Source organism: Eleutherodactylus coqui, chromosome 10 (genome assembly GCF_035609145.1).
Source record: "Eleutherodactylus coqui strain aEleCoq1 chromosome 10, aEleCoq1.hap1, whole genome shotgun sequence".
In the NCBI taxonomy this organism is placed as follows: Eukaryota; Metazoa; Chordata; class Amphibia; order Anura; family Eleutherodactylidae; genus Eleutherodactylus; species Eleutherodactylus coqui.
The window spans coordinates 125,515,568-125,587,656 of NC_089846.1; positions in this window are offsets into that span (position 1 = coordinate 125,515,568).

Sequence of the window (72,089 nt, forward strand, 5' to 3'; positions counted from 1 at the left end):
TGGGGAATAGAAAATCCCTCTAGCATTTTTTTCACTTAATAGAGTTACTTGTTGCTTTAAGAAATTTGTTTAAGTGAATTGTTGGAATAGTATGCCAAGACGAATATATAAATAAAATCATTTGCTGTTATTGTTGTGCGCAGATTCTTTTTTGTTCTCAATGTTCCCTATTATACGTCTCTTTTCTTGTACAACCATTATTTCTTGATTGTTTGGAAGAAAAGCATCAGCATTACAAATTTCTACCTGGAAGAAGACCGAAAGCAAAATACTTATGAGTAAGTAGTAATTACCAAGCCCAAAATAGAAACATTATAGATCCTTCTCCACTCAGCAATGAATAAGGCTGACAAATTAATTAAACTGTATAGAGAAATCCAGAGCTGAAAGGTTCTTTTACTACAAAGGTATCATTTTACGATTATATTAGTACCTATTATGTCCTCTTAGTGAATAGTTATAATCGCCCAAAATGTCAGCAGTGTCCCCCCTTCCATACATATATTGAAGACAGACATGGGCCATTAGTTATTGCAATATGCAACAAAATTCTAATTTGACTTATCCTGCAACGTACAATATAATTTAAATTATAGGAACACAGCAGATCTAACAAAGGAACAATCAACAAAAGACAGCGCTCCGGGGATTAAAGTGAGAAGAAGCTAGGAGGCAGTTTCAGTGCCGAATAAAACGGTGAGAAGATAGAATATGACTCACCTGGCGTGATCGGATCATCTCTATAAAAAGGATAGTCCGATACACTTCCAATACTAGTAGGTACATCACAGAAAGGGAAATATAGAAATGTAAAAACAATCACAGAAAACGGCCATATACTTACTGACTAAGGAGTGCATATAGCTGCATCCTCTCACTATGTAGGTAGCAGATCACCAAATGAGGGAGCTAATTGCACCTGTGTGGGACACCGATGGGACAGCCACTCACACTGCCTTTTGATGTAGAGGGGGGTAGCTGCTTGGTGTAAACTCCCACACATAGTGGATACAGGGTGCCAGACCATTCTGATACATGTAGTACACCATGCAGACCAACAACCTATTAATGATGCCATAATAATTCGGCAGGTTGCCCTGCACTTCAAACAGTGAACCACATTGGTACTGCCACCCTGGGCTCCTCCTGGAGTCTTAAAGCCACACTGCATTTGAATGATAGATTCCTCATTTGGTGGTCTGCTACCTGCATGGTGAGAGGATGCATCTATATGCATTCCTTATTTATTAAGTAATGGCCGCTTTCTGTGATTGTTTTTATGTTTTTATATTTCCCCTTCTGTGATGTATTTATATTAGTGTAGGGACCCACTACAACGCAAGGAACAGTGACGTGGTTAGTGGGCTCACGTATCTTGGCCAAAATCCAACTAATGCCTTGCATTTATTATCTATCATTCACATGCAGTGTGGCTTTAAGACTCCAGGGGGAGTCTCCAGTCAGTAAGTATATTACAGTTTTCTGTGATTGTTGCAATACTATCAGGCAATGATAATTATCAGGATTTCAATAGGTTCATCACCCATGATCCACCAGGCATCCAGCCATAATACGGAGAGCATCAATGGGGATTCCGAATAGATAAATCGGACAACATGCAGGAAAATGGACAATACTCAGAGTTAAAAACCCCAGCACTCCAGGGGATAAACCAAAGTCTAATCCCATATATGATTTCAGCTTATTGAAGGCTGCCTTGCTGGATTCCCTCCAAGAAGCTGAAATCATATATGGGATTTGACTCTTTTCGTGGATTATGGGGTGCTCTCGTCTGGGTGCTGCTGAATTGCTCTTTTCTGTCCACAGGATAGGTGATACATGTATTGTCTCCTTTGACTGCAGTCTGGGCTGTCATCCCCCTTATTGCATCTGGGGCGCATGCCCAGACTGCCCTCAGCTACACCCCTGATCATGTTTACTAGAATGAGAATCCAGACTCCCCTGTTTCTTCTCATCCACTTGATTGCAGGAGGAGAAGTTTGAATGGAGTGTCATTTGAACATGCAATTTGCAGCTCCATTTACAGTCTATGAAACTGTCAGGAACATCCAAGAACAATCCAGGTGTGTAGCAGTAGATGTTGCAGTGGTAGCATTCACATTTAGGCCCTGGTACTTAATATGGCCCAAAAGCTCCTTCGCCACATATGAAAATACTAGTTTAATAGGTAGGGGAACATGTTACAGATTTTGCATTGGGGCCCAGAAACGACAAGTTAAGTCTTTGTTAAAATGTAATGACCTATGTGGGCCTGGACTTCCATGACTGCACACTAATTTATATACGACATCCATGCCTGGTTAGGATGATAGTTATAGCAAGTTTGGCTTCCACCTGTCAATTAATCTGATTATTTCTATGTGTTTATTTCACTGTATGATAACACCATTACAGCACTTGTGAAATTGAAATTGATATATCAAGTCCAGAAAATCTCTATGATGAGCTGTCTGCTAATTTTATACTGTTGAATTTACTACGGTTGCCTCACATTGCCCCTAACCATTATTTAAATCCCCTCTAGACCTCTGAGACCTGCCTATCAGATTCTGGCATGCCCATAGTCTAGTTGGAAATTTATGCCTCCCATATTTCAGTGTGTTCAAAGATAATGGCTAAATGTTAATGCAGCTGAGTACCTTTGAACTCATACAAGTTTATAAAAAAAGAAAATGCTTTACGTGAATTACATAAACCACTATGTTATACTATGCCTGTCTGAAAAACATGATACAATGTGGTGACCAGGTTCAGAAATTATAGAATTATGGGGGGGTGCATGGCCTGCAGCACATGGAGTAAGCTGTACATTCAGTAATTCTATCGCCCTTGGCTAAAGAAATCATCTAACCATGGCATCTTTTGTGGGTCCCTGGTGACAGAATCAGATCAGTTATCTCTTCTATTGCTCCTGCATCATGGGGAAAGCAAAAGAGAAGCTGAACTCTGAAAGATTCACAGAGCTCTTTCCTTTCACAGGGACATAAAATGCAGTCAGCAGCAAGCTCACTGAATCAGAGGGCAGCAGTGTTGTAGCTTCACAAGTGTCCTCACGTGCTTTATCACCTGATCCTTCTCGGTGAAGCTCTGGTAATTCATCCTATCAGAATCCTTTACACTTGCTGAAGCTCACAGAGCAGAATTAACCGAGACCTGCTGGACATGTAAGTCCTGCAGCTAAAGCCTCGTTCACACAAGAGTGGTTTTAGCACAGTACAGGTGCGCAAAAAAATCACGCCTATACTGCTCTAAAAATCACGTGAATGGGCAGCTGCTCACTGGAGCACCTGCGCTTAAAAAAGCACAGCTGCTCCCCAAAGAGAGAAGAAGCCCTACATGGCTTTGGAATTTCCCCATAGCAGGGAGAGAAAGAGTAAGGCTACGGGGGATTAACCCATAGCCCTGCTCTGTCTCTCCCTGCTCTGGGGATCCCTGAGGAATATCACAAAAGTGCAGAGAGAGGACGTGGGGCCAGAGAGGGATGGTGCTATATATAGGGGCCTAGCTGTATAGAGTGGCAAGGCTATACGGTTTCTGACAGGGGTTCCACATAGTAAAAATAGGGCGAGGCTAGATGGGCACTGCCTCTAATTGACTGAGCACTGTGACCCTATCATTCAATGGCCGAGTGCTGCCTCTGATTGGTCACAGTGTTTAGCCAATCAAAGGCAGCGCTTTCCGAAGGCAGGGATTTTTCAATCCCTTGCCACCACAAGATAGATGAAGACTGCCGAGGACGGGGAGAAGAGACGCACAGTAAGTGCGTGAGTTCTAGGTGAGTTAAGGGGGTTTTTTAGGATTTTTTTTTCTACGGCTAGGAATGATTTTCAGGGAAGGGCTCATATTTCAAGTCCTTCCTTTAAAAGCATCGCTGCAGGGGCTGCCTTCATCCCATTGCTTTTAATGTGGTGAAAGAAGCGCTGGCTCCATTGAAAGCAATGGGATGGCATCACGTTCCTCTGCCACAGCTGTCATAGCTGTGACAGCTGTGGCAGGGGGTTCCTTCATCCCAGCGTGGATGAAGGAATCCCCTGTCACAGCTGTGATAGGTGTGGCAGAGGAGCGCATCTTCTCCGTATGTTTTTAATGGGGCCGACGCTGCTGTTGCCAGCCCCATTGACAACACGGTGAAGCCTCAGAATGTGACAGCATCCAGGGGTCCCACATCCAAGTGAAACCCCTGCTGCATCTGTCACAGCCACAGTAGGGAAGAGCTATCCGCTCCCATTGCTTTTAATGGGGCAGCAGTAGCAACAGCCCCATTGAAAGCAATGGGATGAAATCACAGCTGTGGCAGGGGATTCTTTCATCCCTGTGGGAAGTTCGCTCATCACTAAACACTGTGACAGTGCTGTCACAGTGTTCAGTGATGAGGGTTCTCCCTGTAACATTACACGATGTTACTCACAGCATGGACCCTTCCAGCACACATATGTCCTATCTTTTGCAGATGCGAGTATTTTGCGCTGGTAAAAAATAGATACGTGAACACTTCATAGGGAACCAATGGTTCTAATAGAGAAGATTTTTTTATTGTGCACATAGGTGCGCACAAAAATTTGCTTGTCTGACTTTGGCCTTAGGGATTAAACTATTTTTCCCATCTCGTATAGTATTTGTGAATAACTATATTTCATTACTCCAAGATATTGAGCATGATTTAATCAATTTTCCTAAATATCATGGGTTGGCGGAGTAGCTATTACATAAGTGCTATATATGTTTAGGAATCTCTCTATCCCTGTTCCAGTGTCTTTTTTCCATAAACTCTAAATATTCTTAATAAACATGTTTGCAAAGGGCAACACCCCCGTGTGGCTTCCCACACTTTAAATGTTCCCACTCATAAAAGTGGATTAGGCTTACCACAATTTACTTATTACTACTACGTGACCATAATTGATCATGCCAAGCATTGGAAAGCCAATACCATCACAAAGCTTTGGGTGAATCTGAAAAAAATATTTCCTGCGAATGTTTTATTATGGCTAATAACTCTGGGAGTTTCTGTACCCAAATCTCCTTATACATATTACTATTTAAGCTGGGATCACAGCATGGAAATGCATAATAATTTCCAAATCTACTATCCCCTTCAGACTGCCTTTACAAGTGATACCCCTTGTTATTCCAGATATCCCAATTAGTAACTGGATCACTGCAGGGATAGTTTCAATCTCAGATATATGGGAAGGTAATCACTAAATGTCCTTGAATGAGATTTCTACTAAATTTCACATTCCTAACAAAGATTTTTATAAGTTCCTCAGAATGCACCATTTTATTACTCAGACTCCTAATTTGTGTTCTCTTCCCAAAACTACAGTTTAATTAGCCTTCTCTAATTTAAATAAAGTTGCCAAAGGCATCTCAGGACTTTACACAGTTGTTTTGGATAGATCTCTGGGGAAGAGGCCCCCTTGCTTACTTCATTGGGAAAGAGATCTAGATATCTCTATAGACATAGAAGGCTGGAATCAAATGTTTACATTAGCAAGATAACTTTCAAAGTGTAAATCTCATTTAGAGTTGACAAGGAAGCTTCTCTATTGGTGGTATCTCACTCCTATACGCCTTGCTACTATTTATCCTATGAGTTCAGATAAATGCTGGGCATTTACACGTTTTGTAGGATTTACTGCTTTTGTAACCAAACTAAATTCTTTCTTGAAAATACTGTAAGTATTCCAGTAATTAAAGGGGTTGTCCCGCGCCGAAACGTTTTTTTTTTTTTTTCAATAGCCCCCCCGTTCGGCGCGAGACAAACCCGATGCAGGGGTTAAAAAAAAAAAAACCGGATAGTACTTACCCGAATCCCCGCGCTCCGGTGACTTTTTACTTACCTTGCGAAGATGGCCGCCGGGATCTTCACCCTCGGTGGACCGCAGGTCTTCTGTGCGGTCCATTGCCGATTCCAGCCTCCTGATTGGCTGGAATCGGCACACGTGATGGGGCGGAGCTACGAGGAGCAGCTCTCTGGCACGAGCGGCCCCATTCAGAAGGGAGAAGACCGGACTGCGCAAGCGCGTCTAATCAGGCGATTAGACGCTGAAAATTAGGCGGCACCATGGAGACGAGGACGCTAGCAACGGAACAGGTAAGTGAATAACTTCTGTATGGCTCATAATTAATGCACAATGTACATTACAAAGTGCATTAATATGGCCATACAGAAGTGTATACCCAAACTTTGTTTCGCGGGACAACCCCTTTAATGCAGCTGCTTCTTAGCACTGCTGCGAGTAGGCTTGCAAATGTAGGCCCTACTGATAAGACCATAGTCTTCCATGTTCTTGTTACAGCTAAGCCTTGCATCGTGCATGACATTTTGGAAAATCTCTAGGGCTCCCATGATGGCTGAACTTACCACCTATGTTAGCAACGCTTGCAGGTTGGTGAGCACATTAGTTAGTATACATGGGAACTATGCATAATATACTGTAAATTGAGGAAAGTGGACAAATTCATAACTTTATTCCTCTACATTGTGTTAACATTACATAAGCTCATTACGTTTTTAGATAGAGCTCTATTGGGGGTATTCCATATTTGCAAGCCACCTGTTATCTTGTTATGTTTATGGATTATTTAAATGTAATTAAAAAAAGAAAAAAGAGATTGAGCTCTTTATGGCCTCATGTCCAAGGGGTTAAAATCCGCAGCGTTTCTCCTGCACGCGGATCCGCACCCCATAGGGATGCATTGGACACGCGCAGCTAGTTAAATACCTGTAGATGTCATTTTTCCCATCAGACGTGGATCCATGTGCGGGAAAAAATCCAGACATGCTCCATTTTCGTGCTGGTCTCCCGCGGGGACGGCTTCCGCAGGCTTCTATTGAAGCCCATGGAAGCTGTCCGGATCCGCGGGAGACCCGTACCAGAATTAAAACTCACCTGCTCCGGACGCTGCGGTTCTTCCCTTCTTCGCGGCCGGATCTTCTTTCTTCGGGCCGGCGGATGTGCCGGCGCATGCGTGCGGCACGCTGCCGGCGTGCCGAGCATATCCGCCGGGCTGAAGGAAGAAGATCCGGCCGCGAAGAAGGGAAGAACCGCATCGTCCGGAGCAAGTGAGTTTATTCTTATTTTTAGGCCTCCTGTCCGCCGGGCAGGAGGGACCCGCTACGGATTCTCCATGGAATCCGCGGCTGGCCTGATTTTCCCTGTGGACATGAGGCCTATATGTAAAATTTTTATCAACTCATCTTTTGATTAGACTTTGTATTTAAAATTGTGACATTATAACAATTTATTTTATGGGCAATAAAATGTGTTTAAACATAAAATTATACAGTTATTAATAATACATATTTGACATGCTTCTGAGCACATGTCTATATGAAAGGAGGAGGAGACAGATGGACATCGGTAGAGGCCAAAATAATTGTGAGCGTTTCCTATTTTAAACATTTCTGCTTCTACTGGGGACGGCAGTGAACTGTTCCAAGTTTTTCTATGGGACCTCAAGGATTTTCATTATGGCTCTGTCCTGTTACCATATGTAATAAAAAATATTTATCATAATAAAGAAAGGTAATTTCAACAAAAATCTATAAAGTTCAAGTCAGGAACCTAAGTGCCAAGTGTAAATCAATTAAATACAGGATATAATTGATAAAACCTGCACATCTGGATGTAATTATCCAAGACCTTCCAGATACATAGATACGCCAGATGTATACCACAAAGAAGCATCCAGCCTTAATTATCTAGTAAACAACTCCCTTGTTTCTTTTACTTCTGAGAATATAATTGGCTTAAAATAATATCATGCAAATAGGATACAAATTTCATATTTATATGATAAACTTGTGCATCGGTTAGAAAACATGGGCCTGGATATTGTACTAAAATATTGTATCTTAAAACCAACCTTCTAACCACCCGAGAGAAGAATTTTCAAATTTGTTGTTAATATGGACAAATATTCTACAGAGGGTATATTGCTACTGGGTGTGAAATCTTGTGTATAGCAGCAAAACAGACAGATAAAATACGCTTTGATGTAGGGAATATTCCAGTCCTCTGTTTGTGGCCTCAGATGTTGCTCAAAGTTGGCCAACGATGTCTGAGACCGCTGGCATGCACTGTATGTATTTGCTGTTTCTCTGCACCGCCATCTCAATAAGCATACTCTGTGGCCTTCTGTTCTCACATATCCTGCCCCCAGGGATTGCGCTTAGTTAGTTGGCGGTGCATTTTTTTGTTATTATCAAAAAAAAAAAAGAAAACCAAGCAGAGAAACAGCAAATACATACAGTGCATGCCAGCGATCTCAGGCGTCGTTCAGAGTTGCCAGCCTGGCCCCTACAAATTATTTGCAAGCCTTTCAAAGCTAGTAGTGGTTTTCTACAAACGACAAAGTTAGATGATAAGTTACATAAAACCACACTTAATTTAGTATTTAAGGCTGAAAAAAAACTTTGTGTCCATCCAATTCAGCCTACAATAATCCGCTCCCCAATGTTGATCCAGAAAAAGGCAGAAAAACAAACAAACAATGGACTGTAATTAAGAAAGAAGTTTCTTCTGAAATGTATCTGAGCATAGTTATGGTATTGAATGGTACCTACCATTTGTGATTGTATGGATTTAAAAGAACTGACTTTTCTTCTTTGTCGTTAATATTGTTACACCCAAGAAATGTCCATGGCCCTCTTGAACTCTTTTAGTGAGTTTGCCATCATCACATCCCCAGGCAGAGAGTTCCATAATCTCACTGCGCTTACAATAAAGAAGCCCCTTCTAGGTTGGTGTAGAAGCCTTCTTTTTCTATAGAATATCTCTTGTTACAGTCACAGTTTTTGGCATAAACACATCATGGGAGGAAACCCTGTATTGACCCCTTAAATATTTATACATAGTTGTTAGGTCGCCCCTCAGCCATCTTTTTTTTTAAACTAAATGACCCCAATTTTGATATTTTTAGTCCACTCAGTCAATTTATTAATTCAGTTGACCACCTTTGAACCCACTCAAACTAAGATATGTCCTTATTGAGTACTGGTGGCCAAAACAGTACACAGTATTCCATGAATTGCCTGACCAGTGATTTGTAAAGAGGAAGAAGGATGTTCTTGTCATGTGCCCCTATACCTCTTTTAACCCCTTCAGTGGCAGGTTTATTATTACCATGTCATGCCTCACAGGGCAGGTTTTTTAAATAAGAGTCAACAATGCAATCTAATCCAGCAAGTATTTATTAAGGAATGCAACAATTACATTGCAACATTTTTTGTAATGAAAGAATATATTTTAACAATTTTGGAAAATAATTTCCCAATTTTGGAGGAAGGGGATTTTCCGGGCGTGCTACTAAAGGGGTTAATGCAACTCTTTGCTTTGGTAGTAGGTGCCTTATACTGGTGGCAACAATTAAGTTTAGAGTTAACTAAAATCCCCCAGTATTTTTCCATATTAGCTTTTCCCAGTGGCTTCCCATTTAGTGTGTAATTGTGACATGTTCTTTCCCTGCACATGTGCATAACCTTACTTTTTTAAGTGTTAAACCTAATTTGCCACATTTCTGCCCAATCCCCCAAGCTATCCAGATCCATTTACAACTGCATACTATCCTCCCCTGTGTTAATTACTTTGCATTATTTTATATCATCTGCAAATATTGATATTTTACTGTGCAATCCTTCTACAAGGCAATTAATAAATATATTAAAAAGAATAGGGCCCAGTACTGAGCCCTGTGGTACCCCTCTAGTAATGTTGATCTAAGTAGCATTACTAACCACCCTATGCTTTCTATCACTGAGCCAGTTACTTACTAGAGATGAGCGAGCACCAAAATGCTCGGGTGCTCGTTACTCGGGACGAAATTTTTGCAATGCTCGAGGGTTCGTTTCGAGTAACGAACCCCATTGAAGTCAATGGGCGACCCGAGCATTTTTGTATATCGCCGATGCTCGCTAAGGTTTTCGTTTGTGAAAATCTGGGCAATTCAACAAAGTGATGGGAACGACACAGCAACGGATAGGGCAGGCGAGGGGCTACATGGTGGGCTGAATCTCAAGTTCCCTGAATCTTAAGCCACAATAGCGGCAAGAGTGCCCCCCCCCCCCACTGTCAGCGTAAAGATCGTTCTCCTCTGCCATAGCTGTAACAGCTGTGGCAGAGAAGAACGATGTTTGCCCATTGAATTCAATGGAGCCGGCAATACAGCAGGTTCCACTGAAAGCAATGGGCTGCCGGCGATCGCGGGATGAATTGTCGTGAAGGGGTTAAATATATAAGCCCTTCCCTGCAATTCATCCAGAAATGTGTTACAATAAAAATATATATATCGGCGTATAAGGCGACGGGGCGTATAAGACGACCCCCCAACTGTCACCTTATACGCCGGCAATACAGTGGAGCAAAGAATAAAAATCATTACTTACTTCTTCTGACGTTCTGCGCCGCTCCTGCAGGCTGTTGCTCCCTCCTGGTCCACGGCAGAGTATTGCTTTCTGGACGCAGGGCTTGAAATCCCCACCTCCAGAAACACAGCCAATCACAGCCATTCAATGACATCATTGTCATTGGCTGTGATTGGCTGAAGGCACGTGTGTTTCTGGAGGCGGGGATTTAAAGCCCTTCGTAGAGAAATCAATGCTCTGCCGGGAACCAGGAGGGAGCAACAGCCTGCAGGAGCGCCGCAGAACGTCAGAAGAAGTAAGTAATGATTTTTATTCTTTGCTCGACTGTATTGCCGGCGTATAAGGTGACAGTTGGGGAGTCGTCTTATACGCCCCGTCGCCTTATACGCCGGTATATATTTTTATTGTAACACATTTCTGGATGAATTGCAGGGAACAGCTTATATATTTAACCCCTTCCCGACAATTCATCCCCGCGCACGCCGGCAGCCCATTGCTTTCAGTGGAACCTGCTGTATTGCTGGCTCCATTGAATTCAATGGGCAAACATCGTTCTTCTCTGCCACAGCTGTTACAGCTATGGCAGAGAAGAATGATTTGTCTTCTATATGTTCTCAATGGGGTTGGCGCTGCTGCCGCCGGCCCCATTGAGCGCATATAGAGAAGATTTATGGCCTTAAGAAGGACCGTTGGGGTTCTTGAAACCTAAAATACTCCTAACACTCTCCCTATAGCAGCTGCAACATGATAGCACTTTCCCTGAACTAATGTCAGAATGCATCTGTGGCGAGCCGCGGGAGGGGCCGATTTATATACTCGGGTGACACCTAATCTCGCCAGCCACTCACTGCAGGGGGGTGGTATAGGGCTTGAACGTTGCAGGGGTAAGTTGTAATGCCTTCCCTGTCTTTCTATTGGCCAGAAAAGCGCGCAAATTTCTCAGGGAAGAAAGTGAAAGTAACTCGAACATCACGTGGTACTCGTTACGAGTAACGAGCATCTCGAACACCCTAATACTCGAACGAGTATCAAGCTCGGACGAGTATGCTCGCTCATCTCTATTACTTACCCATTTACACACATTCTCACCAAGACCAAGCATCCTCATTTTCTATACTAACATTTTAGGCAGCACAGTATTCAACACTTCAGAAAACTCAAGGTATACAAGAATCAGTGACTCTCCCTGTTCCAGGCTTAGCTCCTCGTAGAAGCTGATCAGATTGGTTTGACAGGAGTGACCCCTCATAAACCAATCATCTCTAAGCGGTTTGAACTTTGTTTTTCCTAAAGTTTAGTATTTTTGTAGCTTCATGGTAAAACTCTCTATCGAAAGATAAATAGAAATTTCTTATATTATGGTCACTATTTCCCAGGTGTCCCCCAACCTGCCCCTTTGTTATAATGTCAGGTCTGTTGGTTAATATTAAGTACAAAATGTCAGTTCCTCCCGTTGGTTTCAGCACAAGTTGGTAAAGGTAATTGTTTCTTGTTATTGACAGAAACGTATTTCTTTTGTGAGATCTGCAGGTTTCAGCTTCCCAGTTTATATCCGGGAAACTAAACCTGCTTCCATAATAATTACCTCATTGTGATTTGCTGCTTCATCTATTTGCCTCAGTAATAGATTTTCAGTAGCTTCTGTTATATTACATGGTCTAAAGAACACCCCTATGAGGATTTTATTATTGCTTTTTCGTCCATGTATTTATGGTCATAGAGACTCCACATGTCAATCTCCCTCCCATATATCTGCCCAATGTGTGGGCTTTAAGCAGGATTTTACACTTTCTTCCACAGTTGAAAACAAGGGCGCATGATTCAGAGCCAGTGGGAATCAGCATAAGTTGAGCTGCCACCATCACCACCACCTTCACAGACATTGACATTTCCCCCATATTCTGGCATGACCTAGGTCAGCAGCCACCCATTCATCCCCTAGCTATGGGAACGTAAAAAAATATAACAATCCAACCATCCACAACCACAGAACCTGAATGCAAGCAATGCACAGCTGCTTGCAGTAGAAATGCTGCCCTTCAGGCTAGTGGACACACACACCTTTTGCAAGATGAAGCTCTGTGGTAACTCCCAGTGCAAGATGCCCGGCCACCAGTTCTTTGCTCAACAAGTTTTTCTTGCCCTGCACCACCACGTGTAATAACATGTCCCTGGCATTGAAGTACACTTGCAGTGACAAGGTGCACCTGACCATGGGCACGTGGTCCAGCATCATCACCAGGGGTGTTACTTATCCTTAACTGCAATCTCCTGCAGGTGGAGCATGAAGCCAAAAGTGGTAGTCAATGTTTCATGCTACCCCCAAGAGTTGTGGACATTGATCCTTGCCTGTCCCCTCCTCCTTCTCTTCCTCCACCTCTTCATACCACCTTTCTACACCTTGCACATCGACATAGATATCTGTATTGGACAGAAGCCATTCTCTATACAGCGTGCATGTGGTAAATATCAAAATGTTGTCCTAAAAACATTTGCTTAGAAGAGCACATAGATGTGGCTGAAGAGCAGTGGATGGACTTGCTGGCCAAGATTGACATGTGGCTGAACCCACAGAATCTGAAGCCAGAGAAAGTTGTGTGTGACAATAGAGCCAATCTTTAGGCAGTCTTTGCCTGGGCAATCTCACATATGTACATCATGGGATGAACCTGGTAGTGCAGTGCTTCCTAAACAATTACCCAGGTTTTCATCTAGTGCTTGTAAAAGGCCAGGAAACACCATGCTGCTTTTTATCTGGTGGAAGTGCAGCAAAAGTTCGGGCTACCACCCAACCATCTCATCTGTGACATACCTACATGGTGGAATTTCATGTTGCACATATTGCAGAGGCTAAGCCAGCAGAAAAGAGCAATCATGGAGTACCGAATGGTGTATTCTATTAGCATACTCTATATGGAAGTCGGTTAATTGATGCCTGTGAATGCAGGTCAAAAATGTGTGTGCTGCTTTAGCCTTCTATGAGGAAGAGACCAAAATGGTCAATCATGATGAAGCACTGATCAGTATGAGCATCCCTAGTGTCTGCCTACTGGAACAGACGCTACAGGGCCTCAGGAACAATAACATATTGTTGTTACAGGAGGAGGAGAAGTAGGAAAGGATATCAAACTCTCAACCATCTGGGTACCCATGGGAGAAGTACAGAGGAGAAACTAGAGGGATGGGATAATATAGGTCCAGAGGCATGGGAGGGGGCTACACGATGTTCCTTCCATCCATTACTTACACCAGCTATTCTACGTGGTTGACAGGACTAGTCAGGGGATGTGGACCATTACCCTTAGGTACTTTGAGCAATTGATTGGTTTTATGCTTGGAGAAAGACCATCGCACAGCCCACATCAACACATCACAAAATTACTGGGTGTCCATCCTTCTTGATCCCCGATACAAGGCAAAAATAACAAATCTCATTCTGGTAGTGGAGAGGGACTTTAAATGCAGCACTATCAGGACAGAATCTTAAGCAGTTTGAGCTTTGCATTTCCCCATGGCCATGAGAATCCATCTGAAATGGATCGCAGCTCTGCAGCTCATGGAGCACGAGCAGGAAACCACCTCAGCAGCCCCACCACTGGTGGCAGGGAAAGTCCAACAAAAGCGTGACACAGTTTTTTCATTCTGGCACAGTCTGCAGTAAAAGAACAGGTTAAGAATGACAGTCCCAGGCAGCACTTATCCATGATGATTCGAGAGCATGTCAGCTCCTGCGTGAATGGATTCAGATACAGTTTTGGCCCCTTTGACATCTGGGTGCTTAAGCTCAGTGAGTGGCTAGAGCTTGCACAACATGCATTACAGGTACTTGCCTGCCTCGCTGACAGTGTGCTATCAGAAAGGGTGTTCAGCACAGCTGGGGGTGTGATAACTGCTGGCGTAGCCACCTGTCCACACACTATGTGGATCGCCTAATGTTTCTAAAAATGAAGCTGCCATGGATTTCACCTGACTTTTTCACCCCCGTGGTAGATTGCACTGATTAGTTATCATGCTTGTAATTTTTACTCTCATATGACTGAGCATAGATTTATATCAAAGACTACAATATGCCCTCTAGGTGCTGTTTTTGGTGGTAATGCTGCTGTTGCTCTCTTCCTGCTTCTGCCATGTTTGAACCTCCTACTTCCCCCCTAGGAAACTGTATATGGGTCTACTTTTGTCTTCAGTGACACCCTTGTACTACAATTGACCCATACACCACTGTACGATATTTTGACCAATTTTTGGAAGAAGCACAGTGTTCCCCAAATGTGTAGCTGCATTCCCATGTAATTTGGGGGGCTTTGATTGTATTGGGGATTTTATGGAGGGCAAATTAGTGGACCTAATTGACTTTAATAGGAGTTGGAATTAACCTTTTGATGCTGGACAAATTCCTCTGAGACAGTGATCCAATTGTTCTGGGCTTCCTAATGAAGGTCCGGTGTCTTTCTGTTTCTATATAAGATCTAAATAAAGAAGGTTTAGCAGCCTAATCTGCCTACTAGATTACAAAATAGCTCAGAACTCTACCATCTAACTCCCAATCCAAGCTGCAATTAATATGTTTCAGTGTTAAAAGTTGGTAAATATTTGGCAACCAGATTGGGCAGATTTATCGGACACTCAAAAGCAGAAGAAATCCCAGCCTGAGCTTAATAAATTCCTAAAACACTCACCAGGCATACTGTTGTCTCAAAAAGATTAAACCAAATTGTTTATGAGCATCCTGAAACTTTACGTTCTGAAATCCTGCTGGAAGATGACATTACAACTGCTTCTCCCTCCACAAAAAAACTAATCAAAGAACCTTAAGAAAATAATAGAAAAATCTACTACTCATGTGAGAACTAGCTGATATCAAGTGAGATGTGAGACACATTGATGTTAGGGTTGAAACTCGCTTTCCTGCTTCTTTTATATGGCTTTGAGACATACCCTTTTCAAGTAACTTTTCTAAACTAAGAATCTCCTACAATTTACTAATCCTCACAAGGAAAACTGTAGTGATCAGTCTTCCAGACACCTCCTAAGCTGCTCACCTCTCCTAAGCTGCCGGGGCTCAGGCACGTCCAGCAGCTTCCTCTCCCTGCACTGCTCTGAATCTGTTTCAGCAGGCAGGGATTTAAAATCCCTACCTGCTGAAAGGGCTGTATCTGATTGGCTGAGTTCTCAGCCAATCACAGGCAGCACTCAGCTATTCATTGAATTCAATGAATGGCCAAGTGCTGCCTGTGATTGGCTGAGTGCTGTGACCAATCACAGGCAGCACTCAGCTGTTATTCAATGAATGGCTGAGTGCTGCCTGTGATTGGTGAGCACTCAGCCAATCAGATATACCCTTTTCAGCAGGCATGCAGTGAGAAGACAAGCTGGACGTGCCAGAGCCCGGCAGCTGAGTATATATATTTTTTTATTTTTAACACATTCTATGGATGATTTTCAGGGAAGGGCTTATATTTAAAGCCCTTCCTGAAAATCCCTGCAGGGCTTGCCAGCAGCCCATTGCTTTTAGTGGGACTGCAGAAGTGTCGTTCCCATTGAAAACAATGGGAGAACATTGAGATCCTCTGCCACAGCTGTGACAGCTGTGGCAGGGGATTCTTTACTCCCTGCAGGGAGTCCCCTTGTCACTGAAGACTGTGACAGTGTTGTCACAGTGTTCAGGGACAAAGGGACTCCCCGCTGGGGAATTTTGACACACACCACAGACCTATGTTTTACATGTATGTGCGTTTGTACGCCTGTAAAACACGGACATGGGAACATACCATATGGAACCAATGGTTCTAATAGATGTGTGCTTTTGTGCGCACAATTGTGCACACATAAACATGCTACTCTTAATCCACCCTAAGGCCTCATGTCCACGGGCAAAAGAAGAATTAAAATCCGCAGCGGATTTTAACTCTTCTCCCGCACGCGGATCCGCACCCCATAGGGATGCATTGACCACCCGCGGGTAGATAAATACCCGCAGATGGTCAATAAATGGGATTTTAAAAAAATGGAGCATGAAAAAATCTGGACCATGCTCCATTTTCATGCGGGTCTCCCGCGGGGACGGCTCCCGCGCGCTTCTATCGAAGCCTATGGAAGCCGTCCGGATCCGCGGGAGACAAAAATCAGATTTTACTCACCCGCTCCGTTTCTTCTCTTCGCCGCGGCGCCATCTTCTCTCAGTCGCGGCCGGATCATTTTGCTTTGGGCCGGCGCATGCGTGGGGCACGTCACCGACGTCATCCTGCGCATCCGCCGGGCCGAAGAAAGAAGATCCGGCCGCGACGCAGAGAAGATGACGTCGCAGCGAAGGAAGGATCCGGAGCGTGCGGGAGGTAAGTTTATTCTGATTTATTCTTATTTTCAGCGCTCATGTCCGCGGGGCAGGAGGGACCCGCTACGGATCCTCCATGGAGAATCCGTAGCGTGCCTGATTTTCCCCGTGGACATGAGGCCTAAGACAGGTTTCATACATGCAGATTTTGGTACAGTTTTTATTGCAGCTCTTCAGTTTTTTATTAGCCAAACACAAGAGTGGATATAAAAGAGATGAGACATATCAGTCTTTCTTTTATACTTTACCTTCTTTTGTATCCACTTCTGTCTAGCTAAAAACAAATGCATTAAAACTGCATGTGTGAATTCAACTTTTTGTAAAAGGGAAATACAATTAAAAAATGGATTTATCGCACCAGTTTTTTTTTTTTTGGATCTGGTAAAAAACTATGTTCAATGAACTGCTATCCAACCTAAACCTTAGTTTAAAAGAGCCTAGGATGCTTCCTTTTATCATTTCAGCTAAAATTTTGTACCCATTAAAGACATCAGCAATGGCCGTGAAGTGCTCTTTTTGTTCCATTCATAGTACAAGCTGCAGACCGTCTGTGAGTTAAATATGACTTTGAAGCAATACACACACTTCATTACTTCAAGATTGTAGAGGTTGAACATACTGACAAACAACAAATCCAAGTTCTTATATGAAAGCCAATTCAAGTGGATACAAATGCAAAGCTCTAGGCCAAATCTCTACATTGTCCCTTTAAACTGAATAGCAAATAGCGCTCCCATTATCAAATCTCATTCTGCACTTTTTTATACAAATTATATAGAGAGTTCTGTGTGTTCTTGGTGCGAGAATTCCTATAAATCCAATTTGGAAGTACTGAATAGGAACAAATATTAAGTTTATACATCCATTATCGAAATATGCCTGATGATGTGAACTCTTGAGTCAGCAGTTCTTTTAGCTCTGTCTGGTGGAATATCCATTATTTAATTTCTCACTAAAAATGTTCGGTATTTTGTGTTTTAAATGAATGTGTTTTCTATATTCAGATAAAATTGTAGGTTTGTCTGCAGATATGCTTGACCTGTGATAACACAATAATAAGTGGCACGACATTGCTGTTTTCTTTAACGTTGAATAGAACATTTTGGCAGGCTTGCTTTTGTAGGCGTTTCAGAGATTTGTTATACAAGTTCAAATTGAACACTATAGTTTGTTTAGCAGGTTTATTTTAACAAGAAACGTAATTGTTTTTTCTGTATAGCAAAAAATCACATTTCCCAACCACTGTTTTCCATTATCGATAGTCTTTCAATCTCCCACCCAAAGCTTAAAAGTTATGCTATCACACAGAAATATCTGTCCCATATGTTGGATCAGAAATATACAGTCAGGTATGGAAAACATGACCAAATGCTATAAGTATGTGCTGTCATAATATAGAGAATTTGCTATGTGAAACAGCTGTCTGTACATGGAGTCTGGCTTTGCTTTTAAGTCATTGTTACAAGGCTTGTATAAAGAGACTAACTTTGGCTTGAAGGAATGCTGCTGTCGGGGCCTGTCAGTAGTGACAACATCATGGCATAGTGGCCTCAACACAGGCTAAGACCTGTTGTCTTGTTAAGCAGGTCAAAGGTTCATGCACCATGGGCAGAGTCTGCTGGTGCTGTCTGCCTTTGCTGCATGGATGCATGCTCGATTATCCATGCCTGGGAGTAGGGTGGAGGTGTGGTTTTCAATTCACTCTGTCAGTTTTCAGGTGCAGAGTGGCTATATATTCTCACCCCTCTTGGTTATCAGTGCTGCTTATTCCATTCCACAGTGGGAAGTTGGCTTTTGGAGCTTTGCTGTGCTGGGTGTTTTTTCTACTTGCAGATAAGTTTCTGTGGGTTCTTTTTCAGTTGCTTTTCATTTCTATTTTTGCTTTGCATGTCGGTTTCTCTCTCCAGGGGTTGCTATAGGGACATTCAGGGCCCAGAAGGAAGACCATGGGGCTGCCTTTTATCAAGGTGATAACCCTGTTTTAGGCAGGGACCAGTCACCTCCCTGCTAGGTTAAGGCCAGGCTTCCTCCCTCTCCCTGGAGTGGTGCTACCATCCCGCATAGCGTGGTGTGCGTCTTTTTCCAACTGTGTGTACGTTCCCTGCTGCCATGCTGAGTGTAGTACTTTTGTGGCGCATGGACTTTACATCTGGGCTACGTATTTCAGTTGCGGTGTGCACTGCTCTTTGGTGCATAAGTCTGTCTACTAAAGTAGTCATGAACATCACCCTGCGTCCATGCTAAGCATGGTGCTTGTGAGCCGCACGGACATGACAGCTGCCTTCCAATAGGTGGCACTGTGGATGTATTATTCTATCTCCCTTATTTGCATATTACCCAGAAGAGCATGAATGGCCTTTTGAGTCTCCTCACTCACTGTCTAGGTGCTCTCCCTAAGGAGAAAATATAGCGTTTCTGACCCCTATCCCAGGCCTTTCATTAGCAAAGCCAAACTCCTACTTTACACTGATAAAGGGCAAATACCATGAAACAGCTGTCTGTACATGGAGTCTGGCCTTGTTCTCAATTCCCAGTCATTTTTTAAAAACTTGTATAAAGAGTCTAACATTGACTTGAAGGCATGCTGCCTTCCAATAGGTGGCACTGTGGAGGTATTATTCCATCTCCCTTAAATACATAAGAGCATATTACCATATATAGTATTAATTAGTAAATGAACAAAGCTGAATAGCGCTCCAAACATATAAATAAGATGGATACACGCCTTCTCTGTGGGAATAATCCTGATTACCCAACTATCTAGATCCTCAAAAAAGTAAAGGGCAGTTCCCAAAGTGCTGTTTCAATAATGGATCTTTTTTATTTCATACAGCATGTGCCTATGCATGCGTTTTATGGAATAAAAAGATCCATTTTTGACATTGAATGTTGGAGCTGCCTTCTACTTCTCCTGATACAGTACTAATTAGTATGTTCCAATTGTAGAATAAGTGAGTTCTGTAATTATACAAGGGAGATACTAGCTGGGAATATTGGTCATTATGGGAAAGCATTCGGGCGAGATTCCAATCTACAAAAAGCAAAGAGGTCATTCTTGGCTCATCAGTACAACCAATTAACTGAATATTTCCCTATTTCTAACAAGCTATATAAGTGCTAAACCAGGAGCATTCAAGCATCTAGCCCATAACTTTTCAATTTATTTACTGCATGTCTTTCAAGGTACAGTAGATTGGTTTCTCTGGGGAAATTAACCAGCTGACATTACCAACAAATTTTTGGTAGGTTATCATTGAGTAATTGCTGATCAATTCATTTCATGGGTATATATAACATTCTCACAATTGCCATTTGTTTACCTTTCCACATTGCCAAGTTTTCCACATATCCAAATTTACATAAACAAATATTGTTAAATCAACTCTCCGATTCACAATAAAAAAAACTTGCAATATATGTAGAATGTATGAATACCATACTTGGTCTTCTCTTTTTCACTACCCATTTCCAGTTCTCTCTTCATTCGTGTGAAATGGCCACCAGATTCTTAGAATATGCTATGCACAGTATGCTTGGGTATTATAATGGAGGTATTGTTTTGTCGTGATAATAACATATTAACCCTAGGAAGACCAAACGACAGGACCCACCCAAGCGAATCAATACCAAATAGGAACATGCCAAGAAACAGCATTGAAAGAGAAATAAGGCTCTACTTATTCTATCCTAACTGTTCCTGCCTAACTGCTGCGTATGTGACCTGAGAAGGATGGCACAGTGGCCGGAATCTAAATGGACTCCTTAAAATGGTTTCTAGATGGTAAAAAGAAATAGGGATTCAAAAAGGAACAGGCAGGGAACACCAAACACAGAATTTAAGTTTCCACTGAATCAGAAAACTAGGGCATAAAATCAAGAAACTTTAGCTAGTCACATGTCAGGAGCAAATCTTCACTTGGGCATGCTAAGGACCAGAATACAAGAGTATAACCAGCATCCTCTGAATAGAGACGCTAGAAAAAAAAAAAAACCAATCCACACACTGATAGGCTGACCTATCAATATCATTCAGGTCCATCCAGCCTATCAGTGTTAACAACAACAGGGAGATCCTTCTCCCCAGGCGTCCAATGCAGAACGACATGGCGCATACCCAAGGAAAGAAGTCAGGTGACCCTGTGACAGTGCTGTGACAACACTTCAGTTCTGTGCATGCAGCTAAAAGCCACCAGAAGGAACATCATGAGAGGCAACGTGACAGGTACTATGAGAAACTTTAGTTGTAGCTAATTAAATTGATAAAATCATTACTTGATTTTAGGGGAGCCACAAGACTAATGCATTTACATTTCTAATCCTCAATGCCCTCCAAAAATAAAGTTCCAGAAGCGATGGAGTATCCCAGATGGGTGTATATGGAATGCATCCTGATATATCTCAGAAAAGTTAGCATAGTTACAAGGCACTTTGGAGCCTTGTTTTCTTACTTAGGTAAATGAAACCCAACGCAACATAAAATGTACTGCAGACTGCCAATATCTGATTTATTAATGTCTTTGCTATAGACTTTTCCAACACTAATTTCATGACTTCTGTTTCAACCATTAAAAACGTTATTTTCTACATTGTTATAATTGTATTATAAACTGTTTATTTTCTACATTATTATAGAGTTTACATTCATAACAGTCTTGAACTATACATTTTTTGTCAGTAGAGTAATATTGATGGGGATTCAGAAGATAGAACCCCCTAAGTAGAAAGCACATAAGGCATAGAGCTGGTTTAATAGAGACATGCCTATAGATGGTTACTGTCCCTCAATTCAAAGTAATCTGAGTTTTTAAGATTCTTATCATCACTGCATTAAGGTCTGAAGAAGGGCTCATGTTGCGCAGGGAGTCCCTAGGAATCTTGTGAGCCTTCTTGAGGTACAAAGTACTACATTTTCAGCCAGAAGCAATGTTTTTAGGAGAGAATATATCATAATCTATTATTTAATACAGCAATGCTACATTTGTGTTCCTGTAATTTCTTACAATTTTCTTACAGAAGCAATTGCAAACAATAGAGGCAGACCGAGAGACAGAGGGCCAGTATTATATTTTATAAGTATGCTATTGTGGATCTGTTATACTGCCATGTGCATAAGGCCAAGGACGCTTTTGCGCAGGTAAGTGGGGTCTTGAACTTACTTTATTTTCACGTTAATAATATTTATTATTTGATAAGCTTTCAGTTGAAAAGATTTGAAATATATATAAGTACCTTTACATGGGATGACTATCAGCTGAATTATTGCTATTCAAACTATAGTTGTTCCATGTTAACAAGGTCACTTATAGGGAGGAGCAATAAGTTGCTAGCAGTTTTGTTTCAGCTTACCTAAAAAATAGTCACTGATTCTTCAAAAGGCATCTAATATTATGTTACATGCACTCGTATTTGTGAATGCAACAACTTGCGAATGAAAAATGCAAATAAGGGAGATGGAACAATACCCCTGCAGTGCCACCTATTCCTGCAAGTCAATGGTAGACTCTTTATGCAAGCCTTGTAACAATGACTGGGAATTGAAACCCAGGTTGAATCCATACACAGACAGCTGTGTTGGGGTATTCGCCCCTCATCAGTGTGCGGTAGGTTTCTATCTTGGCAAGTGAGAGGCCTGTGACGATAGCGTTCCTGACCCTTGCGAATGAATTTACATGGAGATGCCCACTATGAAGTATATTTCAGCAAACAACTAATAAACAATTATTATTCTGTGTAAAAGCAAACAAATGACTGTTTGTACTCTTCAACATTTTTTCTGAGTGACTATCAGAACGATAGTTTTTCCATGTAAAGCTAAGTTATCAACCTGTGTGATGAAACTGGGATTAACACAGGCATATCCTCAAAATGAAGCTGGTCAATTATTAGAAATATTAAAAATGTTGAAAAATATTGTCAAAAATACAAACAAAGCAGAAATTTGTGAAAATCAGAAACTCAGCAATAAATAGGGAAGGTTAGATGGATTTGGGCTCTTCCTGCCATTATTATTTAATGCTTCTGTATAATCACGAGCAAATTTTTCACCGAATTGGTGCAAAAATTTTGGATTGGTCTATCAGTACCCATAAAAAAGAAGAAACGCCATTTCAGTGGGTTTGGTCAAGATGAACCACCCGAGGTTTCGTACCGAGCCAAGCTTTCAGCAGTAGTTCAACCTGAAACATGGTTTGACTTTTTCAGCTCGCTCAACACTAGAGATGAGCGAGCACCAAAATGCTCGGGTGCTCGTTACTCGGGACGAAATTTTCGCAATGCTCGAGGGTTCGTTTCAAGTAACGAACCCCATTAAAGTCAATGGGCGACCCGAGCATTTTTGTATATCGCCGATGCTCGCTAAGGTTTTCGTTTGTGAAAATCTGGGCAATTCAACAAAGTGATGGGAACGACACAGCAACGGATAGGGCAGGCGGGGGGCTACATGTTGGGCTGCATCTCAAGTTCACAGGTCCCACTATTAAGCCACAATAGCGGCAAGAGTGGGGCCCCCCCCTGCACTGTCAGCGTAAAGATCGTTCTCCTCTGCCATAGCTGTAACAGCTGTGGCAGACAAGAACGATGTTTGCCTATTGAATTCAATGGAGCCAGCAATACAGCAGGTTCCACTGAAAGCAATGGGCTGCCGGCGTGCGCGGGATGAATTGTCGGGAAGGGGTTAAATATATAAGCCCTTCCCTGCAATTCATCCAGAAATGTGTTACAATAAAAATATATACCGGCGTATAAGGCGACGGGGCGTATAAGACGACCCCCCAACTGTCACCTTATACGCCGGCAATACAGTGGAGCAAAGAATAAAAATCATTACTCACTTCTTCTGGCGTTCTGCGGTGCTGCTGCAGGCTGTCGCTCCCTCCTGGTCCCCGGCAGAGCATTGCTTTCTGGACGCAGTGGTTGAAATTCCCGCCTCCAGAAACACACGTGCCTTCAGCCAATCACAGCCATTCAATGACATCATTGTCATTGGCTGTGATTGGCTGAAGGCACATGTGTTTCTGGAGGCGGGGATTTAAAGCCTTTCGTAGAGAAATCAATGCTCTGCCGAGAACCAGGAGGGAGCGACAGCCTGCAGCAGCGCCGCAGAACGTCAGAAGAAGTAAGTAATGATTTTTATTCTTTGCTCCGCTGTATTACCGGCGTATAAGGTGACAGTTTGGGGGTCGTCTTATACGCCCCGTCGCCTTATACGCCGGTATATACAGTATATATTTTTATTGTAACACATTTCTGGATGAATTGCAGGGAAGGGCTTATATATTTAAGCCCTTCCCGACAATTCATCCCCGCGCTCGCCGTCAGCCCATTGCTTTCAGTGCAACCTGCTGTATTGTAACAGCTGTGGCAGAGAAGGATTTGTCTTCTATATGTTCTCAATGGGGTCGGCGCTGCTGCCACCGGCCCCATTGAGCGCATATGGAGAAGATTTATGGCCTTAAGAAGGACCGTTGGGGTTCTTGAAACCTAAAATACTCCTAACACTCTCCCTATAGCAGCTCCACCAAGATACCACTTTCCCTGAACTAATGTCAGAATGCATCTGTGGCGAGCCGCGGGAGGGGCAGATTTTAATACTCGGGTGACACCTAATCTCGCCAGCCACTCACTGCAGGGGGGTGGTATAGGGCTTGAACGTCACAGGGGGAAGTTGTAATGCCTTCCCTGTCTTTCTATTGGCCAGAAAAGCGCGCAATTTTCTCAGGGAAGAAAATGAAAGTAACCCGAACACCGCGTGGTACTCGTTACGAGTAACGAGCATCTCGAACACCCTAGTACTCGAACGAGTATCAAGCTCGGACGAGTATGCTCGCTCATCTCTACTCAACACTAATTCTATACTGCAGGATAGCACTGATCAAGATTTCCTTTTACATAATTCAATAGTTTTGTCTTCCAAAATAAGGTATAATGAACAATATTGATTGCAGTCTCAGTTCAATATAAACCATATTGGTACTCATTTCCTTATAAAGATGAAGAAGATTCATTGTGCTGATTTTATTAAACCAAGTATCAGATTCCCTTTTCTTCTTGTATTAAAATGTTGAAAGATAAAGATTTTATAATGTAATTACGTCCAGCATGAAATATCAGGGTGACTCTTCGGGAGGTATGTGTTTATAGTGGAAAAAAGCCTTGTTTTGTGTAAATTCATCTGACCATTCCAATAATGTTTATTATCCACCACAGCTATGATTAGCATTGATAGCATCTATTTGAAAGCATAATATATAGAAAATAGAGGTCACGTTAGGAAAAATAGCGCAATTCTGAGATGAAGATAGAATTCTGATTTCCATCCTACTGAACTGTTCTGAGCAGCTAATTAGTATTAGTGGTAACAGTAATGAATATTAATAGCATTCTCGATGATACATTAAGGCCTCCTTCCCACGAGCGTGACGGGCTCCGCCGCGTAATATTACGCAGTGAAGCCCGTCACGGCGCCCCCCAGAGCCCCTATACTTACCTGCGGGAGATAGCGTGAAGCCGCTTCCCCGCCCACCGCCGTCGCGTCGTGTGACACGCCCACCGCGTCACGTGACGCGGCCGGCAGTGTCACGTGACGCGCCGGCCGCGTCAAATGACGCTGCGGCGGTAGGTGGGGAAGCGTTTTTTCACGCTATCTGCCGCTGGTTACAGCGGGAGATAGCGTGAACGGACGGCTTCCATTGACTGCAATGGAAGCCGTCAGCGCGTACAGCCCGTCCTCACCCGCAGCAAATAGAGCATGCTGCGGGTGAGGACGGGAGAAATCGCGGTGCGTAATTCCGCGGTGGAATTACGCATCGTGAGCATTGTGCTATTAGGTTCAATAGAACCTAATAGCAGGGGGCCACGCAGCGGATTTTTGCCGCGAATTTACGCGGCGTAAATCCGTTCGTGGGAAGGAGGCCTAAGAGTTGTTTTTGTTTGTTTGTTTATTAAGCCACAGTTGCTGTGATAGTTTTTGATGCAGTTTTGTGAATCAGAGCCAGAAGGGGATTCAGAAGGAATGTGAAATATAATAGACAGACTTTACGCACGTTCACATGGCAGAATACACCATGGGATTTTCTGTGTGAATTCCACCTGTTAAAAGCGAGCAAAATTCCGACTCTTTTTGCTGTGATTTCTGTCAATGGATAAAATTTGTGTGCGGGATTCCAATGTGGAAAATTGCATTTCACTTCTTGAAGCGGAAACGAACAGAAACACATAGGAATTCTGCATGCTGATCTTGCCCATTGCCCATTGAGAGGACTTAATCCCCACATGGATACACCGAAAAAAGGAATGCCAGAAAGATGCGGATTGTGCCGTAGTTTTTGGCGCAAATTCACATTGAAAAGTATGTGATGAATTCCACCATATGTATGTACCCTTACGCTTCCCCTTTTTGCTAAAAAGCTGCCAAAAAAAAACCTGTGTGTGAAAGCAGTCTACAGATGAGCGAGCGGACAGGTACTTGCATAAGGCACTACTCGCTCGAGTAGTTTGCCTTAGCAAGTACGCTCGCTCATCTCTAGAAAGCACCCTCAGGTCTTATTCACATGAGCATTTTTACACGGCTATTTTAGTCGCGATAAAAAAAATCGCAACCACCTGGAATATTGGTTTCCAATATATTTGTTCAGATGTTCCATTTTTAGCCACATAAAAACGTTGCGGACGAAAATATAAGACATTAGAGACCGAATATTGTGGCCGATGTTATACGCAGCCAAGAAAGATAGGTCCTGCCCTATTTTTTGGCCAATATACGCTGGCGGCTCCCATAGACTCCTATGGGAGCTGCCAAAAAAGGGAGGGGGAGGGAGTTTAGCAGTGGCCAGCGCTGCTAAAATATGATAGGTCCTCTATTTAGGCATTAGAAGTAAGTCCGAGGATTTATGCCAACTGAGGGAATTCCAGACTGCGGCGTATATATGCCGCACCCGGCCATATGAATGGACGAGAATATGCTAATTTTAGCTGTGATTCAGTTGTGACTTTTTCCTGTTTATGAGATTTTTGTCCGAGATGCGGCCAGTGTAAAAACGCATTGTCCATGTGAATAAGGCCTCAATAGGATTGTTCCATCAGAAGCACATTATTAGCTACCTGAATTTTTCTTTTTTTCTGGACACCTTGTCCAAAATTCACAGTCAGCCAACATTTTTTACGAAAACATTGGAAACCATAATGAAAAATAAAGATTATAAGTGATAAATGTTTATAGCTCACAAAAAGGTATGAATTCATGACCAGCACTTACTGTGAGCTATAAAATGATATTAATTATAATCATAATAACCTGCTCAAGTACCAACAGTCTAAAAAAAAATCACAAATGCATTTGTTTTAACAAACACTGGAAAAAAGTGTCCTTTTTCCGCAGAATGTCCAGGAATTTCTGTATGCTTGGAAAGCCTGCAAGACATCTCTTGTAATTCGCCTTCTTACTTAACAATATTACTATTTTTAAGTGTATTAAAAAATGCATCTGTGACATATTATCTATCAATGAAATATCAAAGGGGTACTTTATTGTCAAAGGAGAATTACAATGCAGTGCAGAATTCAATGTATATGCAGCTCCACTTCCCTTCCTGATTATCATGCTGTACATTCATAGAACCAGCTGTCATAAGGAAGGACAACTCCTGATTGCTGTTTTTCCTTACAATGGTTCACCTATAAATGGGATAAAACATGCACTACTTTTCATTTTACTAACATGGCATGTGTTTGTTTTTTTTTCATCTTAAAGGTAGCTGTTTTGTTCATGTGGGCAAACAAACACCGGGCCCAAACGAATGTGACCAGGACACAGACAGGAACCAACTGACAACACACGCTCGCCATCCATACCTGTACACATAAGCAGATGTTATAGCTATCAAAGTACGAGGTATTGATTCGTATATTGTCCAAAATACTTAAACCCGCAAGCCTCCATCAAGGCTCCTCGTTGTTTTGCGGGTCCCTACACTAGCAAGACAACTGACCCCAAGCTGCAGGGAGAATGGCAAGACCCTACCTAATGAGCAAGGCGATTGCCTCGATAAAGGCAGCCCTGCACTGGAACCTCAGTCTTGACTATCCCTCAAGGGTTAATACACAGAACCAGAACACAAATCACACAGCAAAACACTAGGGTTAGCATGCCAGACACACAGCCACATAGAACAGGACAGTTCACTCCTCATGTCTAGCCACCTGCACAGACATACAGAACATGACACTGTTCACACCATATACACAAAACAGGGCTATCGACACCTAATGTCTGGCCATCTGCACAAACACTGGACTAGCCCCTGTTCACACTATCCACAGAACACATGTACAAGCATGCAAAACCAACAAACCACAGAGTGAACGAAAACCAGCCTTCTCTTGCAGATGGAGGATATTTAACTGCAACCAGACCGGTGGTGATTAGCTAGCAGGAGAACACCACACCCAGCCAGCTCAACCATTCCACACCTGTGGATCTGTGCTGCTAGAAACTTATGTAGTACCACAGATCCCACACAGCACAACCCTTACAGCAGCTCACAGCATCTACATAATTCTGTATTTTAGCTGCATGACTATATCTTTAGTGAAGTGCAGTCTACACTTCACCATACTTAGATTGCATGCTATAAAAAAAATTATGCAAGGCAGCTTTCTGGCTATGCAGATTAGAGCGATTTAGAGAGACTGTGGTACATAGACATATATGGTCCCATTGCTTTCGTCTTCCTTGTAGTCAGGTTGAAACAAATCAAATGCCTGCACATCAATCAGGAAGAAGATGCCACATCAGGAAGCATTGGAGAAGCAAACATGTCAGAATGACTAATTTTTCAATAAATGCACATGCAGGCACTGTTTACTTGTATGATGTATCAATCTGGCCACTTTTAAGAAAAAGAACCTTTGTGAAACAAGCACATTAACTGAACACTCAATGATCTAATAGAAATAGCTGGAAGGATTTAATTTCATCCAAAAGGAAAGAGTTTGTTCCATTTTCAGTGGTAAAAGGTTAATAAAGTGGAGGTTAAAGGACAAAGTATCCATAAATTATTTATACTTGAAAAGGACATTTTTATTTGTTATTTGTGCCAATACATTCTTCATCTTTGCTCTTGAGTTGCTTTCATCGTCTCCTTAGTGTCTCCTGAACAGCAAAGTCTTTAATATGTCATATCGTTGTTATTACTGACAAGCAGGATATTGCCCTTTTTTAAGTCATCTGATGTCAGTAAATATCACTACAAGAAATGATTTGATCATCACTCACCTTCAAAGAACATACCAGAGCTTTGAATTATTAACATTAAGATTTCTGCATGAATTTTGTACATAAGCCTAGCCGAGTTTCAGGTTAAATCCAGATCTCTCTGTATGGGCTGCCACTCAAAAGACAAGGTAAGATTCAGTTCAGAAATTACTATTAACAACCTTGTAGACCAGGTCTGTTTCCATGGACTTGTGTCAGATATATGGTATTAAAAATACAATCAAGAAACAATGTAATAAATTATATTGTATCATTCTAATTCTGCTCATTAAAAGAGGTTGTCTGAGTTGTAATAATCAGCAATTGATCACTGTGCTCTGTTATTGGCTGCAGCCCCTGTGACATCCCATAAAACTGAGTAGGACTGCAGCTGTAAACAAAGACCCGAGCAAGGGACCGAGCACCATCGTGGGACACAGCAGAAACGCGGAGAAGTAAGAATATCACCATTTGTTATTTTAACCCCTTTGTGACCAAGTCTGTTTGTGCCTTTATGACCAGGCCAAATTTTGGAAATCTGACATTTGTCACTTCAACATAGAGGAAGGTAAAGGTTTTGCATACCCAAGTAATTCTGACCTTGTTTTTTTTTTACCATATATTGTACTTCATTTAGGAGGTAAAAATAGACACATGGAATTTGTGAATATTTAAATAAAGTGCCCCAATTGGGAACATTTTGAAAAAAAAATAATTTTTTCACATTTTCAACTGTGATATGTCAAATATGTGCAAACATCCTGTACACAATTTTGATAAGATATATATTTCCATATGTTTACTTTATTCTGGAAGCACTTTTGAAAAACTTTAGAGTTTTTTTTTTTACCATTTAGGGGACATACAAATTTAATATGAATTATTCAAATTTTGAGGAACATTTTGTTTTCCTACACAAAGCCAAGATTGCAAAGGTTCATAGGTGTCAGAATGATAGATATCCCCCAAAATGACCCCATTTTAAAAACTACACCCCTTAAAATATTCATTGAGGGGTGTCATGAATATTTTGATCCCACAGTTTTTTTTTCAGGAGTTAATGTAATATTTTGCAAATATGTCATTTTAAAGACAGCAGTTTTTTTTCTATAGTGCACATGAAAATGAGGATTTACACCTCAAAATGGATACCCCTGTTTGTCCTGTATTCAGAAACATACCCCTTAACGAATTGATCTAGGCGTGTACTGTGTATTATGACCACAGAGTTTTTGAATGAATCTAAGCAAGCAGAAGGAAAAAAAACAGTTTTTCTTTTGTACAGCACACATATGACAGAAGACAGGCACCCCAAAATTCATACCCTTGTTTGTGTTCATGTGTTCACAAACATACCCATTGCAGCCCCAATCTTCTTACAGGACACATGGCTAGGCCTGTAATGGAGGGAACATCCCTTGACTTTCAGGGCACAACTGAATAAATTCCAAGCCTCATTGCTCACTTGTAGAGCCATCAAGCTACCAAAATGATAGAACACCCCCCACAAGTGACCCCATTGATGGGCACATAAGGCAATAAAACCGGGTATCCTTCCTGCTCCCATGCTTGCTGCAAACCGAACACTTTTTTGGGGGGTATTTCTTGACTTCAGTGGCTGGGATGGGGTGACACTCTTGGAACTGCAGGAAAGTGAGTGTTCCCTAGGACTTCTTTTAAATGACGTAGGCATCGATCAGAATAACGCCTGGCTCACTCCGACGTATGTGGAATCCACTTGTGGAGGCCCCCAGTAGATTCCAGCTGTGAACCCAGCCATGGCCCTGCGTGCAGTCTCATAAATGTACTGTGCATAACTGCATATTGATTAATCTTCACATTACTGTGAATTTGCAATTCCTATCTGGTCGTATGAGACCGGCCTAAGGTAGAACACTACCTTTTTATACCTCTAGTCACTGCTCTAGGCTCTCAGCTACCTTTGGTAGCCAAGAGCAAAGAGATTTTAAATTTCCCGGGCCCTCCCCAGCTTCTGTGCTTGTGTCTGCCTTTTTGCCAAAGGGCACATGCGCAGAAGGCGGGAAGGTCCATGGATAAAGATCCCATCAGGAGACATCGCTGGAGGGCTTAGGTAAGCAATTTGATCCGTGAGGGGAAGTGAAACTTTTTTACTTTTACATGATCACCATTATCCATTGGATAATGGCGATTACATGACCATGGACCACATACCCCAGCCCCCCATGAAATATCCAGGCTTGTCAGATTATATACATATTTTTTTTTGGAATGAGGTTGTATGTTAATGTAGTAAACACATGCTGAAAATATGTGCATATTACCATAGTAAAAGAAAGTAAAAGTACAGCCAGTTCATTGTCAAACCTTATAGGGATTATATCATGACGGTAAAAATGTTTCCAGCAGCTGAACCCATTATAAAATAAAAAAATAGATCACGCTCACCTGTCTTTGCACCCATGAAGCAGAGCTCAGTGGCTCCCACTATCCCAGCGCCTGCTTCTGGGTAGACATCCAGGTGAAAACACTTGACTTCTGCAGCCAATAAGAGGCCACAGTGGTCACATGCTTCTGCTCAGCCGTCTAACCGGAGAGCGCGGTTGGGACAGTGTGCGATGCTTAGCTCAGCTTTGAGGGTCCCAGGAGAGGTGAGTATGATCTATTATTTTATAATGTGCCCAGCTGCTGTAAAAGTTCTCATAGTTATGATAAAACACCATTAAAATGCACTGTATCTCTAAATTATCTTCTTATATCCATCCCCATTTCCATGTTTTATTGCATATAAACACTGGTGTGAATTTAGTAGGTGGCGCTGCAGAGGTATTGTTCTTCCTTATTTGCATATATTTCCCAGAGGAGCATGCATGGCCTTATAAGTCTCCTCACTCACCTACTAGGGGCTCTCCTTAAGAAGTGATGATAACCCTCTTGACCTACATTTTTCCTGCAATAAATGTTTCAGAGTAGTTGACAGCAACTGTCAATGGCAAAATCAGTTATTTACCAGGGGTCTCAAGAAAAAAAGCCCAGTTTATTGTAACAGCAGCTCCCTTATTAAATGATTCCATTTAATTGACTCCTGCTTGAAGGGGTTGTAGGATTATGAGCAAAAAGTTTGTAATGGCTGGGCATGAATTAAAAAAAGAAAGCATACTCACCTGTGTTTGGCCCCTGGGGCAGACCTCTGACTGGCTTCCGCTACCTGATCTCTCACCACAGATGGGCATAGCCAGTCAGGTGACTGCTACAGCAAATCAGAAGCTATAATATAATTGCCCTGAACTCCTGGCATCATGGCACTTAGAAAGTGAGTGTTGATGCCAAGAGTTGGAAAGGTGATCCTGTGGCCTTTGAATGGCGAGGCACGGGGACAGGGCAGCAGGAGCTGGTCAACTCTGTACTAAGGGGCTGAAGACAGGTGAGTATGTTTTTTTTTTAACTCATGCTCAGCCATTAAAAACTTTTTACTTATAACCACACAGCCCCTTTAATCATTGGTTGAGGAACATTTATGTCTTAAATTACGAAACTGTGCTGTTTAGCGCATCACATTTATGTATTTAAATTTTATGACATTGGTGCTTGTTTGCAAAAGACCTCACTTATTACATTTCATTAGTAGTCATTCCAGGGAAAGAATTGCATGTGAAGCAAGTTTATGGTCAAGTGAATTTTCTGTAAAATTATACTATATATTGAATGCCTTGCAAGGGAAGAATACATATAAAATGAAATTAAATAAAAGTTCACGGAACAGAAGAGGAAGTATCTAATTTTATGTCACCATTTACAACTTGTCATTTAGATAGTTGTCATTTAAATTGCAAGTGGATGTGCTGTTTGAAATAATCACTTTGCTTGTGGCAAATGTCATTTATTGCTATATGTAAATTAATCCTTTGACATACAATTAGCCAAAAATGAAGATGAATGTTCTGCAGTACAAATGAAATCTACATATAAAACACATATTTTTTCCACTTCTTGTTTGATGCTGCTTCTTGGCCACTCATTTTCAATTAAACTTTGCTTTAATGTTGTTATATGTTAAGTATCATGTTCATAATTTGGAGCAAGCCTCTGGGATGCTATACATTCACTCATCGGAAGTAAAAAATGATATTGAAGTCATTAGTATAGAACAAGGCATGCCAGCAAATGATCAACGCACTGTAAGATATAAATGGCTTGTTTATCTCACCTTCTAGTGTATGAAATTACTTTGAAAAAGTTAATTAAATGGTATTGTCACATTGTGCATTTGCAAAAATAAAACTGGTCAAAAGGGACATCCAGGCAAAAATTAATTAAGCCTAGTTGTCTTTGAATAATGTGCTGGTCCTCATTTGACCATTTACACTGAATAATGGGCTAAAAAACAAACTACTCTGCTAATGATGGCAGACATTTTTCATGACTAATAACTTTTGTTAACATAACTAATGTTAATAAACTTCTTTATTACCTGATTTACTTAAAACTTAACCCGTTTAGGACCAGTCACAGTAAATTTATGGAGGCTGGTCCTGGGCTTAGAGTAGCGCCGATAGTAAAATTATGGCGGTGCTTTAAGTCTCCTTCCTCTGCAATTAATCAGAGGAAGAAACGAGTTATCAGCTGTTAGTGACAGCTGATAACCCGGAGCAGAAGGCAGGAGGCGTTTTTAACCCATTCTACCTTCTGCTTCCCAGATATGCAGTGCTCAATGAGCACTGTGTGGGGAAAGTGAAAGTAAAATGCACTTTCACTACGGGAGCCGTGGGGGGGAAGGGGGGGGGGGTCATGTGACCTCCCAGGATTCCCTGCTACTGCAGAGCTGGAGTGTCAGACTAGACCCTGGCAGCTCTGCAAGTGACTAATGTCACTACAGGGGTTGCTTTCCCCTGTAACTGGGGCTCCTATGGATGCCCCAGCTCAGTAGGAAAGTGTCAAATAAAGAAAAAATAAATAAAAATGTATGTCCCCCAGAGGTCTTACATGACGTCATGGGGGACATAGATAGTAAAAAAACACAATTACATAAATAAGTAAAATAAAATTACAGAATAAAGCAATAATATATACATAAAAAAGAAAATAACCCAAAACCGACACCAACCAAAAACGTTGCTATAAGCGCTCTGTAAACCAAAACCATACATATTACATATCAAAATGCCCGAAACAAATAGAGGAACCCATTCCTATACTTTATTTTAGTGTAAATATAAAAATAATTTTTAAAAACTATCGATGTTAAAAAAAAAAATTTCTTAGCTTTTTACCCTCAATAAAACTAAAAAACGGGGAAAAAAAGTCAGTGAAAAAGATTTTTAAAAAATCGCCCTATATGTCACGGAAAAAAAACACAGCAAGAATAATTTTGATAGCTAAAGGAAAAAAAATGGAGCAGTAAAACCGCTACATGAGTAAAATCCCTAAAAAGTGTCTGATCCTTAAGGTACAAAACAGCCTGGTCCTTAAGGGGTTAAAGGAGCAAATCCACAAGATAGGTGGTAAATGTCTGAACACTATAGGCCCACAAACTTGAATGGGGATCTAGTAGTTTAAATAGAGCAGTGGTCATGTATGCACTCATAGACATAACAACAGCTCTATTTAAAGTCCTCTAGAACAGAAGCTTGGAACCCATGTTATAATGATTGGTGGAGGTCCCAATAGCCATTTTATTAAATAACCTGCCCTTTTATGATTGGAGCTTCCCTGCATGAAAATTAGACTGCAGAGTGCAGCATATAAAATCTATTGAGCAAGTTTTCCGTGGATCAGTTTCAATGTATAAAATGAGACAATTAAGCAATCTGAGTGACTTCCAATATGGTATGATTATGTGTGTCAGACTAGCTGGTACCAGTATTTCAAAAACTGTCAGCATTGTGGGTTTTTCTCATGCAATGATGTTGAGAGTTATGTGACCAAGAAACAACTGTGGACAGAAACAACAGATTGACAAAAAAAAGACGCAGAGTGGTAATATAAACTCTCCACTAATTTTAAGCCATGAAGAACTTCAGAGGCACCTTAAAAATATTAAATAGACAAATCACCAGGTCCTAATGGCATACACCTGTTGCTTCCTAACCGGACATGCAGCATACACAAGTAAGAATAAGCACAACTGTGCGTAACATGGCCAGTAAGCACAACCATGCAATGTAAATGCAAAAGAGACTAATGGAAAACCTTTCCCTGAAAACCCTTACCCCAGGAGAGAGCCCTGCCTTATCGGCAGGCCGACCGCTCTGATAAGTACGAGCCCACACTCGCCCACAAACTACAGGTCGGTAATACCTACTTCTGTTGTGGGTGAAATGTTTGAAGGGTTTCTAAGAGATGCTATCCTGGAGTACCTCAAGTAAAATAGCTGTATATCTCTATATCAGCATGGGTTTATGAGAGATCACTCCTGTCAAACCAATCTGATCATCTTCTACGAGGAGGTAAGTTCTAGACTGGACCGGGGAGAATCATTTGATCTTGTGTATCTGGACTTTTCCAAAGCATTGATTCTGTGCTGCAAAAAGAAAGGTTGATATATAAAATGAGAACACCTTGTCTGGGTGAGAACATGTGTAAGGGGATAATTAAGTGGCCTAATGATAGAAAGCAGAGGGTACTTATTAATGGTACATACCCTGATTAAGTCACATTTACTAGTGGCGTACCACAGGCGTCAGGATCTGTCTATATTCTTTACAATATATGTATTAATGTATTAATGACTTGGTAGAAATAATAATAATAATCTTTATTTGTATAGCGCCAACATATTCCGCAGCGCTTACATAGACAGGGGGAATACAGAAAGACAAAAGTACAAAAAATTACAGAACCACGGTTACAATCGTAATCAGTTGGTGGAAACAATAGCGAAGGGTCCTGCTCCAGCGAGCTTACATACTACAAGTAATGGGGGGATACAAAAGGTAAAGGGCTGGAGATGTGCAAGGTATGGCGGGGTGGAGAGTGAGGGATTCTATACACAAACAATGGTCAGATGTTTGGCCGTGTGACGGCAGAATCGGTATGACTGCAGGGGCAGTTTATGACAGCTAGCAGGGATTGCAGTCAATAGGTCAGAGAGCATGTTATCAGGTGGCATACAGAGGAGTCGGTTTAGGGTATGCGGTATGCCTCCCTGAAAAGGTGCGTTTTTAGAGCACGCCTGAAGTTTTTCGAGTCCTGGATTGCCCGGGTATCCTTTGGTAATGCGTTCCAGAGGGCTGGTGCTGGAGGCGGGAGTGAGAAGTTCGAATTAGAGGGGTGTGCAGTCTAGTTTCGTTTGCCGAGCGGAGAGCCCGGGCTGGGTGATGGATTGAGATGAGGAAGGCAATATAGGGGGGCGCTGCACTGTGGAGGGCTTTGTGGATTAGGGTAGTGAGTTTAAATTGAATTCTGTATTTAACGGGCAGCCAGTGCAGTGACTGGCACAGGGCAGAGGCGTCCGAGTAGCGGCTGGACAGGAATATGAGCCGGGCTGCGGCATTCAGGATGGATTGGAGAGGGTAGAGTCTGGTGCAGGGGAGGCTGATCAGCAATGAGTTGCAATAATCGAGTCGTGAGTGGATGAGGGCAACAACAAGTGTTTTCAGCGTGTCTATGGTGAGAAAAGAGCGGATTCTTGCGATATTCTTGAGGTGCAGCTGACATGTTCGAGCAAGAGATTGGATGTATGGGGTAAATGAGAGATCGGAGTCGAATATGACCCCAAGGCAGCGGGCATGCTGTTTGGGAGTTATGGTGGTGCCACACACTGAGATGGAGATGTCAGGAGGAGGTCGGTTTGTGGAGGGTGGAAATATCAGTAAGTCAGTTTTAGAGAGGTTTAGTTTTAGGTAGAGAGAGGACATAGTGTTGGAGACAGCAGACAGACAGTTAGTGATGTTTTGGAGGAAAGGTGCAGAGATGTCACGGGAAGAGGTGTATAGCTGGGTGTCATCAGCATAGAGGTGGTATTGGAGGCCAAAGCTCCTGATGGTTTGTCCAACAGGGGCTGTGTAAATAGAGAAAAGGAGGGGGCCGAGGACTGAGCCTTGGGGGACCCCAACAGCAAGGGGAAGAGGAGGGGAGGTAGAGCCAGCAAAGGAGACACTGAAGTAGCGGTCAGATAGGTAGTAGGAGAACCAGGAGAGAGCGGTGTCCTTTATGCCGATGGAGCGAAGCATACTGAGAAGGAGTTTATGGTCGACAGTTTCAAATGCTGCGGAGAGGTCGAGGAGGATCAGTAGGGAATAGTCGCCCCTCAATTTGGCTGTCAGTAGGTCGTTTGATACCCTTGTAAGGGCAGTTTCTGTTGAGTGTTGGGGTCGGAAGCCAGACTGTAGGGGGTCGAGGAGAGAGTTCTCTGATAGATAGCTTACAAGGCGGGAGTAAACCAGCCGTTCAAGTAGTTTGGAGATAAAGGGGAGGTTTGAGATGGGTCGGTAATTGGCAACGTCAGTCGCGTCAAGAGTTGGCTTCTTTAGCAGTGGGGATATGATGGCGTGTTTGAAAGAAGAGGGAAAGATGCCAGAGGTCAGAGAGAGGTTGAATATAGTGGTGAGATGGGAGATGACCACTGGGGAGAGGGTCGCTAGCGCAGGTGGTGGGGCGAGCAGACAAGAGCAGTTTGGAGACTTCTTCCTCTGTCGCTGGTCTGAGTACAGACAGTGAGCAGGAGCTAGATGCAGTGCTGACAAGACTAGGGTCAGGGCTAGTCTGGGATTGGGAAGTTATTTCCTGATGGATGTCATCAATTTTCTTTTTGAAATAGGCAGCCAGCTCTACAGCACTGAGATCCGTCACCGGGGGCTGCGGTTTAGGGCCGAGAAGGGAGTGAAGAGCCGTTTAGGGTTGTGGGATAATGAGGAGACGAGAGAGGGGAAATAGACTTGTTTGGCGTGATGGAGGGCGAGGTTGTAGGTTCTGAGCATGAATTTGTAGTGGAGAAAGTCTGTGGATGTTTGCGACTTCCTCCACAGCCGTTCAGCACTTCTAGAGCACCGCCGGATAAAGCGCGTTTGAAGCGTGAGCCAGGGTTGCCGCGGTCTACATCGGATGGCTTGGATCCTGGGGGGAGCCGCTTCATCCAGGGCATGTTTGAGAGCGGTGTTGTAGCGATCGGCAGCCAGGTTGGGGCAGGAGAGGAGAGAGATGGGGGACAGAGAGGACTGTAGGGACTCAGCAAAATCTTGGGTGTGTATGGCCTCAAAGTTCCTAAAGGTACGGTAGGTAGGTGGGTGTGGAGAGATGTTAGGGAGCGTGACAGAGAAAGAGAGGATGTTATGATCTGAGAGCGGGAGAGGGGAGTTAGTGAAGTTGGAAGCAGAGCAGAGACGGAGGAAGACCAGATCCAGAGTGTTGCCATCCCTGTGAGTGGGAGAGGCTGAGAGTTGAGAGAGACCAAGGGAGGAGGTGAGTGAAAGAAGCTGAGAGGCAGATGGGGAGTTGGGGTCGTTAGTGGGGATGTTAAAATCGCCTAAGATGAGGGTTGGGATTTCGCAGGATAGGAAATGGGGGAGCCAGGCGGCAAAGTGGTCCAAGGTGGTAGAAGGATTGTACAGTAAAATATCAATATCTGCAGACAAAATTATGCAAAGTTATTAACACAGAGGACAGAATGCAGTTGCAAATAAGTCTGGATAAGTTGGGGGCTTGGATAGATAAGTGGAAAATGAGGTTTAACACTGATAAATGTAAGGTTATGCACATGGGCAGAAGAAATACATGCTACCATTACACACTAAATGGGAAACCACTGGGCAAAACTGAAATGGAAAAGGACTTTTAGTTAACTGTAACCTTAACAAAAGCAACCAGTGTCAGGCAGCTGCTGCCAAGGCAATTAGGATCATGTGGTGCATCAAAAGAAGTATAGGGGCGCATGATGAGAACATTGTTCTTCCTTTTTACAAGTCACTGGTCAGACCACACATGGAATATTGTGGACAGTTTGGGGCACCAGTACTCAAGAAGGACATAGAGTTTGAGTAAGATCAAAGGTGGGCAACTACATTAACAAATGGATTGGGTGGACTACAATATCCTAAGATTTTATCAGAATTTGGGTTATTTGGGATGACCCAATAACTATGTAAAAATATATCAGGGGACATTACATAGATCTTTCCCACAATCTATTTATACCCAGGACTGTGACTGTAACAAGGTGGTGCCCTCTATGTCTAGAGGAAAGAAGGTTTCTACATCAACATAGAAGGGGGTTCTTTACCTTAACAGCAGTGAGACTGTGGAACTCTCTGCCTGAGGACGTGGTGATGACAAATTCGTTAGAAGTGTTTAAGAGTGGCCTGGACACCTTCCTTGAGCTTTACAATATTATATGTTATAGCCACTGATTATTTCAGAAGGGTTGTTGATCCATGCATTATTCTGATTGCCAGACTTGGAGTCAGGAAGGAATTTTTTCCCTTAAATGAGGAAACTTGACTTCTACCTCGTGTTTGTTTTTGTTTTTTTTTACTTCCTCTGGATCAACATTGGGGGGAGAGGGTAATAGGCTGAACTAGATGGATATTTGTCTATTTTCAGTCTAACATACCTTGTCAGAGTAAGATGTCAAGTAAGATGTACAGACAGTGTACAATTAAGAAAATTTCAGTAGAATTTAATGCTGGTGCCCTAACTGTGTCCGAATGCACAACTTCATTAGCAAAGATGGGCTATAACAGCTGAGTGCCATTGCTGTCAGAGACACAGAAAGACGAGACTCCAGTGTGCAAGTGTGCTAAAATTGGATTACTTAGCAGAGGAAAACCATTGCATGGTCAGATGAATCCAGTTGCACCATGCTGATGGGAAGTTCAGAATTTGGTACAAGCGGGAGGATTTGATGAACTTTTCCTATCAAACATTTATAGTTCAGGCTTATGAAATTTGAGTAATTGTGTGAAGAATATGTTCTTGGCATACTAGCAGTCCTCTGATGCCTGTGAACAGACATTTGAACAGAAGGACTTAACTAAGGATTGTGACCGACTAAGCTCATTCCTACAAGCAATTGTTTATCCAGCAGCAGATGGATACTTTCAGTAGGACAATGTGTAGTGGCCCGAAACACTTAATCTTGTCCCTTCCATAATTGTCATACATGTCATGTCTTTTGTGTATATGCACCGTGCAAACTGTCTAGTCTCTTGTTATGTGTATTGCACAGCTGCAGCAAATAAGGAGTTAATGTCTGCATGTGGCTGAGATATGTCTGCAAAAATATAAATGTATGTCCTGTCATGTGGTATGCGAGATACTATAAATATGAGTGATTTGGGTGTGGTGAGGGAGCAGCAGAGAGTCCATCACAGTAAGAGGAGTGGAGTGCCAGCCACATGGGGGTACCTTCAACCTTCATGTGGTGAAGAGTGATGGAAGAGGAAGAATGGTTTCCTGAGGTCCCCAATGCCAAGAACCATTAGAGAGCGAGAGAGAGAGAGAAAAGAAGAGTGTGAGAAGTGAAGAAAGTCAAGACCACTGTGCAGAGGTATTTCAATAAGTGAGTGTCTATAGAGAGTTTGCCCCTTCCCCTTCCAGAAGTGGTACTATACAGATAATGAGGACTGTAGGGCCGACATCATCCTGAGTATGCTCTCTGAGGAAGTTTCCCCTTCCAGGAGTGGTACCATACAGATAACGAGGACTGTAGAACTGGCATCATCCTGATTATCTCCCTGAACTCCCTTCTCCTGTCTTCCCTGTACTAGTGTATTCTGAAGTTGTAAAGTGCCAAAGTTTCAAGTAAAGTTTTACCAGGCCCTGACCATTCCCAGGGACTGAGGTACTTAAACACTAAAGCATGTGTGGACTTTCTTTATTATCGCTGAGGTTCATTCCAGTGGGTAAGGAACAGTGGCGGCATGTGACAACCTGAAAGTCTACTATATGTATATAGGCCATCCCAATCCTCGGGGTGTCTGGAAGAGGCCAAGTGATACTCAGGCCAAGGTCGTGTGTGTCCCTCTGGGGAGGAGTCTGGTATGTGCCACCATGACAAGTGATAACACTACCCTCCCAGCTCCTCAGTGTGGGCCTCGTGTCCCGAGTGTCCATCCCGGTCGCTGCAAATGCAGCTTGCTACAAGTGTTGTATAGTTATGTGATAGTTTCAGAAACATGACAATAGGTTTTACTTGCTTTCCTGGTCTTCATAATCCCCAGAACTTAATCCTATAAAGTATTTCTAGGATGAGGTAGAACTGACTGTTCAGGGTATGTCAGCATATCCATCTAATTTGTGTCAACGGCACAAAGCTATCTTGTCCGCATGGGACGGTATTCCTGCAGAACAGATTGAACACCTAGTATAGTCTAGGCCACAGCAAATTGCTGTGGTTTTGAGGGTCAAAGAAGGTCTAGAATGCTACTCAATGAGTGTCTCTAATAAAGTGAACATTCAAAGTATTGGTAAATGTTTTTGTGTGATAATCTATTTAAAAAGTATATTTTCAGAATACATTGTTTCCTCAAGGTACATTATTAATTATCTAAGAGAAAAAGAGACCAAAATAATGTGAAAACTATAACTTGGGACCCTTATACTCTAAAAACTAGTTATTGGTGCCCAAAACCTCAAAATGTCAACCTAAGGCTTCTTTCACATGAGCACATATTGGCCGACCGTTTTCAATGCATCAGATCACATGGGCGTATTTCTGAGACGTAAAAATGCCTGGGCAAGCCAATATAGCACCAGGTGTTTTTACCTCGAGCCCAAATCATAGTCCTGGAACTATGTTTTGGGCTGAGAGTACGTCGGCCACTGCATGGACTCCTATGGGAGCCCATGGCAGCGGCCGTAGGCTATGAGGCTGCTAAGCTCCCTCCCTCTGTTCTCCTCCCCCCGTGCAGGCTCACTTCTGTTCCTCCCTGCTCGTTCTTAGCAATAGGGGGCAGAGCTAACCGCCCGCCCACCCCGCCTCCTCCCATTGATGGCTATAGACAAGGGGTGGGATGTGGGTGGAGCTAAGTGCCCACCATCTCCTCACCCCTTGTCCATAGGCATCAATGGGAGGAGGCAGAGCAGACGCCACTTAGCTCCAACCCGTCCTGCCCCCTCCCATTGCACAGAATGAGCGGGGAGGTACAAGAGTTGAGCCTGCGATGGGAAGGGAGGGGAAATGGGCCTTGGCCAGGTAAGCTTGGCTCATTTGCCCGGCCTCATCAGGCTATATGAACGGGCACACAACGTTTGATTTGTGCGCCCGTTCACCAGATTTTTCACTAACAACATAGTGTATATCGTCCAGCTATGAAAACGGCTGGCCGATATGGGCTGATGTGAAAGAAGCCTGAGGAAGACAAAAAAAATAGTTTAAAGTAAAATAAACACAAAAGTAATACTAATAAAGAAAGTTCTCATATGTAAAAGTAAAAAAATCCATTCATAGCTGGCAGAGCTTTTTTAAGGTCAATTTTAAACAGTGAGAAGACTGTGATTGCCAACTTGTAGGAAACCAACAAAGGAGGGGTTAGGACTTTTTTGGTGAGTGGCAGAAAAATGAGACCTATTAGAGCTAATAGGCTTACAGGAAGTCGCAATAAGGCTATATTCATATTACCTTTCAGGGGTTCTGTCCCAGGGCTCCACCTCGAAGGTAAAAACCTGCAATCTTTGGTTTCTTCTTTAGCAGGCTTTCAGTAAATTCCAGAATTGAAATTTGTTCCATTTTTCCCATATTTCAAGATAAAACCTCCTCAAATGGAGAGCAAAGTTTGCAGCTTTGGTCTCCATTGTACTAATAGCAGGCTATGGAGCCATGCATAGTTCCTTCTGGATGCTGTTTTCAGCCATCCAGATGAAGCCCAGGGATGGAAGCCCCAAATAGGGTTCAGCGTATAATATGAATGAAGCCTTAGAGATAAACCTTCTGGACTATTAAATAAAGGTAGAAAAATCTCTAAATGAAATATGCAAGCTTTGACAAGGGCTCAAATAGTAACAGCATATAAGGATTAAGGATCACGGTAACATTTCATCTAGATAGATGTCAACAATGTAGATGATTAAGCTCTGTTGTGCTGTTACTGATACGTATCCTCCAGGTAATGGCTGAATTGATTTTCAAATCTGCTGCAGTGATTTCTTTCTGACCTATATTGCTGTGTATCCAAATTCCTCTGAGAAGTGTTTGACCAAATGATTGTGTTATTTTTATTGCTGTCCTCATATCAGTTAAAACCTTATATGCAGTATTTGTTCATGCCACTCTCTTTAAGTTTCAATGAAGACTTCCTGGATAACTTTCTGTACCTAAGATCCCCTTTAACCCTTTCCAATCCAATGTCTGACCTGTGAAGACATAATGATTTCAGGCTGTACCACTCCGATGTTGGAAGACATCCGTCGGGGATTCTCTTACTGTATATTGCCAGCCTCTCTGCTGTCGGAGCCTATCTAACGTGTCACCCCATGCAGTACTGGCTTTAGCCAGCATATAGCGCTGTTGTATAATGGCACAAAAAGAGTAAGCCCCCTAGGAAAACTTGGATACAAATTGGATTGGAAAGGGTTAACATTGGGATGAGATAAGCAAACTATATTAAATTGAAGACGTTGGGCTATACAGTACATTTACTTAGCAATGTTAGAATGGTTTTTCATTGAGCATGCATCCGATTTACTGTATAAAAGACCTCGTCAAATGCCCTAAAGTGATATCAATCCTTAAGAAAGATCACCTTGCAAATTATGCAAAAAAAATCTTCGAATAGGCAATGCCCTAAAATTCTGAATCATTGATAACTAATAAAGTTGTGTTCACTGCTTGGCATTTTCCAGAAAGTCTGTGATTGCGCTCTCAGGATCACCAATTGAGAATTATTCAGATTAATTTTCAAAGAAAAATGTCAGCTTATAATATATATTTGTTTTTCAGGCGACCTAATAAAATAAAAGTGTTAGCTGGCTCTACCTATCAGTATGAAGGAATACTAGATTACACGGACATATCGCTTGGGATAGTCAGGATTTTTGCCTTGAGCTCTTCTGTCAAAAATAGGAAAATGTCTTTGAAGTGATCGGTCTTCTGTTTTACCAGAATAAAGATTGATAAACCTCTGCAAAATCAGTAATGATACATTCATACAATATTACTCTTGAAGTTGTGAAATTTATACTAGCATTCCTGAGCTACCGTATATTGATTATTTGGGTTTCTGTGAGTTTTCTACATAATGCTTATTATTTTATAACTTATGTATACTGGAGATCTGGGCACAAAAACTTTCACTCTTTCCAGTCATAAGATTCATAGGGTCACTTACCTTTCCTGTGATTGCCTAAATAGCAACACATCATGGATTATGTTGAGTGAACCAAAACAGTCAATCCTGTTTGGCGTCAAACTTTGCTAAACGTTCAGCCCAAATCCAAACCTTGGAAGTTCATCTTGGCTGAACTCACTAAAATTATTTATTCCTTTAATGTTATACAGCACTTTTATGGCTCTAAGACAATGTTATATACCAGTTTTAGGGGTATTGGTGAAGTTTGGGTTTAGGGCACCTACCCACTTGCGTTGCCGATTTTCGTGCGCGAAAAACGCAGCGTTTTCTGCGCGTTTTTGGCGCGTTTTCCGCGCCTTTTCCGTTAATTTCCATTGACATTCATGGGTGCATTAAGAGAAAAATAAGGACACATATGCAACTGACAGTTCCTATGTGAAAAATTGCAGCAGACCGAAAAAAAAACGCAAATGGACAAAAACACATTCTATACTAATTGCTCTTCAGAAAAAACGCAAAACGCAAAGGAAAAAAAATCGCAAGTGGGTAGGCGCCCTTAGTTTGAACTAATTCAAACTTGAACTCTTTGCCAAGATTGGGCGGCCTGGCTGAACCGAACTTTTGAAATATTCACTTATCACTATTGACTAACTTAGTCAGGATGGCCGAGTGGTCTAAGGCAGTGTTCCCCAACTCCAGTCCTCAGGGACCGCCAACAGGTCATGTTTTCAGGATTTCCTCAGTGTTGCACAGGTGATGTAATTATTGTTGGTGCCTCAGACATTGCCACAGGTGTTCTTACCATAGGAGATCCTGAAAACATGATCTGTTGGTGGTCCCTGAGGACTGGAGTTGGGGATCCCTGGTCTAAGGCACCAGACTCAAGAGCAAGGTCTTCTTGAAGCAGGGTGTTCTGGTCTCTCAATGGAGGCTTGGGTTTAAATCCCACTCCTGACAACTCCATTTGGTTGCCACAGGAGGTGGTGAGTTCTCTTTAATGTGAATAGGGCTGATCCCTCTACGCTGTGACAACCCTTCAGATATTTGTAGACAGCTATTAAGTCTCCTCGCAGCCTTCTTTTTTGCAAGCTAAACATTCCCAGATCCTTTACTGTTCCTCAAACCATGTTCTACAATGAACTGTTAAAGGAAACATTTGCACAAAGAAAGCCTAGAAGCAGTGGGATGAAATTGAAAGGAACTCTGCAGCTTTCAATCAGGGAGGAAGGCACTTTAGTGAGAAGGCCCACCTCCCAAGAACTTGCAGAGAATGTGCACTTTTTTTGAGGGTCCATCATGTGACTTGGATCTCACCCAGTTTCTCTACTTCTGTTGATGCTATATTCATTAAACTGTCAGCAGGAAGCTTCCTGTTTTGTTCATCGCCTCCGACATCTGGCTCAAATGCCGATTAGACGACTCAGTGGACAGACAGCAGCGGATGCATCAGCAAGGTCAGAGCATGCACAGTGTGATATGGGGTGTGTAGTAAAGCACATATTGAAGTGATGCTGGCCAAAATGAAGGAGATAAGCAATCACAGAGTTTGACAGGAGCAGCAGAGAAAATGAAATAAGGTAACAGCATACTTATTGAACTATTTAGGTGGCATAAAGTCCCTTCTTTAGAGGTATTTACGTGTTCAGTAAACTGCTTTAATCCAAATATAAGGATCAATACCTATCAATCACAGACCATAGAAGTAATAGCGACTGATGGGGGATATCTAAAATGTGCTCAGAGCATAATAATAACTTGTAAACAAGTAACTAGAGATGAGCGAGCATACTCGCTAAGGGCAATTGCTTGATCGAGCATTGCCCTTAGCGAGTACCTGCCCGCTCGGGAGCAAAGATTCGGCTGCCGGCGGCGGGCGGGGAGCGGTGGAAGAGAGCGAGGAGGAACGGAGGGGAGATCTCTCTTTCCCTCCCTCCCCCCTGCTCACTGCCGCAACTCACCTGTCACCCGCCTGGAGTCAGGAAACCATTTGGCCTAATTTAGTTTGTTCTTTTCCCCACAAAATTGTGCAGCGTATTCTGCAATTGTGCGGTTCTCGGGTGCACATTTGCTCACCCCACATAGACTCCTATGGGGCTTTTGGTGCTCAAATGTGCTCTAAAATAGAGCATGCTGGGGTTTTTTGTGCACACAGAATGCATGCGCAAAATCATAAATTAGAATGAATCCATTGCAAACAAGGGTCTCTATTCTCTACGCATTACGCGGGCAAAAATGCCCATGTGACTCCGCCCTTAATCAAAACTTTTCATATGCCTGCTTCCTCAGGGGCTGAATAATGAGTGTCTTGCTAACATTCATATAGCATAGTGCAAGGAGGACAGAATTACAGCTATGCTCCTCCTTTCTCCGCACACTGATCTACACAGAGCATGCCCACAACACTCTCCCATAGAAGTCAATATGTCATTTTCTGACTGTTTTTTATATCCAGGTGCATGCTGTAAAAGCAAACCTCGGCAGATGCTATTGCAGCAAATAGCTGCCCCTATAATAATGTGAAGGAAATAAAATAAGGAATAAACATTGAGAGGACAAAAACAGATATTTCAGTATTTACTGTTTAATAAGAAAGTGATGCATTGTCTTTATGATACTTTCTCTCATAAAACATGTTTTCAGTTTGTTGAGAATGCCTTGCCCAGTAAACATCAAATGAAATGGATCTAATAATGCCAGTGTTAGCAATGCCTTTTATTTTTGATACCGTACCTATAAACATGATAAAGTATGAAATAATTGTGCAGTAAATCTGCCATTAGTATGTACTAAAGTTAATAGACCATTAGATTTACAGCATCACACTATGTATCAGCCGTTTCATTAACATGCTGAAACAAGATATCCTGCTCATGTAATTCTCATTTCCCCGCTGTCCATCTGTCACATACTGTGATGTTCTTTGTTGTTCATCCATAGTGAGAAATATTTTGGTGACAATTAAAAAGATCGTTTGAAATGAGTTTTGGATGAAGAGCTTCATTCCATCAACATCACAGGTCTTAGAAATGATACAAGTCTATGAGTCAACTTTGGTTTGATGCTTACCTTTGCACCCCAAAGCATCCCCAGCATATATGCAATACATGTTTATTTCTATAGCATAAGGCCTCTTTCACACAAGCATTTTATTGCGGCTATTTTGCCGCGATAAAATGGCGTACAAAAATCGCGGCAATCTGAAGCATTGGATTCCAAAGCATCCGTGCAGATGGGTGATTTTCCAGCGCGTAAAATCGGCTGGAAAAAGATAACGTATATGGTGCACTTTCCGGTTGGCCGCTTTTACGCGTGGCTGGAAACGATAGGATTTGTCCTATCTTTTGCCGGAATAAGTAATCGGTTCCCATAGACTCCTATGGGAGCCTATGAGAGCTGTCAGAGAAGGGAAGTGTGAGTTTAGTAGAAGGTTGCTTCCCTTGCCGGCAGCTTCTAAAGGCTGGGGAGAGAAGGGAGGGCAATTAGCTTGGCAAGTGCTGCTAAAGTCCCTCCCCCTGCCTATGCTGGCTGCTCCCATAGGCTTCTATGGGAGCTTCTATTGCCGCAATCAGCCGGCAAAGGGAGGGTGAGTGAGGGGGAGAGACTTTAGCAGCACTAAGGTCTCTCCCCCCGGCCCACGGAATTCCGGGCAGCAGTGAATATACGCCGCAGCCTGTCTGTCTGAGAGGGTGAGAAAATGGGAGATTTAGCAGCGATTTGGTCATGGCTTTCCTCGTTCATGTGATGCAGGTGGTAAACTACCCCATTATGCACTTTTTCCTGCTTATTGGATGCCATTTCATCCAGGTAGCTCATTCAAGTCTGCACTTAGTCACAACGTATTTAACTTACTGTTCTGGCTGAATTCAACTTTGCTTAGCCACACCTTGTTGAACCAGCAAGTCTATGGTTAATCTTTCCCTGGGTTTGGACTATCTCGTTATGTACCTGTGTCCGATGTTTAATCACCCTGATGTTTCTCTCATTCAGTGCCCGTGTGAACAGCATTTCTCTGACTCAAGCTTCTCTATACCGGGTCATCTGAATCATTTCTGTCCGGAGTCGTCTGCTTAAAGAGTAGCTGCACTTTCAACTAACTTTTGACATGTCATAGAGACACGTGAAAAGTATTTTTCGCTCTTTCCGGCAGCTGAAGACAGTCTCAGCGCTCATTTACACCAGCATATGCATTCTTACGGTCCCCCACGCATGCCGTAAAATCACAAAAAAATGAAGAAAAGCTGCAATTATGTCCTAATCTTTATTAGACTTTTCTCGTCCACTCGCACAGGCGACTGCGGCGTCCTAATGAAAAAGTACACTGCTGCCTAGAAATCCCTTGGTCGGCAGAAATCCTCAGAATGACTTCTAATGATTAAATAGAGCCAGCAGTCTTCTTTTCCCAGCTATGCCGCAGCTAAACTCCCTCCCCCTCTCTTTTTTTCTAGCTTCCGTTGGTGCAGATTTTGACTGGAAATACTATATGGCGCTCCCCCTCACCTCCTCCAAAGGCTTCTAACTGTCAGCACTACCCGGCTTCTGGCTAGTAGGGGCCTCACCTGACCACCATCACCTGACCAGTGGCGCTGCACCAGACAAGGCTGCTGGGAACCGGAAGCTGGGGATTGCTGATTGCGGGTAGCCTTCGGAGGAGGTGAGGGGAGTGCCACAAAGTATGAAATCGGCTGCGGATTTGTCGACAATTTCCAGTCAAAAAATGATGTGGATTTTGACTGTTTTGTGGATGCAGAAATGTAGCGTAATTTGCCACAAAAATTTCCTGCTGCAGACATGGAGAGTGAATCTGCCTTTAGTCAGTCAAAACTTTTCATATGTCGAAATAATGAGTGTCTTACTAACATTTATGTAGCTTAGTGTTCGGAGGACAGAATTACAGCTATGTTCCTCCTTTTCTCCGCACATGGATCTACACAGAGCATGCCCACAACACTCTCCCATAGAAGTCAATATGTAGTAATGTAGTAGTAATAGTGTCACCTAATTGGCCCCAGTAGTAATAATGACATGACCCCCACAGTGGCTCTAGTAGTAATAGTGTCCCCCACAGTGGCTCTAGTAGTAATAGTGTCCCCCACAGTGGCCTCAGTAGTTATAATAACATGACCCCCACAGTGGCCTCAGTAGTAATAGGGTCTCCTATATTGGCAACATATTTGCTCAGTGAACGAGGTTCCATGAGTTAGATTTGAACCTGTATTAGTGAATATTACCGTACTTTTTGTGCATGCAGGGCCAGTTCACATACACACGTGCCCCTCTTGCCCATGCAGATGTATTCTTTTTTTAATGGAATTGTAGAAAGATAGGGTGGGTCCTATTTTTTTCCACATTGACATCAATAGATTCTATTATCTGCACATTGCACGCTTACATTTTACTCGCGCAAAAACACACATCTATACAGTCCTCTGAAGAAGCCCTTAGGGCAAATTCACATGAGTATATGCACAAAAACACTCAATGCAGCATATTTTGTAGGTGTATCCGTGGGGGCATGTCGGCGATCCTTCCCAGAAACTATAGTATCCGCATATAACAACAGGGCTGTTTCCTGAAGCCTACAACCGCACTCCTGCCTTGGGATCCATATTCTCGTCTGAACTAGTCCCTGGCCAACCTCCAGCTTGTCTTCACATCAGACACTATATGTTTAAAAAAAAAACTTTAAAAAAAAGGAGGAATATAATTTAATTTGCCAAAGCAAAATCACAAAGGAGTGTGAGCGAGATGAACACTAAAAGCAATGGGAAAAACCTGCTTTTCACTTTTCCAGACCGTTTGCATTCGGGCAGCGCCAAATAATCTGTATGCAGGTGCGTTGTACAGGTGCTCGTTAAAGTTTAAAATACACACAAATACTAGAAGCACAGTGAAAAATTATAAAGCAGCTCTGGCACCGAAGTGTCACAAAGAGTGCCAGACTAGGCATATAAAACAATGTTTGCATTGCACATGTGCTTGCCAGGAGTCTGAAGATGCAAAAAATGAGACACAACAGAAAACAAAGTAATAAATACTCACAGAATGGCTTCTGCTCTTTGGTAGTGGCAGTGTCCCATCTTTCACCAAAAACCCTCTGCGCCACCGCCTGCCTATAGGAGTCCTTAGGGCGCCTTCACACTTGCGATCGTGATAATGTTGCATTTTTTTAACACAAATATCAATAGTACTTTCTAATGTTAAAAACGCATCGCACAAAAATTGCAAGTTTGTGCTTTACGATATTTGTTTTTAACATTACAAAGTCCTATTAATATTTGTTTAAAAAACACAGTGATATCGAAGGGTGGCTTCACACGAGTGTGTTTTTGTGCATACTTAGGTGCGTACATAGGTGCGCACCCATGTATGTGCAAAAACTCATGTGAATGCAGGACCGTGCATTATTTTCAATGGAGCCACAGCTGCTGCCGGCGGCTCTATTGCAAACAATGCTCTGCCGGAACCCCTGCGTTCTTTTTCAGGGAAGGGCTTTACATGTAAGCTCTACCCTGAAAAAGAAACATTTTAGTGTAAAAAAAATATATACTTACCTCTCCGCCGCTGCCATGACCCCCACGGGGAGGAAGAACACATCTGCCGCATGCGGCAGATGTTTACTTCATTCCCGCTAGTTAAAAGAATTCCCTGCTGCTACATATGCCAAATCTGTGACAGATGCAGCAGAGGAATTCTTCAATTCTCTACCGCAGCTGTCACACATGTCAGCTGCGATAGAGGATTCTGCTGCCGGCAATTGATTTCAGGGAAGGGCTTTAAATATAAGCCCTTCCCTGAAAGTCAAGTAAAAGTGGTTTCAAAAACCGGCGGAGAGGTAAGTATATTTTTTTAAATTTTTTTTACTCTAAAATTTTTATTTTTCAGGGAAGGGCTTATATGTAAAGCCCTTCCCTGAAAGAGAATGTAGGGGTGCTGGCAGATCATTGTTTGCAATGGAGCTGCCGGCAGCAGCAGCGGCTCCATTGAAAATAATGCGTGCATTCCCTATGGTGCACGCATGTCCTATCTTTGCAGGCACACGCCTGCAAAGCATAGACATTTAAACACACCATAGGGAATGCATTGTTGGAAATAGAAGCGTGTTTTTGTGCATGCGTGCGCATGCACGCACAAAAACACGCTCATGTGAAGCCACCCTTAGGGCTTATTTTGACGTGCGTATATCGGCCGGGTTTTCACGCCCGGCCGATATACGCTGTCAGACTCTGCAGGGGGAGGAGGCAGGATGGGACGGGAGCAGTGCACTGAGTTCCCGCCCAATTTCCGCCCTCTCTCCACCTCTTGCCACTATTTGCAATGGGAGAGGGCGGGGCGGAACTTAGCTCCGCTCCATCCCACCTTCCCATTGCAAACAGTGGCGAAGGGCGGGAGCTCAGTGCACTGCTCCAAGCCTGGCCCTCCTCCTCCCCCTGCAGAGAGAGACAGCATATATTGGCCGGATTGAGAACCCGGCCGATATACGTACGCCGGAATAAGCCTTTAGGCTGGAGCTCATTATAGTCACTGCAGAAGGTGACCTACAATGCAGGCGTATTTTCCACAAGGGATATCAGCAGCTCCATCTCCACTCCTCGTGGCATTTTGGGAAGGAGAACAGTTTTGGAAGATGTACCCATGTTGTACATGCTTCGATGCAATTAACTAGACTTTATAGTGTTATGACAGGTGGCTGCAAAATTAAGCTTTACTTCACGCATATTTATGCATTTTGCGTACACATTGGCGCATCTCCATAGACCTCTATAGGGGCTATTTTTTTTTGCATGTGCATGAAATGCACACGCAAAACTCGTTAATAAGAATGAATCCATTGACATCAATATGTTGTGTTTTCTGTGTATATTTTAAGTGTACAAAAACATGCACAAATGTGGTTGTGTGAAGAAGCCCTTAAAAATCTACTGAACATGGAATCTATTTACTGGGCCTCTGTGAAAATGTGCAAGCTTTTATTGCAAGACATATGATAAATGTTTAAGACATTCCCCATATAAAACTCAGACAATATAAAGGTTACAGTTGATTTCACAAGCTATAGAGTGAGAAATTAAAGGCTGTAAGAGGTTTCTTCACCTGAGTATTCTGTTGACCACAATGATACTTTGTATTCAGTGCTGCTCAACAAATCTGAACTTATATGTGACCCATTAGTAATAGTTTATATTGCAATTATGTCTCAGCTCCCTCCCTTGCAACACAAAAGGAGAACTAGCAAAGGTCATATTCCATCCTTTTCCTATTTCAACATTGAATTGCATTGTAAGTAGAATAGACACACTGTGACTATCATGATGTACAATGATATCATACATATTATTTAGAGTTTTCACTTAGATAAGATCATGCTCTCTAGGCTATAAGCGTTTATGAGATGAATGAATCCTGACGAAGGAACCAGTCCAGTTCTGAATACCGTATGCATCTCCCACTGTTAATAGAGGAATGCTGTCCTTATTTGCTATATCGGTTGCCGGCAGCGCTTGGATATGGTCATTTTTCTAGCCCTACTTTTTATATTACATTTTGGAGATCCTGGATCTTTATTGACTGCAGGCTTTGCTATATTCAGTACTGAGCAAAGGTTTTACATAAGTGTAGAAAAAATGCATTAATGTAAGAATGTTTTCAAAAACAGAAGTGTTGATAGTTTATTTTTTGCAACTAACAAAATTCAAAGTGATTGAACAAAAGAGAAAACTAAATTAAATCAATTCTTCTAGGTACAGTTACACAAAGACAGGGACTTTTTAGGATTATAGACAGGTATGTGATTAACCAATTAAACCAAAGAGGTGATAATAATCATCATTCCATATGTAGGTTGAAGCACAGTCATTAACTGAAACAAAAAGAGCTGTGGAGAAGACTTAAAACTCGTAAGGAAAAGCCAAACTCTACTACAAAGGTGAGGTTGTGGAAGACAGTATAACATGTCACGGGTCATACACCATAACAAGACTGACTAAAGCAAGACGACCAAGGCAGCTATGTTGCATTAGCAAGGTCTCTCCCAGGAAAAGATTTTCAAGCAAACTGAGGTTTCAAGATGTGCTAGTCAAGCTCTTTCGAAGAAGCACAAAGACACAGGTGATGTTGAGAACCATAGACACAATGGTCAGTGAAAGATACTTTCTTGTATGTAATTGAATCCATCTATCCACTGCAGGTTTCCAATGGCAGAGGAAGCATAGGAGCCCCAGAGCATCGCCAAGGCACCATCATGCTTCACTGTAGTTAGGGTGTTGATTTGAGTCTATGCTTCGTTCTTCCTCCTCCAGGTATACCGCTGATCCAAAGGCTTGAAAACTTGCAGCTTTGTTTTTTTCCTCCACAGAACAGACTCCACCTAATTTTGTGGCTTATTTACATAGTTCTGAGCATATTGGAGCCAACTTTTCTTGTGCTTTTGTGTCAGTAGAGGTGTACGGCTTGGAATTCGGGCAAGAATGCCCTTCATCATTTAGTATATGCCTTACTGTGCAAATGGAAACCTCTGTGCCTGCGGCCAAAAAAATATTTTGCTGCAGGTCTTTTGCAGTCAGTTGCAGTTCTGACTATGCCTCTGTTCACATACTCAGGTATCGGCCCTGGTCTATTGTAGTATCAGCTGCCACATAACTGGGACCACTTCCAGTGTAATGGCCTGGGGACCTCAAAGCTGACTGGTGGGGTGAAAGAGTGAAGATCGGGATTCAACAATTGTCACCTCTGGATTTGACCTAAAGTTTAACCAGTGTCTTGCACTGACAGTGCACATTTGCTGATGCGGACAAGTAGTCATTAAGGCCAAATTCACACAGCCGGGTCGGATTCTGAATGCAGGATCCTGCAACGTAATCTGACGCTGTGCCCGGCAAGTGATCCCTGCGTACCTATCCACATTCATCTCTTCTGTATTGCTGATGTGCTGGCCGATGCACATGCGCAGTACAGAAAATGCTGTGCCGTCGCTAGGCAATGACATGGAATCTGCGACCCTTCCGCAATGCCATTGTGGAAAGACTGCGGATCGGATGGCAATGGAAGCTGTCCACAAGGAATTTGCACTGGAATATGACACGCTGCAATTTTCCATAGCATGACTATGGGCAGTATTTGCCGCGGAATCCGGAGGTGGATGCCTGCTCTGGATTTTGCATTGCAAATATGCCCCATGTGCATTGGGCCTAAAAGAGGCATTTTGTGTTGAAGTTGGTTAAACAAATTGTTATATTAGTTGTGTTCATAGAGTCATAGAATTGTAGAGTTGGAAGGGACCTCCAGGGTTATCCAAGAAAGATACTTGTCCAGCCTTTGTTTGAACACTTCCATTGAAGGAGAACTCACCACCTCCTGTGGTAACCTGTTCCACTCATTCATCACCCTCACTGTCAGAAAGTTTTTTTTAATATCTAATTTGTGTCTCCTCCCTTTCAATTTCATCCCGTTGCTTCTAGTCTTTCCTTGTGCAAATGAGAATAGGGTTGCTCCCTCTGCACTGTGACAGCCCTTCAGAAATTTGTAGACAGCTATTAAGTCTCCTCTCAGCCTTCTTTTTTGCAAGCTAAATATTCCCAGATCCTTTAACTGTTCTTCATAGGAAATGATTTGCAGACCGCTCACCATCTTGGTAACTCTTCCTTGAACTTGCTCCAGTATATCTATGTTTTTTTTAAGTGGGGTGCCCAGAACTGGACAGAGTATTCCAGATGAGGTCTGACTAAGGAAGAGTATAGGGGGATAATTACCTCACGTGATCTAGACTGTGCTTCTCTTAATACATCCTAGAATTATGTTTGCCTTTTTTGCTGCTGCATCACATTGTTGACTCATGTTCAGTCTATGATCTATTAGTACACCCAAGTCTTTTTCACATGTGCTGCTGCTTAGCCCAATTCCTCCCATTCTGTATGTGCTTTCTTCATTCTTCTTGCCCAGATGTAGGACTTTGCATTTCTCCTTGTTATATACCATTCTGTTAGTCGCCACCCACTGTGCAAGCTTTTCTAGATCTTTTTGAATACTCTCTGTCTGTTCCCTAGTGTTAGCTATCCGTCCTAGCTTTGTGTCGTCGCCAAATTTGATCAGTTTCACATCAATTCCCTCCTCCAGATCATTTATAAAAATGTTGAACAACACTGAGCCTAGAACAGAGCCTTGCGGTACCCCATTTGATACATTCTTCCACTTGGATGTGCAGCAATTTATGAACACTCTTTGAGTACGATCACTCAGCCAGTTGTGAATCCACCTGAAAGTTGCCTTGTCAATCCCATATTTGGTCATTTTTTCAATAAGTATAGTATGATATACTTTGTTAAATGCTTTACTAAGGTCAAGATAAACTATATCCATCGCATTTTCCTGATCAACCCAGTCGGTGATCCTGTCATAGAAGGAAATTAGATTTGTCTGGCATGACTTGTTTGTTACAAACCCCTTCTGGCTCTGGTTAATTACTCCATTTTCATCCAAGTACTTGCATACATGCTGTTTAATAATTTGTTCAAAGATCTTTCCCGATATACAAGTCAGGCTCACAGGCTTGTAGTTTCCTGGATCCGCCTTCTTCCTTTTCTTGAAGATAGGGAAAACATTTGCCCTTTTCCAATCTTCTGGGACTTCTCCTGTTTTCCAGGAATTTTCAAAGATTATGGCGAGTGGTTCAGCAATTACCTCCACTGCTTCCTTTAGTATCATAGGATGTAATTCATCTGCACCTTGAAACTTAAATTCATTATCACTATTTAAATTTTTATTTAATTGTTGTTTTTTTGTAAATAGCTGAAAGTTTGTAAATTTGGAAAATAACCTAATTTGAAATGGTAGTTGAATAAGGGTGGTTTCACCTCCATGTCAGAACCTCTGCCCAGAGATTCCATCGCAGATCTGGCTGAAAATACCAGAAGAAAAAAGTGACACATGCAGCACCTATTCTTCCATCCTAAAGCTGGGCATAAATCGGGCAAACTCCCTTATAGCCTGGCACTGTTCGGTTCTGTCCAGAGGTGGAAATGTTTGGCCACGAAGATTCCCCTTTCCTGCTTACCGAGCAGAGCAGGAAAGCGGAATCCCCAGCGCAGATATGATTTTAACTGTAGGCTTATTATAGAGACAGATTCTTTTCAATAATGTTCTATTTCTTTTACTTTTTGTTCTTCATCTGGTAAACCACATAAACAATTTGTATATTGTGCAGTATTTAAACAGTTAACTGTCTACTTTACAATTTTAGTTACAACATTCATATATGGTGATTTTCCATGATGTTTTGTTCCTGTCTTTCTGTCGAGAAATGAACTACTCAATAACAAGACCACAAGGCTTTGATCATAGAATGTTTTTCAGCCCTGTACATTTCCTTATTTTTTAATAGATTTCCAGATGGACCAAAGGAACAGCATCCAAAAATCTGTCATAAAGAACAAATACAAAACATTCCCCTTGTCTTCCTGATTACACTGAGGTTCTGTTAGTACGTGATGAAACCTACTAATACCTTTATATCACTGAGTTATATTATCACCAGTATCTCCTTTGTAAAATTGCTTAACATTAGTCCCTTGCTTAAAGATGCAGGGCAGCAACAGAGAGAGAACATTTCTCAGTTCTGCCATTCCATGTACCATGTCATATGTATACAAATATAACTCTTTTCCGAAAGGAAGGAAATCAGTGCCTTTTATAGTGCTTTCACATGGACATAACTAGCCCACAGTATGCAGCAAAACCTGAAGCTTGTTCTGCCACTGTGGAATTCCATATCAAAATCTGCAGGTTTAGGAGCTCCTTTAGATGACTGTTTTTGCGCAAGTTTTCACGCTTGCAAAAATTCCCAACGTAATACACAAAGAATAGAACCTGCTGATTTCAATGGGTTCATTTTAATTTCCATATTTCGCGCACGTAGGAAAAGAAAAAGGGCCTGCTCCATTTTCCTTCATATTTGTGCACCAAGGGCCCCACAGCAGTCTGTAGGAGGTGCACAAATGTGCACTCAATATACACACAAATGCGCAATACACTGTGCAATTCAGTGAAAAAAATAGCACATCTGGACCTCATTGTCACGGATATGGAGGGGAGACATGATTGCTCTAATCGTTGCGTCCAATTTTTTTTTTTTTTTTTCTTACTGTAATTTTTATTTGAAATTTTCAAATTTTACAATAATGCAGTAAACATTTAACTGAAATGCTTCGCAGTCTTAGTAGTACACAACAAAAGTAGTTTGCAATGATATAGATTGGGGGGAGTGGAAAAGACAACATGGCTGGAATTCAATTTTTGAATAGTCTTCTCCCTATTGTCCTGTTCCAATATTGAAACTAGACTGTAAATTGAGAAGAACAGAATACTATCAGCCTGGCCAGGGCCTAACATGATTAGAAGGGGGGATTGGGAAGATTTGGGAAAAGGTGGGAATGGGGGAAGGGGTGACTCCTGAGACAGGTGAAGTTTTTCCTATGGGGTGGACACTGCAAAAGACAGCCTCAGGCTATTGGTTGGTGATTTGGTAGGCATTTATTATTGCTTTTGTTTTCACAGGGAGGCTAGGGATCTATTATTTTGCATGGGGAGGGAGTATTCTAGCCATGGAGCCCATATTTCAAAAATTTCTCATGCCTATCAGCTAGAATAGAGGTCAGTTGCGTCCAATTTTTCATGGCAGAGTCTGATTGCTCTAAGGAGATTGCGAGTGTGTAGTCGCCGGGAAACAGGTGGATTTGTAACCAGCTTTCACGGGGTCCTTCTACATGTAGACTGAAGGGACAAATCCCCCCTGATCCGGTCTAACGCACACCAGCACTACACAATGCCACTCACATACACGCTGCCACCACTAACGTTTAAAGGTAAGCTGGAACCCAGACTTATGAATTCTGAACACAAACTCTTCGAAGTTATGGTTCATTTTAAAATGGACAAGGCTTGCCTAATGAATTGCAGATTTATTAAAAAAGAAAGGACTAGCAGTGAAAAAAATATACATATACAAAGGATATACAAAAAGGTTGCTACACAGGAGTATAAGGATATACAGGCATACACACACAAACAATATTTTAAAATAAACAGGAAGAAAATAAAAGAAAGATACCAGATTTAGGATATCCGGCCCAAGGTTCTGATTTATGCAGAGTCACTAAAGCAAACGGGAACAGTCTTCCACTGAGGCGTATCTCTAAAGTCTTACACTGGGTCTTTCTGAAACCCTTAGTTTTAAAGTTCCCCCAGCACACACCTCCCCCCGCCCCCTCTGAGGTCATTCAGAGAAGTATGGGGTAAATGCATATGGACCTGTGAAAAAACCATAATTCCCCATTTTGGCCATATCTTTGCAGGAGTTCCTCCGATCAGGAACGTATACCTATCATAGTTCCAGTCATTATTTTATATATTCAGTGATATCAAGCATGACACGTAAATTATAACCAGGTACTTGGATATAACATTTTGGGGTGTTCTAGGCCCCGCACCCAAATGAGTGTGGATGTGTTTTGTTCTGCTGGCCTGACCAATTCTGAAACTATAATTCAAATCGGGCAAGGACCTGCAGACGATCAATAACCCCCAGCTTCTAGATGAATGATTTTCCTAAGACTTCATTAACAAGTACATGGTGACACAATTCTGTTTACTCATGCTAATTCTACACAAACAGATACAGGTGGGAGAAGAAAGGCAGGGGGTTATTTATTCACATCACAGCTCTTGCCTAGGGGAATGTCAGACAATGGCCTATCTAAATGCGAATATCAACAGGCAGGAGTGAGGAACTACCTGAAAGGTCGACTGCAAGCTACAAATTCAATCTGCATGCAAAATGGCTGATGGCCTACCAGTGTCTATATCACACTCATTATGTCTAATAGACTTTTGAATGCATGTGAACAGGCCCTGTGTGTGTAAAAAGTATGATGCATGTGCCGATGCACACGCAAATCTACCTTAACAACATCAATCGCTGTGCAAATTTGTTGTGCTTAAATCATGCACAATTGCATATATGATCATCTGTAGCCACCCTAACTGTGGATTTTGATGCGAAATTGCTGACATATTTAAGCCATTTTCAATACCTATTCAAAATCCACAGGTAACCCTGCATGTAAATCTTCAGATGGATTTTATAATGCAGCGTGAAGATGAAATTTGTTTCAATTTTACCCACTATGCCACTACTGTAAATGTTGAAGGTTTTACCATATGGAATTTATGCCCAGGGTGAATGTACTTTAACAGTGCTACGCACATATAGCGCTGGCACGTCGTAGATCACAAAGCGTATTTGTTGTTGAATTTCGGTTGCAAAATAGGTCACAAAATTGTGTAGCAAAGTATAGCATAATGTTAGAGTCTTTAACAAACCCCTTCAAAAACAACATCAAAATTGTATTATACTATTAATGAAAAGCAAACCAGCCATATCAGAGTGTCGTGGCTTTCCTTTGTGGAACCACGGCTTACTCAATTTGGAATGTTGACACCCTTCCATATTAATTCTGAATTGATTATATGCGCATAAGAAGTTTCCACACTGACTCAGGTTCAGCATGTATAGCTTCCTCAATTCTCCTTTATTGTTGGGCGCGTAGCCTGTTTTAAAAGAGTTTAACATATCCGCCCATCTGGGCAGGTCAAAGATTACATAGATACAACGTATTGTTTAATTATTGGATAAGCATCTTGCAATTCTTCCATCCTCCGGTCATCTGTGATTGGCCATCAGGTGGTGGATGAAATGAGTGGGTTGTCTTGGAGCCACGTGTGGTTCCTTCGATATGATTGGATGTTACATCATGAACTATAAATTGCACAAACCTCCCATGTTATTTGCATATGTTTCCAGTAAAATTGCTTGGGTAATTATTGCGGTAGCTGTTTCAGACTGCGGTTATCTATGTCTGAGTTATACTTCTAAATTTACAAAACAGATGGAAAATGTAACATGTTTACACTATATATTATCTTGTCAGCGTTTTGAGAACAGAAGTTTCATTAAAGGAAGTATTGCATATTGCGTAAATGTAAGAACAGAAGGCAAACATGACATTTGGTTATACAGAATGTTAAATTCACAAATGTCCACTACCAAAGGCCCACAGTCCAAAATATAGAAATATTGGGTTTCCACTACAGACCCCCCTTGCAACTATCTGTTTCACTAAACTCGCCCTGCTCCGTCCCACCCCCACCGCTGACCCTAGACTCGCATTGTGTTGTACACTGGAGCTATTGCTGTCATGGGGGTATAGGATGGTTCGACATCATCGTATTCTGGATCCATGATGACGACGTTTGCGCTGACAGTGGGCTTTTTGTTGGACATCGTAGAGAGACAGGTGGACCAGGCAGTCATCAGGGTCGGAATACACTGTATGCAACGACAAACAGAAATTAGGATGACTATAAAGGTGACAAATATAATTAATAACTTCCTTATCAGGATAAACTCTTGTGTAGAACGTTTTGAAAACTCAGTAGAGTGGCGGTCTTTCACAACTGTCGCCTAGGCTGCAAATGCCCCTCTGATACCTAGGTGTGGGTTCTAATTCAAAGGTTGTGGGTTCATGGCAATCGGGTCTTTGGTACATGTGGAGGTCTAGGCTATCACCTGGGATCTCGAGGCATTAGGTTAGGAGAGGTGCGGCTTTTACTATTTCAGGTAAACACTGCATAACTTGTGTAGACGCTACCTTGATTCATCGACAAGAGTGCAAAATCAGGACTATCTAATGACTGATCAACATGACTGAATCTTTGTCTCATTAGTAAGTGCATTATCATATATATTAGTCTGGAAGGAAAGAGCTACAAAGTGATTATTCCCACTTCCCTTTTCCAGAGGCGGCAAGGTGACAGGACCAGGGGCCTTGTAACACCGGTATGTTGCGTGGACATAAGCAGAGTGCACTGCAGATAAAATAAAGCAAAATCTTAGCGAAAACCTATCACAGTGTTCTAAATACACAATGTTTTAAAACTTATTTTTTCTATATTTTTCCCTTCTCCTGTTAGGTACCTAACTGAGGAAAACAGACTAAGGTTAGCTCTTTTTAGTTAGTGCGGTCAGCTTCTTAATGGCAACTGCATCTTTACCTGCGGGTCACGTTTGGTCTGGAATGTAGGTACAAGTCTCCCCTATCATCTTACAGACACTCCCTTTTTTGGCTAAAATCGTACCTAGTGCCATTCTATTTTGAAAAGTCATAGTCGAGGTAAGTCCTATTGGTCGACTAGTCCCTATAAGGCATCTCTAGTATAACTTATAAATCGCTTCTAATTATAATAAACATAATTAATCTGGTCAACATTTTATTTACCATAATGATCAGGAAATTTTTTTAAAATACTCGTCAGGTACCCCCTTGGCTGTCCTATGACGTCAACGTACACGTGTAGGTCAAAACTATCACCAGGAGCCTCTCTTCTCACTCTAGTGTGCTGTTACAGTACTAGTAGTATGCACAGGTACGCACGGATTGGGACTCCCTGATCTTCACCCACACCAATGTCCCTCCTGGAGATAGTCCTGATGGTGAACACGTCCAGGCCGCCTACCCTGACCCTACACTACCTAGTGACAAGACTGGAAAGAGCCGTCGTACCTATGCAGAAAACAAGGGTAGACCAACATGACAGGATAACTACAGAACACAGCAGAGTTGGATCGAGATAAAGTAACTATTGGGGGTAACCTCATTATCTTCAATGCTGTCTGACAGGATGTGGAGGAGCATGAGGGCTTTACTAAGGCACACTCCCCTGTCCAATTACTTTCCAGACATGATGTCACATTATTTCACCTATGAAGTGTGTACCTTCGTTTACCTCATTCGCTTCCGGTACCCTATATCTGCAGATTACCTCATTCATGAGCTTCTGTGTGGTTATCTGCTCATTTACCTTAGTATCAGGGTGGACCTCCAACCTGAAAAAGACTCGAGCAACAACAAGCACATATTCATACTCCCCAACAGGTGTGAGCTGAGTGTGGTCAAATTGGCAATCTCTGAAATGGGTAGAGTGGTCAAGGCAAGTGTTATATGGCCACCTTACTTCTGTCCGGACTCGCATATGGCAAAGATCATGCTAACTGGACAAATGATGCAGCAGCTACAGAGAACCTAGGTGTCACCCATTCTTGTTCAGTGTCGACGTTATCGCTGCTTTTGATTCTGTGTACCAGTTGGGCCATCATGGGGGACAGGGACCTCTGTAGGTGATTTCTGTTGATTGTTCGCCATACGCTGTCCTGTTCTGTTGCTCCCGTCTTTTAGCCCATTTTGCTTTCCTTCCTCGTTGACTCGTAACTGTAAAGTCCTTGACATATCAAAGTCCAAAGTCTTTATCAAAGTCCAAAGTCTTTGCCACTGACTCATGCTGTCAGTATCTATTCTTCTTTCTTCCACGGCTTGAGGGCCGCTGCCTTTGCTGTGTTGTCGGCGAGGGTGTCACCTCTCGCTTCTCCATTGTAGAAATTGGTGTGAATTCTCCATTGCCAGGTAGTAGTAGTAGGGTTTCCATGAGACTCTGCACCGCTGCACCATTCTTAATTGGCTGTCCTACTGAGATAACAAGCTGTCTGGCCTTCCATATTGGGCCATAATCATGAGCTATGCCAAATGCATTCCAGGAGTCAGTGTAAAGAGTTGCCGTCTTACCTTCTACCACTCCACATGCCTCAGTGAGGGCCTCTGGTTCCGCTTCTTGCCCTGAGATATGCGGAGGCAGAGCTTCTGCGTTTAGGACATCTTGTTGTGTGACCTCTGCGTATCTGGTCCGGAGTCATCAATCCTCACCCTGATACCATCTACAAAAGAAAACTCAAAATATGCATCATTAACAGTGTGTACATCACTACAATAATGTCAGAATCTTGTTGCACAGAATTTTAAACAATTTAAAAAAAATAGCTGATCTGCCATACTTAGATCACCTATGGCTCACCTCCCCCGTTTGAAGCGGAATACCTGATTAAAAGAAGAGTAGCCGGGTTCAAGGTATTACAACATTGGGAAGAAATATTGGGGGAGGCATGGAAAGAGCACATTGTAGCCGGATCTAATAGGCTAGAGATAAGTGCTTGGGTTGCACTTGCATGAGTATGTTCTGGATGTCATTTGGGGTGTGGACCACTAGGGGGTAGTCCAATACCAACTTAGAAGATTTGTCAGCCATTGCCTGTACTGCTGCCACCGCACAAACAGATGAGGGAGCTCCTCGAGTCACTGGATCCACCCTCATAGAGTAGTATCTCAGTGGCGTGGTTGTCCTCCGTGCTTTTGTGTCAATACTGTCGTATGGGCAGCAGTATGAAACAAGGCCCAGAAAGGTGCGGAATTTGGCAACGGGTGTATGTACAGGTATGGCCTGGCCAGGAGAACAACCTTTCTTGCAGAACTTGGTTAGTCTTGGAGGCCTCCAGGCCTTACAGCCTTCTGCAAGGGAAATTAACAGTGAAATTGTGGCCGGTCAGCAGTTTTTCAAAAGCATCAGCACACAGCACCTAACATGCGTGGCTGACCCTTCACCCCTTTTTTTTTTTTTAAACTAGGGGGATGCTGTTTGACCCAGGGGTGTGTATCTGGGTCTCGTATATATTATCATGGTGGATATATTCAATTTCCCTATGCCTGTCTTGTGGAAAGCTGAGTTTGGGACAGGAGAAAAAAACAAAACTTTTTCTTCTGGCTATCTATGATTCTTACCCCCTCCTTGGATAAGAGACGTGTTCTTGCATCATCTAGCTCCACCCCTCTGAATTTGGCTAATCACTTACTTCCTTATTTTCTCATTCAACGTTGGCAGTCCTCGGATACACATCACAACCCAATAAAGATAAAGTCTTATGCATCACACAATTTACATTTTACAAATTACGGGTCAATCTACCCCGTTCCTCCTGTGGATACCTGGCCTTATCGTTACCTGCTTGTTTCCCATTCTTCGGCTTCTCTGCAGCAACTTACTTCCTATACCTCTTACTCCCTGTATTTGATTTTAACGTTTATTAAATTTAACTATTCAAACCAGTTTAAACTATCTAAATTTAACTTCCTTAGGACTGCAGCATCATAGCTTCCTCTTTTTAAAATCTCTTGCTCCTGTGACAGCCCAGAGACAGGATGACAAGGGAGAACGTGGCTAATTTTTACTTTTACAACAGTTTTTGTCCCAGACTTCCGGCGACCGGGCAGATGCAGTCTTAGATGCCGGGCATCTCCATCTGTTTGGTAATGTACTGCAATTCTTCCTATTTACTAAACTGTTATATTGAACGCTGGTGTCTTTGGCATGTGCTGATACAGACGCCATTTCAGCCCACCTTCTCTTCCTCTTTCTGACATTTAGGGAAATTCTAACGTCTAATCTATAACTAATGTGTTCACAGCGGTGACCACCTAACATTGTATGTGGTTACAATTGAATTGGGGACTTGGCATTATCAGCACCAGTTGGGGATTTGGCAAACATAGATGTATTTTCTTGTGGGCATGGTGGGCTACGCAGTTTGTTACAGTTTGTATTCTTAAGAGCCCCCTCAGGATGTGAGTGGCATATAACTTTTTACATTTGTATGACGGACGTATAACAAAGATTAGATTACATAACAAAACATACGAACAGTAGTTATTGTCACAGCACATGAATTTGCTTCGCTTCTATTAAGAGTTACAGCACTTCCTCTTTTTAAATGAAGTTAGCAGCTTTTTTCTTTTCTTTCCCTAAACAATTACGGGCACAAGCCTATACTTTTAACGTTTAACAATTCAACAGCAACACAGTTTAGTAATCTGCCTTACTAGAAGGGATCCAATAATGAACATGCAACCTACAAAGTCCAAACCCACAGCGCGCCGCTGTGTACGGTGTATTAATCTTGGCTATAACCCAGCCAATGCGTTCTCACTGTCGACAATCCCTTCTTACAGTTGAGCAGGACTGATACTAATTCTATATAACAGACAAACAGACTATTTCTATATAACAACTCAGCAGGATTAGCTCTACACAACAGACAAGCACACTAACTTTATATAAAAGACAGGTAGGACACACAGAAAGATTGCTTGATTAATCAATGATAACTTGACTCTCCACCCCTTCCACGCTTTTCTGGAGGGTGTAAGAATTGACCTTGGTACAATGTTTGTTGCCTTTCAATTTCAATCATGGCTGCCAGATTCATGATTATAGGATTCTCCTCAGACGCCGGACATAATATGCCCCGCCCTAGGGTCTCTAGCATTTCTGTCGCTACACAGTTTATTAATCTAACCTCAGACGGAGGGATCTACTCATGGACATTCAAACGATAAACAAATTTGTGGACACACACAAACAGACAGAGCACCAGTACGGCTGGTTTGGTCTAAACTGCCCCTCGGGATACTGTCTGGCAGCCCCCTCTCTCCTAGGTCTCTTACCAGACTCTACCGGAGCAGCGGTGCCTGTCCAGACGTTTGACAATTCCCTGACTCTAAGGTTTTCGACACCAAACCTGACCCGAGCAGGGACACCTTAGTCAAACTACCCCGACAGGTCCCCTTACTCTAAGGTTTTCGACACCAAACCTGACCCGAGCAAAGGGCACCTGTACAGGGTCATCCTCCCCCTTAGGGCAATTCACTGACCTTGCCAACCGACCATTACTCTCAAGACAACAGGCATGTAAACATTCCTTTATATCTTATGACAGGTTCTTATCGAGTGATCGAGACTTAAAAGTACCTGTTGTGCAGTTCCAAATCGTTCGGCCTTGACACGGCACATAGGCAAGCCACACAGGTATAGATAATTAATTTATCTTACTGTGTTCTGATGATTTTATTGGGCCCGCCAAGTCCAAGGTTGCATATGTCCGTGTCTTCTGTCCGAGCTCTATGGAACCTATCGATCACTCCCCGTACGGGCCACCAGCTGTCGTGGCTTTCCTTTGTGGAACCAAGGCTTACTCAATTTGGAATGTTTACACCCTTCCATATTAATTCTGAATTGATTATATGCGCATAAGAAGTTTCCACACTGACTCAGGTTCAACATGTATAGCTTCCTCAATTCTCCTTTATTGTTGGGCGCGTAGCCTGTTTAAAAGAGTTTAACATATCCACCCATCTGGGCAGGTCAAAGATTACATAGATGCAACGTATTGTTTAATTATTGGATAAGCATCTTGCAATTCTTCCATCCTCCGGTCATCTGTGATTGGCCATCAGGTGGTGGATGAAATGAGTGGGTTGTCTTGGAGCCACGTGTGGTTCCTTCGATATGATTGGATGTTACATCATGAACTATAAATTGCACAAACCTCCCATGTTATTTGCATATGTTTCCAGTAAAATTGCTTGGGTAATTATTGCGGTAGCTGTTTCAGACTGCGGTTATCTATGTCTGAGTTATACTTCTAAATTTACAAAACAGATGGAAAATGTAACATGTTTACACTATATATTATCTTGTCAGTGTTTTGAGAACAGAAGTTTCATTAAAGGAAGTATTGCATATTGCGTAAATGTAAGAACAGAAGGCAAACATGACATTTGGTTATACAGAATGTTAAATTCACAAATGTCCACTACCAAAGGCCCACAGTCCAAAATATAGAAATATTGGGTTTCCACTACAAGAGTGATTAACATTATTACCTTGCAGTGCTGAAGTTCCGGGTTCAAATCCAACATCTTCACAAAGTTTGTGTGATCTCGCAAATCTTCATTTGGTTTACTTTCACACTGCAAAACCCATTCATTGATTGGCATCCTTTGAAATTAGACTTTGACTGATGTAGTTTATGACAATCTCGCTATGAAATGCTATGGAATATGCTGTTATATATTGCAAGGGATTGAAACGTTGTGTCATGCCAGCCACAATCGGGAAGGAGAGCCAGGGTGACATCACAAGGTTAGCCCACCTGACTATAAACAGTCTATAGATTGCATTTCCCTGTTTGGAAGACTCACATGAAATTGCAAATGACAGGCAGTTGTGCTGCCCTCTACCTGTCACTGCAGGGGATCCATGAGGTGTTGTTTGTCCTTCTACAGTGGGTTCAGTGTTTAACATGCCTCGTTGCACATCTCTGCTACAACATCTCTTGTGGTGTGTGGGCTGATTGAGCAGCAGGGAGGTGCTTCCCCTAGCCAACAAATCCATCATAATTGAAGTTTATTTATTTTGGCCCCGCCTCTGAATGGTTGCCAGTTATTGTCCTGTCAGTTAAGTATTTGTTTCTATTTATTCTGTGTAGGGCTTATTAACCTCTAGAAAATACTGTGTAATATACATTACTCTTTCCATCTACATTTAACATCCCCTCTAGGTTCCTGACATGGGGCCGCCCTTATTGGGGCAATGGTCTTGCTTTTAGGCGCCGTATGCCACACCAAGGTTGGTTAGTAGAGATGAGCGAGCACCAAAATGCTCGGGTGCTCGTTACTCGAGTCGAACTTCCCGCGATGCTCAAGGGTTTGTTTCGAGTAACGAACCCCATTGAAGTCAATGGGCGACCCGAGCATTTTTGTATGGGACCTATGCTCCGCTAAGGTTTTCATTTGTGAAAATCTGGGAAATTCAAGAAAGTGATGGGAACGACACAGAAACGGATAGGGCAGGCGAAGGGCTACATGTTGGGCTGCATCTCAAGTTCCCAGGTCCCACTATTAAGCCACAATAGTGGCAAGAGTGCCCCCCCCCCCCCCGAATTTTTACTTCTGAAAAACCCTCATTAGCAAGGCATACCTTAGCTAAGCACCACACTACCTCCAACAAAGCACAATCACTGCCTGCATGACACTCCGCTGCCACTTCTCCTGGGTAACATGCTTCCCAACCGCCCATTTCAGTAATAGTAGCAGTCAAGACAGGCCCCAGTAACAATTCCAAAGCAGCAGTATAGGGGGAGCACAGTATTAGTTCCATTTGAGTAGTAGTAGCAGTCTGGACAGGCCCCAGTAACAATTCCAAAGCAGCAGTATAGGGGGAGCAGAGTATTAGTTCTATTTCAGTAGTAGTAGCAGTCTAGACAGGCCCCAGTAACAAATCAGGGGCCTACCCCTACCCCTCAGCATGGTGTATTACGAGTAGAGCAGAAACAGAACGCTGTAATTAAATGTGCCGCTTATTGGCCTGTGGTTGGAGGCTGACTTCGCTTACGGAACGCACAGCAGAGCCAGGAAACAATTATGCGCAAGCCTGTAGTGAGACCTAGGTGCGTATGACTGAGCTACTGGAATTCACAGTGAAGAACCAGTCAAGTGGCCAAAGGCCAGTGGTAGGCCTTAAGTATTTTGCTTCAATTTTTTAAAATGGTGAGGTGAAAAACCAGACAGACACCGTATGCAGCGTATATATGTATACTCTTTCCCTCTGGCGGGATGACGGCAATCATGTAACGGACACAGCAGAGCCAGGAAACAATTATGCGCAAGCCTGCTGTAACGCTTAGCTGGGTAATAATGAGCGACTACTACCCCCAGCAGACACGCACTAAACTGTACACGGTCACAGGCTTGGCTGGGTAATAATGAGCGACTACTACCCCCAGCACACACGCAGTTAACTGAAGACGGTCACAGGCAGCCCAAATATAGTATTTTTTTTCCAATTTTTGGGAAAAAGCCCACTGCCTATATAGCCTGTATATGGATTTCCCTGTTGGAGGATGACTGTGGTTATTGAAAGCACAGTGCAACCAGAAAAAATTATGCGCAAGGCTGGGTATTAATCAGCAACTACTAGTACCCCCGGCAGACACGCCGTAAACTGAAGACGGTCACAGGCAGGCCTATATAGTATTTTTTTACAATTTTTGGGAAAAAGCCCACTGCCTGTGATATAGCCTGTATATGGATTTCCCTGTTGGAGGATGACTGTGGTTATTGAAAGCACAGTGCAGCCAGAAAAAATTATGCGCAAGGCTGGGTATTAATGAACGACTACTACCCCCAGCAGACACGCAGTAAACTGTAGATGGTCACAGGCTTAGCTGGCTAATAATGAGCGACTACTACCCCCAGCACACACGCAGTAAACTGAATACGGTCACAGGCAGCCAAAATATAGTATTTTTTTCCAATTTTTGGGAAAAAGCCCACTGCCTATATAGCCTGTATATGGATTTCCCTGTTGGAGGATGACTGTGGTTATTGAAAGCACAGTGCAGCCAGAAAAAATTATGCGCAAGGCTGCAGTAACACCTAGCTGGGTAATAGTGAGCGACTACTAGCCCCAGCAGACACGCAGTAAACTGAACACGGTCACAGGCAGCCGAAAGATTTTTTTTCCAATTTTTTTGAAAAACACCACTGCCTATATAGCCAGTATATCTCTTTCCCTGTACCACTGTCCCTGCCTCACCAGTACTGCCCCTATACTCAGTAAAATGACTGCAGACTGAGGACGCTATGGTCTGCACGCCCGATATAGAAAAAACAAAAAGTGTGCAAAACTGCTAAAAGCAGCCTCAACAGTACTGCACACGGTCAGATGTGACCCTAAGAAGGACCGTTGGGGTTCTTGAAGACGAAGATAACAGCCTAACACTCTCCCTATAGCAGCTACAGCAGGACGGCACTTTCCCTAATGTCTCTCAGCGTGCATCTGTGGCGAGCCGCGGCCGGCCCCAGTTTATATACTCCGGTGTCACCTGATCTCGCCAGCCACTCACTGCAGGGGGGTGGTATAGGGCTGGAACTTCACAGGAGGAAGTTGTAATGCCTTCCCTGTGTTTCTATTGGCCAGAAAACGGCGCAAACTTTTCTGGGAAGACAATGGAAGTGACTCGAACACCGCGTGGTACTCGTCACGAGTAACGAGCATCTCGAACACCCTAATACTCGAACGAGCATCAAGCTCGGACGAGTACGCTCGCTCATCTCTATTGGTTAGGGATACCGTTCCCATCTTCAAAGTTCTATCACCATTATTTGCCCTAAATTATGTTTCCTGCATTTTGGTGATTTAATAATATACGTCTCTTTTGGTGACATTCGTGAGGAGCGCTGTACTTGCGAAGAGATTGCATTAAAAACAATGAACATCTTTTCTTACAAAAATCTTAGTTTTTTTTTTACACAATTTAGCTGCTCTGTTTTTCCGTATGGAGTTTTTCCAAAGACATCACTAATATTCTAAGAGTTTTTTTTTTTTGTTCATTCCATTTCCAGGATAAGAGAAGATGATTTTCTTATCCACACTACAGGTTGTGAAGTAGATATCCTCCTACTCGTGGAAGGCTATTTTATTCTCCTTGATTCATCTCAGTAACATAGGTGACTTTGGAGAAGAATATCCTGTTCAACAAGAATTCACAAAGAAACTGATGAGAGCTGAATGTAAAATGCTTGGTGCTTTAGAAGGTCATTTGTGGTTCACTTTCTGACTTTCACTGAATGAGCGAACTGAAGATAAAACATAAGTATATAAATGTTTGCAGGACAAGATGTCTCTGTTACTAGAGGTCATTACTTTCAGGGCACTAGCAGTGCAGCATATACAGGATTGCAAGGTCAAATGTATTTGTCATAAAAAAAATGAATTAAATCCCATAAAACTTTTAATTCTCTTTATAGTATGTTCTCACAAGAGATGCCCCACAGAGGAAAATCTGCGGCATACCTGCTGGAAATCCTTAGCAACACAAACCGCAATAAATGGGGTCCTTTCTGTTGTGGATTTAGATGCAAAGAAGCTGCAAATTGTCTGATGATTTCACCCATTACATTACAGTATATGACATTTATAAATGTGGACACTTTGGTCATTTGACACTATATCAATTTGATATGTTAATACTTAGTGGGGCCTCATTTGGCCCTAATGAAATTGAGTATTCTCCATGACATACTTTATACTAATGTCTGATACACTTCAGCTAGTATTTCCCTCCATTCATCCTGCAAACATATTTTAAAGAATCAGGACGCTGTTCAGATTCCCTGAGCTTATGTTACAGTTCATCCTAAAGATGTTCAGTTGGGTTCAGGTGGTGGCTCTGTGCAGGGCAGTCGAATCATGGAACATCCATGTCCTCAAATCTGCATGAAACTGCTTTGGATTTGTGACAAGGTGCGTTGTCTTGTTGGAAGTATTGCTGACCATTTGCAGAGTATTGCCACATTGTCAGCAGCACTTTGTTGTCTAGAATGTCAAACTACACCTCCGTGTTCATGGTTCCTGCACTACAACCAATGGACTGAGACCACGTAAACAGAGCATTATGAAACCTCCCCAGGATTTAACTGTTGGCACAACATACCCAGGCAAAAGGTGTTCCCCGGGCACCCACCATACCCAGGTACCTCCATCTGGTTTGAAAATGGAGTAGCATGATTTGTTACTCCATAAAATGTTCTTCCATTGCTCATCTGTCTAATAATGATGTTCCTTGCATTATGGTAGACTGATGAGTGAATCTTCTTTGGGATAACTTGCCAGACATTTGCAGGATGAATGGAGGGAAATACCTGCTGAAGTGTATCAGGCATTAGATGAAAGTATGCCACATAGAGCATCTAATGTCATTGAGTACAAAGGATGCCCTACTAAGTATATATATATATATATATATATATATATATATATATATATATATATATATATATATATATATATATAACTTTTGATTCTTAATCAGGTGTCCAATCACTCTTGGTAGGATAGTGCATGTGTACTGGGTAATGCCAAAACTGTGTTTACATCTAGAAACAAATGTTCATCTACAGTACATGGCACAGATTATTCTTTATTATGGTGCTCTAGTATGCCCTGAGTGTATTGAGTTTCTAGCAGCAGTGAGGACCTTGGCCAGGAATCTTCATCTTAGCAATTTCCTGACCTATCAAGTATTTTGTCATCTTATTAGACCAGAAGGCTCCCTATTTTTGCAATTTTTTGTTGACAACATTTAAA